This window comes from Triticum urartu, chromosome 4A (assembly GCF_056163025.1).
Source record: "Triticum urartu cultivar PI428250 chromosome 4A, HENAU_Tu73, whole genome shotgun sequence".
In the NCBI taxonomy this organism is placed as follows: domain Eukaryota; kingdom Viridiplantae; phylum Streptophyta; class Magnoliopsida; order Poales; family Poaceae; genus Triticum; species Triticum urartu.
In genome coordinates, this window is record NC_141876.1 from 12,231,959 (window position 1) to 12,292,906 (window position 60,948).

At 47.5% G+C, this 60,948-nt stretch overlaps 3 protein-coding genes and 1 long non-coding RNA gene across 4 annotated transcripts; 1 reads left to right on the forward strand and 3 right to left on the reverse strand.

Moving 5' to 3' along the window:
* Positions 1 to 25,724: 25,724 nt before the first annotated feature.
* LOC125550233 (putative BOI-related E3 ubiquitin-protein ligase 3) lies at positions 25,725 to 27,139 on the reverse strand. The gene is made up of 2 exons (XM_048713179.2): positions 26,532 to 27,139; positions 25,725 to 26,431 (listed from the first exon to the last, which is right to left on the reverse strand). The coding sequence occupies exons 1-2, from the start codon at positions 26,904 to 26,906 to the stop codon at positions 25,880 to 25,882; spliced, it is 927 nt and encodes a 308-aa protein (XP_048569136.1). The 5' UTR covers positions 26,907 to 27,139; the 3' UTR covers positions 25,725 to 25,879.
* Positions 27,140 to 45,428: 18,289 nt separating this feature from the next.
* Positions 45,429 to 48,071, reverse strand: LOC125550232 (protein WHAT'S THIS FACTOR 1 homolog, chloroplastic). The gene is made up of 2 exons (XM_048713178.2): positions 47,748 to 48,071; positions 45,429 to 47,172 (listed from the first exon to the last, which is right to left on the reverse strand). Exon 2 carries the CDS (start codon positions 47,076 to 47,078, stop codon positions 45,930 to 45,932), a length of 1,149 nt encoding a protein of 382 aa, XP_048569135.1. The 5' UTR covers positions 47,079 to 47,172; positions 47,748 to 48,071; the 3' UTR covers positions 45,429 to 45,929.
* Positions 48,072 to 49,244: 1,173 nt separating this feature from the next.
* LOC125550231 (O-Glycosyl hydrolases family 17 protein) lies at positions 49,245 to 51,770 on the reverse strand. Its single transcript, XM_048713177.2, has 3 exons — positions 51,421 to 51,770; positions 49,980 to 51,281; positions 49,245 to 49,742 (listed from the first exon to the last, which is right to left on the reverse strand). The coding sequence occupies exons 1-3, from the start codon at positions 51,488 to 51,490 to the stop codon at positions 49,708 to 49,710; spliced, it is 1,407 nt and encodes a 468-aa protein (XP_048569134.1). The 5' UTR covers positions 51,491 to 51,770; the 3' UTR covers positions 49,245 to 49,707.
* Positions 51,771 to 53,656: 1,886 nt separating this feature from the next.
* On the forward strand, positions 53,657 to 55,381 carry LOC125553387 (uncharacterized). The gene is made up of 3 exons (XR_015601955.1): positions 53,657 to 53,983; positions 54,079 to 54,168; positions 54,316 to 55,381. It is a non-coding gene; the product is annotated as an uncharacterized LOC125553387 (long non-coding RNA).
* Positions 55,382 to 60,948: the final 5,567 nt, after the last annotated feature.

The following is a 60,948-nucleotide window of genomic DNA, read 5'->3' on the forward strand; positions in this document are numbered from 1 at the left end:
AATTTCTCAAGGTTATATTTTGGAATATGCTTAGTTATACGTTTCATTTCTTCATAACCCAAGAGCAAACTAAGTTCATTATGATGTGCAAGGGAAATCAAATCATCACAATTTTTGGACATGATACGATCATGAAACAATTTGCATTTGAGATTTAAATGACCATGTTCATTGCAAAGTTCACAAGTATGGTGAAGAAATTTTAAATTTTCAGCACAAACATCTACCCTTTCTTTCAACCATTTAGTTTCCAAATACTTATGCCTCTTGCAAAATCTATCTTCCCTATTTGGTGTGTACTTGCAAACTCTATGCACTCCACAAAAATTGACATGCTTATAAGAGACATTTTCATCATGACTAGTGCAATCATCATTAGTACTATGGAAATTCAAGGAGTTCATACTAACAATATTGCAATCATGCTCATCATTCAAAGATTTAGTGCCAAACATTTTAGAGACTTCTTCTTCTAGCACTTGAGCACAATTTTCCTTTCCATCATTCTCACAAAAGATATTAAAAAGATGAAGCGTATGAGGCAAACTCAATTCCATTTTTTTCTTTTATAAAATAAACTAGTGATAGAACAAGAAACAAAAAGATTCAATTGCAAGATCTAAAGATATACCTTCAAGCACTCACCTCCCCGGCAACGGCGCCAGAAAAGAGCTTGAAGTCTACTACACAACCTTATTCTTGTAGACGTTGTTGGGCCTCCAAGTGCATAGGTTTGTAGGACAGTAGCAAATTTCCCTCAAGTGTTTGACCTAAGGTTTATCAATCTGTGGGAGGCGTAGGATGAAGATGGTCTCTCTCAAACAACTCTGCAACCAAATAACAAAGAGTCTCTTGTGTCCCCAACACACCCAATACAATGGTAAATTGTATAGGTGCACTAGTTCGGTGAAGAGATGGTGATACAAGTGCAATATGGATGGTATATAAAGGTTTTTGTAATCTGAAAATATAAAAACAGCAAGGTAACTAATGATAAAAGTGAGCACAAACAGTATTGCAATGCGTTGAAACAAGGCCTGGGGTTCATGCTTTCACTAGTGCAAGTTCTCTCAACAATAATAACATAATTGGATCATATAACTATCCCTCAACATGCAACAAAGAGTCACTCCAAAGTCACTAATAGTGGAGAACAAACGAAGAGATTATGGTAGGGTACGAAACCACCTCAAAGTTATCCTTTCTGATCGATCTATTCAAGAGTCCGTAGTAAAATAACACGAAGCTATTCTTTCCGTTCAATCTATCCTAGAGTTCGTACTAGAATAACACCTTAAGACACAAATCAACCAAAACCCTAATGTCACCTAGATACTCCAATGTCACCTCAAGTATCCGTGGGTATGATTATACGATATGCATCACACAATCTCACATTCATCTATTCAACCAACACAAAGGACTTCAAAGAGTGCCCCAAAGTTTCTAGCGAAGAGTCAAGACGAAAACATGTGCCAACCCCTATGCATAAGATCACGAGGTCACGGAACTCGCAAGTTGATTACCAAAACATACATCAAGTGGATCACGTGATATCCCATTGTCACCACAGATAAGCACATGCAAGACATACATCAAGTGTTCTCAAATCCTTAAAGACTCAATCTGATAAGATAACTTCAAAGGGAAAACTCAATCCATCACAAGAGAGTAGAGGAGGAGAAACATCATAAGATCCAACTATAATAGCAAAGCTCGCGATACATCAAGATCGTATCACCTCAAGAACACGAGAGAGAGAGAGAGATCAAACACATAGCTACTGGTACATACCCTCAGCCCCGAGGGAGAACTACTCTCTCCTCGTCATGGAGAGCACCGGGATGATGAAGATGGCCACCGGAGAGGGATCCCCCCTCCGGCAGGGTGCCGGAACGGGTCTAGATTGGTTTTCGGTGGCTACGGAGGCTTCTGGCGGCCGAACTCCCGATCTATTCTGCTCCTCGATGTTTTTAGGGTATATGGACATATATAGGCAAAAGAAGTCGGTCAGGGGAGCCATGAGGGGCCCACGAGGGTGGGGGGCTCTCCCAGGGGGGTAGGCGCGCCTCCCTGCCTTATGGCTACCTCGAAGATTCCCTCATGTCTACTCCAAGTCTCCTGGATTGCTTCCGTTCCAAAAATAACTCCCCCGAAGGTTTCATTCCATTTGGACTCCGTTTGATATTCCTTCTCTTCGAAACACTGAAATAGGTAAGAAAACAACAATTTGGGTTGGGCCTCCGGTTAATAGGTTAGTCCCAAAAATAATATAAAAGTGTATAATAAATCCCATAAAAATCCAAAACAGATAATATAATAGCATGTAACAATAAAAAATTATAGATACGTTGGAGACGTATCAACCTTCGAGTCCGTAGTTAGTAGCTAGATGGCTTCCTCTCTTTCTCTCTCTCTCTCTTGACTCTCAATGCAATGGTCACTTGGAGATCCATATGATGTAACTCTTTTGCGGTGTGTTTGTTGGGATCGATGAACTTTGAGTTTATGATTAGATCTATCTTTTTATATCCATGAAAGTATTTGAGTTTCTTTGATCTCCTTTATGCATGATTGCTTATAGCCTCGTATTTCTTCTCCGATATTTGGGTTTTGTTTGGCCAACCTGATCTATTTATCTTGCAATGGGAAGAGGTGCTTTTTAGTGGGTTCGATCTTACGGTGCTTGATCCCAGTGACAGAAGGGGAACCGACACGTATGTATCGTTGCTACTTAGGATAAAACGATGGGGTCAATCTCTACATAGATATATCTTGTCTGCATCAGGTCATCGTTCTTATTGCATTACTCCGTTTCTCCATGAACTTAATACACTAGATGCATGCTAGATAGCAGTCGATGTGTGGAGTAATAGTAGTAGATGCAGACAGGAGTTGGTCTACTAATCTTGGACGTGATGCCTATGTAATGATCATTGCCTGGATATCGTCATGAGTATTTGAAGTTCTATCAATTGCCCAACAGTAATTTGTTCACCCGCCATTTGCTATTTTTCTCAAGAGAAGCCACTAGTGAAACCTACGGCCCCCGAGTCTCTTTCTCATATATTTGCCTTTGCGATATACTTTTATTTGCCTTTTATTTTCAGATCTTTTAATCCAAAAATACAAAAATACTTTGCTGCACTTTACTTTATTTGCGATCTATTTATTCAATCTATTACAACTTTTTCCCGTCCGCGCACCAATTTCTGGCACCGTTACCCGAAAGGGATTGACAACACCTTTAACACGTCGGGTTGCGAGTATTTGTTATTTGTGTGTAGGGGCTGTTTACGTTGTGTTGCTTGGTTCTCCTACTGGTTCGATAACCTTGGTTTCATATATGAGGGAAATACCTACCGCCGCTGTGCTGCATCATCCCTTCCTCTCTGGGGAAATACCGACATAGCTTCAAGCGACATCAAAAGGAATTTTTGGTGCCGTTGCCGGGGAGGATCAAGTCAAGATAGTCTCCTGGCCACGTGCCAATTTATGGCGCCGTTGCGGGGGAGGATCGTCAACATATACCAGGTTCCTAATCACAAATCTCATCTCCTCGCAATTTACATTATTTGCCATCTGCCTCTCGTTTTCCTCTCCCCCACTTCACAAAAATTTGTCGTTTTATTCGTCTCTCTTTTTCCGTTCGCGGTTTTCTTGTCAGATCTATCATTTGCTTGCAATCATGACTGATTTTAGTATGGCACCAACAGATGATGGCCTAACTTCTAAGATTGGACGTACAGGCAATCTGGATGCTAATTTTTTTGTCTTGGGGGCAAGGGAACGTTATGGGAAAAGAACGTATCCAAGAATTTTTCAATTGTGTTGGGAATCTAAGTCTTGATGATGCTCCTATACTTAAAACTACTAGATCTTATGCGGATGCTATTTCAGCACTAGTTCTGAAACTTGAAAGTAAATTTATTCGTACCCATCCTACTTTGCAAAGATTGTTTTTTGAGCTTCCCATTATAAAGAATCCTAGGGCTAAAAAGTTGGCCACCCTTGTCCTTATGAGTGAATTTGATTACATAATACGGGAAGCTAGGGAAATCTTTGATTTCTATGGTATGAATCATGAAAAACATGTGATAGATGAAATTCTTTACAATAGTGACTATGCTTTAAGACATTTGCTTGGGGACAATAAAATATTTGATGAGAATCTTAAAAAGGAAGTCCCCATTTTAGATATACTGCAACAGTTTTCAATAATGTTAATCAACACTATTCTTGGATTGTTGCGGGGAATCAAAAAGGTTATGATGAACATCAACTTAGGAACACTAAGGTTTCTATGGATAATATGTTTTATGTTGTATTTACAAAACCCCATGATGAAAACACCTCTAAGAAGGTTAAGAACAAAGATGACAAAACTCATATCCTTGCTTTATGCCTAGCTAAGGGCGTAAAACTATAGCGCTTGTTGGGATGCAACCCAATGAATAAAATTTATTTTTGCTTCCTGTTTTTGAGTGTTAGCAAAATTATGTTACGGTTATGATTGTGTTTTTATGTTTTAATTAGTGTTTGTGCCAAGTAAAGCCTTTAGGATCTTCTTGGGTGATACTTGTTTGATCTTGCTGAAAAAACAGAAACTTTTGCGCTCAAGAAAATAATTCTCATTTATACCAGAGAGCGATAAAATATCCATTCCACTTGCAGTAGATCAATATACAAATTAATCAGGTTGTCCTAATTTTTCAGAATTTTTGGAGTTACAGAAGTATTCGAAATAGTCGGATTGCTACACACTGTTCTGTTTTGACAGATTCTGTTTTCTTTACGTTATGTGCTTATTTTGATGGCCCTATGGTTTTCTTTGATGCGTTTTTGCCATATAAAAGTTGGAATACAGTAGATATAATGCAAGAACAAAATATGAATTTGTTTGATACAACACTTATAGTAGCGATTTATTTTCTTATACTAACGGATCTCACGAAGGTTTTATTGAGTTTTGTGTGATTGAAGTTTTCAACTTTTGGGTTATCTTACAATGGATGAAGGAATAAGGAGTAGAAGAGCCTAAGCTTGGGGATGCCCTGGCATCCCAAGCTATTATCCAAAAATGAGCAACCAACTAAGCTTGGGGATGCCCCCGAGTGTCATCCCCTCTTTCTTCTAACGACCATCGGTATTTTACTCGAGCTATATTTTTATTCGTCACATATTATGTGTTTTGCTTGGAGCGTCTTGTATGATATGAGTCTTTGCTTGTTTTATTTTGTGTTTTAAGTCTTGATTCCTTGCTGGACACACCTATTTGAGAGAGCCAAAATTATGTCATGACTTGTTAGAATTGCTCCCTTTGCTTCACTTAAAATTTTTATGAGCTATGGACTTGCTCTAGTGCTTCACTTATATCTTTTTGAGCACGGTGTGCTTAGTATTTTTGAAGAAATTCTCTCTTGCTTCACTTAGATTTATTTGGGAGTTAGTAAAATTTTCAAGAAATTCTCTCTTGCTTCACTTAAATTAATTTGAGAGAAATAAAAAATGCTCATGATCTTCACTTATATTTGTTTGAGCTTATGAAAAGCAATACATGAAAATTAGTCTCAAAGCGATAGATATCCAAGAAGGATATAATAAAAACTTTCATGAAGATCATTGGACAAAATAAACTTGATTCTTAGTAATAGTTTTGAGATATGATGATGTGATATGTGAGTCATCTTGATGAGTAATTATGCTTTAGTACGAATATTGGTGTTAAGGTTCGTGATTCCCTATGCAAGCACGAAAGTCAGTAATCATGCAATGAAATTATATCCTACTTGTGGTGCATTATTTGCTATTAATTATGCTTAATGCTTGCTTATGAGATTATCTGTTTCTTGGTTGATCGCTTCTCAATCTTTTGCTAGCCTTCATTTTGCACTAAGTATGATCTCTACTTGTGCATCCAAAATCCTTTAACCCAGTTTTGCCACATGAGTCCGCTATATCTACCTATATGCGGTATTATTTTGCCATTCTAAGAAAATTTGCATGTGCCATCTCTAATTTTCAAAATAAACTTCTCTTTTGTGTGTTCGCTTCGCTCGCTGAGTGGTGAGGGGTGGCTAATAGTTTCCATGCTAGATGTGTTATTCTCACGATGAGAGTTTATTCACTTGTCATTGCATGAGAGTAAGGCAAAGGTATTAGGGATGCCCAGTCCCAAAATTAAAAAAATAAATTTACTTTATGTTGTCAAATAATAAATTCCTTGGAAAGTGTTGGTATGGAAGGCACCCGTGGACATGGCTAGCCATGGAAAGTGAAAGTATGGTGGAAAAAGGAATAAACTTTATTTTCTATTTGGGAACCGCCTATGATATATCTAAGCATGGAAAGTATTGGGAACTGTAAGTCATTTTCGTTGGTGGGATGGATACACCTCCCAAAATGTTTTTATCTCTAAGTTTTTCGCTTTGAGCTCTGGCACCTCTACAAATCCCTACTTCCCTCTGCGAAGGGCCTTTATTTTAATTTATGCAATTTTTATTTTGAATTTGAGTCTCCATCTTCTCTTATAAAAGCACCAACTAGGAGGCAATATGCGAGTGTGTTTCATGAATGGATCAATGGTTGAGCATGATGGGCTAGGGATAACTTATTTTAGCGTTGATATTTTGAAAGACATGGTTGCTTGTTGATATGCTTGAGTATTTAAATTATCATGTCAAAACTAGACTATTGCTTTGAATAAAATAAAAGTCCAAATGTCCATGATATAAAGAAAATAATATGACATGACATGTTAGGCACCATTCCGCATCAAAAATTCTGTTTTTATCACTTACCTACTTGAGGACGAGTAGGAGTTAAGCTTCGGGATGCTGATACGTCTCCAACGTATCTATAATTTTTGACTGTTACATGTTGTTATATTATCAATCTTGGATGTTGTATAATCATTTTATATCATTTTTTGCTACTAACCTATTGACATAGTGCCAAGTGCCAGTTGCTGTTTTTCCATGTTTTTTACATCGCAGAAAATCAATACCAAACGGAGTCCAAACGCAATGAAACTTTACAGAGATTTTTTTTACCAGAAGGAACATAATGGGCCTAGGCTGCACCTGGGGGTGCTCCGAGGAGAGCACAACCCACCAGGGCGCGCCAGGAGGCCCAGGCGCGCCCTGGTGGGTTGCCCACCTCGGGTGCCCCCCGGACTGCCTCTTTGCTCTATAAATAGCCCAATATTCCCAAAACCCTAGGGGAGTCGATGAAATATTGATCCAGCCGCTGTAGAGTCCAGAACCACCAGATCCAATCTAGACACCATCTCGGATGGGGTTCACCACCTCCATTGGCGCCTCTCCGATGATGCGCGAGTATTTCTTTGTAGACCTTCGGGTCCGTAGTTAGTAGCTAGATGGCCTCCTCTCTCTCTCTATCTATCTCTCTCTCTCTTGATTCTCAATACAATGGTCTCTTGGAGATCCATGTGATGTGACTCTTTTGCGGTGTGTTTGTTGGGATCGATGAACTTTGAGTTTATGATCAGATCTATCTTTTTATATCCATGAAAGTATTTGAGTTTCTTTGCTCTCTTTTATGCATGATTTCTTATAGCCTCGTATTTCTTCTCCGATATTTGGGTCTTGTTTGGCCAACTTGATATATTTATTTTGTTTGGCCAACTTGATCTATTTATCTTGCAATGGGAAGAGGTGCTTTGTAGTGGGTTCGATCTTACAGTGCTTGATCCCAGTGACAGAAGGGGAAACAACACGTATGTATCGTTGCTACTAAGGATAAAACGATGGGGTCTATCTCTACATAGATAGATCTTGTCTACATCATGTCATCATTCTTATTGCATTACTCCGTTTCTCCCTGAACTTAATACACTAGATGCATGCTAGATAGCGGTCGATGTGTGGAGTAATAGTAGTAGATGCAGGCCGGAGTCGGTCTACTAATCTTGGACGTGATGCCTATGTAATGATCATTGCCTGGATATCATCATGAGTATTTGAAGTTCTATCAATTGCCCAACAGTAATTTGTTCACCCACCGTTTGCTATTTTTCTCAAGAGAAGCCACTAGTGAAACCTACGGCCCCCGAATCTCTTTCTCATATATTTGCCTTTGCGATATACTTTTATTTGCCATTTATTTTCAGATCTATTAATCCAAAAATACAAAAATACTTTGCTGCACTTTACTTTATTTGCGATCTATTTATTCAATCTATTACAACTTTTTTCCGTCCGCGCACCAATTTCTGACACCATTACCCGAAAGGGATTGACAACCCATTTAACATGTCGGGTTGCGAGTATTTGTTATTTGTGTGCAGGGGCTGTTTATGTTGTGTTGCTTGGTTCTCCTACTGGTTCGATAACCTTAGTTTCATATCTGAGGGAAATACCTACCACCGCTGTGCTGCATCATCCCTTCCTCTTTGGGGAAATACCGACATAGCTTCAAGCGACATCAGTCAGGAAAGTTAACCATGTTTGATTAACGAGCTAGTCAAGTAGAGGCATACTAGGGACACTCTGTTTTGTCTATGTATTCACACATGTACTCAGTTTCCGGTTAATACAATTATAGCATCAATAATAAACATTTATCATGATATAAGGAAATATAAATAACAACTTAATTATTGCCTCTAGGGCATATTTCCTTCACCAGGGGTCTATGTCAGGGTGATCCGCTCTCTCCATATCTCTTTTTATTTTGTGTGGAAGGTTTCTTTGCGTTGTTGAGGGATGCTCAGCATGATAACAGTCTAAAAGGAGTGTCATTCGGGGGCACTGGCCCCCATATCACTCATCTCCTTTTTGCAGACGAGGACATTGTTTTTCTGGAGGGGAACCGTGGCAATTTTGAGGCATTAAGGAACATCTTAGGGGTTTACGAGGAGGCCTCAGGACAGAAAGTTAACTTGCAAAAATCATTGGTGTTCTTTGGGAAAGGATGTGGAGATGCGAGTAAGGCTGAACTTCTTGGAGTCATTGGGATTAATTCTGAAGTGTTGAGTGAAAAGTATTTAGGACTGCCGACACTAGTTGGTAGATCCAAAGAGGGGACTTTTAAATATGTGAAAGAAAGTTCAGCTAGTAAGGTTACAAGATGGAAGGGACAAGGGATGTCCAAGGCGGCAAGAGAGGTTCTCGTCAAGTCAGGCCTCCAAGCTACGCCAACTCTCACTATGAGCTGCTTCCAACTCACCAAGAAATTGTGTCGGAACCTGACTTCAATCTCGTCTAACTTCTGGTGGGGAGAAGCAAATGGTGAGAGGAAGGTGCACTGGTTGGCATGGAAGAAGATGTGTAAGGCGAAGAGAGAAGGAAGAATGGGATTTCGAGATCCAAAGGCGTTAAATCAAGCCTTGTTAGCCAAACAAGCTTGGAGTATACTACAATACCCAACTTCCCTTTGTGCTCGAGTGCTCAAAGCACGGTACTTTCCAGAGGGATCGATTATGAATGCCACGTGTCCTAATGAAGGTTCCTTCACCTTCCGGAGCATTATCCATGGCTGAGAGCATCTGTGAGAAGGGGTCGTGTGGAGGACTGGAGACGGCTCATCCATCAAGATCCATCACGACAATTGGATTCCGCGCCAGGGCAGCCTCAGGCCGCTTGGGGAACAATATGTTCAGGCATTACTCATGTGCGCCATCTTTTGAATGAACATGGTAATGCATAGGATATGGGCAAAGTGGAGATGATGTTCACCCCTGGAGACACTGAGGACATTAAGCAAATTGTGGTGGGCGGGCCGAACACACGAGATTATACTGCATGGAACTTCACCAAGAACGGACGGTTTTCTGTCAAGTCTGCATATCACCTCTCCATGAGTCTGAAGGGCGTCAAAATAGGACAGTCGGGTTCTTCGATGCCAACCAGGGAACACAAGGCGTGGCTCACACTCTGGGACACTAATGCGCCGGGAAAGACTAAGATTCATGCATGGCGGCTGTTAAAAACGGGCTTGCTGTCGGTACGGAACTGCCTCGTCATCGGATCAAGCTGGGAGTGTTTTGTTGCACTTGCGGATGAGAAGAGACCTCGTACCATCGCTTCTGGGCGTGCCCCCATTCTGAGCTATTTTGGAAGCAGTTGTGTGAGGACAAGGGGAACCAGTGGTGCGGCCGCCGGCGATGGACGACTTACTGAATGTTTTGGTGGCCTGGCTCAAGGCCTGGTTTGCTTATGAGGGCGAGGTAGAACGTGAGATGATGATCCATGCATTGTATGGTGTATGGTGTGCGAGAAACGAAGCCAGGGATGGGAAGAGGATCCAAGACGCCCGAGAGATGGCAGAGAGGAGAGTACATGATCACATCCAGGAATGTCGCCTAGTACATTTGAAGGAGCCGATGATCAAGGAACCAAGGCGACTGGAGAAGTGGAAGCCACCGGATCCGGGGTGGGTCAAGGTCAATGCGGACGGAGCGACATCTAGGGCACAAGACAGGGGGGTGGCGGCGTGGTTCTTAGGGATCACCATGGTGCTTTCAGAGGAGGGACAACTGTCTTCTTCCCGGGTACCACTAACCCCCAGCTCTCAGAGAAACTCGCGACAAGAAGTGCCATGCAATTGGCGATCAGTATGGACGTACATCAACTTCCCGTTGAGTTGGATAGTCAGGAGGTGTTGGGGTTCTGGAACACCTATGCGATCACAGGGAATCCCTACTACGGTTGACAGGGTGCAGGGCTGTGCGAAGAACGTGTTTAGAAGATCAACGCATGGGAATTTTATCCAGGTTCGGACCGCAAATGATGCGTAATACCCTAGTCCTACTTTGGTGTATATTTGGTGTTCTTGTGTTCTTGAACTAGCTGCGGTGCATGCCTAGCCCAGAAAGTCCAAATCCTTCCTCAATACGCCTCGGGCCTCCTTTTATATGTCAAAGGGGCTGCCACAGCGGCACACAGGAGGTGGAAAGTGTCTACAGTGTACAAGTCTATCCCTGCCATCGTGGGACAAAACGCATTTAATGCACCGCCGACGTGTCCTCTTGCTTTATCGGGGACGGCAAGGAAGCTCGTCTCGTCTGTCGCCGCCTCGCCTCGCTTCGACGCGCGTCCAAGCTGACGAGGCATGTAGCGCCACGCTGGCTGGCTGCTATGCTAGTGCAGTGGCAGGGTCTTCACGAAGATCTGCATGCCACCATGCAGGTGCTTGCCTGGTTGGCCTAGAAGCTGCATGCTGCCACGTCGGAACGGCCATGGGGCAGTGAAACCTTGGTAAGTGCGGGCCTTGTCGTGGCCCCGCAGATGTCCCCGACAAGGGTCTTGCCGGGGTCTTGTGGGCGTCCCCGGCAAGGGTCTTGCCGGGGGGCCTTCGTCTTTTGGTTCTTGGCTAGACTTGCAGGCCTTTGGTTTCCACAAAGATCTGCATGCCACCATGCAGGCGCTCCCGAGCCTCGGTCTTGACATTGTCGACAACGTCATGACCCTCAGGCTCAAGGGGGACGGTCTTACTGGTGTTGGGTAAGTTGCCCCGAAGGACTCTTGCCGAGGCCACGTAGGCCGCCCCGGCAAGGCTCTTGCCCGAGGAAGCCCATCTTGTTCCCTTCACTCTTCGCGCCTCTGGTCTCAGCGCTGCTCTGGTAGTCTTGTTCCTTGGCGGTGTGGCTACAACTGCCCGTGCACAAGTAGAGGGGTACAGAAGGCCCCTACTTTTGTACACCGACAGGAGCCCCCAGGCCTGGGCCACTCATAAGCGCGAAGCGTTGTTGGTCCAGGCCCATAACGGTGCGCGGGCACGCGTGGCAGAGTTTTTAACCGCAGTAACTCCTTGCCAGTTGCGCTTCCCCATGATCCGCATTGAGTGCGTGACGTGGGGGTCGTGCGCGGAGAGGTTGCTTCCTGCTTGCGTCACATCGTGGTAAATGGTAAAGAGGCGTCCTGTGTCTTCCCCATAAAAAGGAAAAACCGTAGGGGCGCTACTCATTTACCCTCTGCGCCTTCTCCAATATCGGAACCGCCGTTCCCCTCTTCTTCTCCAAAAGCAAGTCGAAGCCCTCGCCCCTGCTTGCTACCGCCGCGCCCCCATTGCCTTTGACCCCTCATCCCCTCCCAGCCACCATGGCACCCAAGACCGACAAGGGTAAGGGAGCGGCCAAAGATGACGGAGGGAAAGAGGCGCAGGAGAGCGAGTTGGTGGAGCTTCGGACACAGTGTGCTTTCTTCACCTCGACGGTCGACGCTCTCATCCTCAGGGACATGTTCAGGCCCCTGTGGGGAAGGAAGACGTCGGGGCACCCCACCACACGCATCATCCCCGCCGCCTTCGCCAAGGACGGCCCGAATCGGTACCCCTTCTTCGTTGATTACTTCTCCTGCAGGCTCTGCCCTCGTTTCTACAATTTCTTCAATGACATCATGCATACCTATGGCTTTCACCTTCTAGACTTCACGCCGAATGCCATGGCGTGCATGGCCTTCTTCGCCCATCTCTGTGAGGGCTTCGCCGGAGTGCTCCCTAGCACGGCGCTCTTCCGCCACTACTTCTATCCTCGCATCCAGCCAGGGGGTGCCATCTCTAGCTGCGTCACCTGGATCCCGAGGACCTAGGGCAGGGGAATGTACCCGGAGGGTGCCCAGAAGGAGTGGTGGGAAGAGTGGTGGGGCCGGTGGTGCTGGATTGAGGAGGCAGATCCGCAGGAGTTCTGCCGGGTTCATCGGGTGCCGCTGTTCCGCATAAAAAACTGGGGCAATGTCGACGCCAACGACGAAAAGCTCACAGTGGCCACCACCAGGATCCATCGCCTCACTTCGGCCGGGCTCACCCTCGAGATGATTGGGGCTGACTTCATCCGCCGCCAGATTGCCCTACTGCACAACAAGGGGAGGCCGGCCTGGGACTTCAGGAATGCGGCCGATGTCATGAGGCTCCGCCCTGGCTTGAAGCATAATTTCACGGTGCTGCAGCATGCCCACCTTTGCCAGAGGCTGTTTCAGCTCAAGGTCGACGAGGCCGGTGGAGTCGAGAGGACCGGCAAGGCCGAGAAGGCCGAGAAATCCGGCAAGGCCGTGAAGGCCGGCAAGGCCATCAAGACCGGCGTGTCTTTGTTTGGGTTTCCAGCGGGAGTGGTCCTCTTGAGCAACAACTCTTGCCAGACCACCATCATCACTATGATGCGGACTTCAATGCACATGACCTCGATCCAAGCTGGGCTGAGCCAGAAGCGAAGTGGGTGCATCCTTCTTTGACAACCTGTCGGAGAGGTATGTCTGTGACGAGCCGCTGCTCATCCGCGACACCACCAAGGTGGAGCTGGTGTATGTTGCTGCCAGGGCGGAGGAGGCGGAACTCTCCAAGGAGGCCGGTAGCGTCGGCACCATGGAGGACGACGCCGACACAGCCGCAGAAGAGAAGGAACTCGCCGAGTGGGCGGGGTCTGCCATGGAGGCCGGCGGTGCCAGCGCCGCCCCCCCCCCTCTCCTTGTTGAAGATGCGGCCGAGGAGTCGGCCGAAGAGGAGACCGAGGCGGATGACCCCCCGGCCTCGGGAAGAAAACGTGTCCTGCAGTGGGCTAGCTCCGGTGTGCCGGTCTGGCCCGGCAGGACCACGCAGCGACAACAGGCCCAGGCGCAGCCCGGGCGCCAGACGAGGGCCGCGGTAGTGAAGAAGAAGGCAGCAGCCGCCGCCTCTTCCTCGTCCAAGTGGCGCAGGACCCCATCCCCTTCTCCTTCCCCTTCAGACAGCGACCCAGAGGCCAATTTCGACCTCGGGTCCTTCAGCCCGAAGAGGAAGAAGAGACCAGAAGAGGAGGAGGAGTAAGCACCTCGCCCTTCATTATCTTTGACCTTCAGCTCGTGCTATGTTTCCTGACATGATCTCATCTTTGCTGGGACACGGAGACGCTGGCCCAGAGGGCCGCAAAGAGGTCCAACGCTTCGACGGGCGACAAGCCTTCGACGAGCACTCTGCGTAGCCCCCGCTTCAGCCCCCAGCATAAGTTCATTACTCACTCCTCGTCGGCGGGTGCTGGGGCGGGGATTTTTGGGTGCTGACCTTGTCGGGTTTTGCAGGAGGAGAGTGGCAGCAGGAGGAGCCACTGAGGACCGCCCCCGACATGCCGCCCCATCGACCACGCCGTCCGGAGGGGCGTCCCCGGCAAGGGAGAACACCGCTGACCCCACATGTGTGGAGGAGGAGGAGGAGGAGACAGGCACGGGCGCCGGTGGTTCCGTCCCACCAACGGACGCGGGCGGGGAGGGAAACACTTCTCCGCAGCTCGGTACGGGTAAGTGGCCTGCCTCACATCCCTGTCCTTTTTCCTTTGTTCTGAACCATGACCTTGGCCTCGTTTCGTCCTTCTTTTTGGTTTCCAAACCCTTCCTCGATGGACCATGAGGACATCGACACTGTCATTGGGGAGGTCGCCAAGGACGCCAAAGCCGAGGCCGCCAAGATCGCGGCTGAGGAGGCCGCCAAGGGGCCTGCCGGGGAGACCGGTGGGACCGCTGCCGGGGAGGCCGGCAAGGCCGCTGCCGAGGAGGCCGGCAAGGGGCCTGTTGAGCAGGCCGACGAGGGGCCCGCCGAGGAGGAGGTAGCCAACAACCAACCTTCCTCCCCCGCAGCCCCTGCCCCGGGCAAGTACCTGAAGGTGGGCGACGACCTGTTCGTCCGCCTCCCAGGGACGGCGAGCACTAGAGCGCCAGCCGAAGGGGAGGTGTTCTATGATGAGGTGCTCACCATTGCCGGGCTTCAGGTTGTCGACGAACCGAACGCCGGCGACGATGATTCCCAGGAGGAGCAGCTTCTTTGGGCCATGAGCGCTAACTTTCAGAAGTTCCAAGCGCTCCACCATGCCCGCCAGGACAAGGTGAAGTTCAGGACGGCGGCGGTAGACAAGGCGGAGGTGGATTTTGGGGAGCGCGTCGCCCAGACGTAGGTCTGGTTCGCCGAGGCCCGGGAAGAGCTGAGGACTGCCCAGGATGAGCTGGATGAGCACAAGCGGGAGCTCATCCTGAAGCAGGCCGACATCGAGAAGGTCCAAGAGGCAGCGAAGGAGAAGGCCGCCAAGGATGAAGCCGCCCGGCAGCAGCAGCAAGCTCTGCTGGACATCCGGGAGGAAGACCTCGCTGCGCGTGAGCAGGCACTTGCCGCCATGCTTTGCGATAAGGACGAGGAGGTGGAGCAGAAGCACAAGGACACACTCAGTGCTCTGGATCTGGACCACGCGGACAAGGTGAAGGAGCTGGAGCTGGAGTGGGAGGAGCTGAAGAAGAAGATTTTGGGGCTGACGGAGGAGAGGGAGACGGCCAACCGCACTCTGGCGGATGCGCAGGTCGCGATCTCCGACAAGGCCAAGCTGCTCTCCGAGGCCAACGACTCCATCAACGACCTGAAGCTGAAGCTGGGCGACTTGGAGGGGAAGCTTTTGGAGGCCGGGGCTCGCAAGGAGACCCTGAACAAGGCCATGAAGGACGAGAAGTGGCTGCGGAGTAATGACGCCGCCGAGCACAAGGATTACGCAAAGAGAGTAAACCTCTGGATCAGCCGCCTCGTCGACGTCACCGGGAGGATCATCGCGAAGCTGGCTGGGCATGCCGGATGTCAGGTACTCCCAGGAGCCGAACGTGAGCCCCAATGCTAGGCTGACCCTGTTCTTCGAGGGCGTCCTCGACGCCCTGGAGCAGCTCCGCTCCAATCGAGCAGTTTATCTGGCGAATGAGTCCCGGAGGCTCTGCCGGGGCTCCCTGACCAAGGTGGCGTTCTGGAACCCCAGCGTTGACTTCGCCGACGCGCTGGAGAGCTTGCCGGAGGGTACGGACCTCACGGCACTCGAAGAGCGTATCGAGCCCATCATCAGCTGCGTCGACGGAGTCAAGAGGGTGGAGGGCCAGCACCGGGACTAGGCACCCCGTTTCTCATTGCCACTGCGAGTTCATGACCAAGACAATTTTATCTTAAGTTAGAACCGCAGCAACTATTGATGTAACATAACCCTGCAGTACTTTGAAATGAAGCATGCTATCTTCCTGTTCGATCTTTTCTTGTATGTACACACCCTACGCCTAGTTGGATAGGTTTGCTGGCGCGTAAACCCATGCTAAGGCGCTTTGAAGGACGGATCCTTAGCAGCCAACCGGGGGGCGCTTGCTGCCTGGCAAGCCACCCTGTCGTTCTCTACGCAGCCGCTTGAACTGTTGAGCTGACTTGAAACAGAACGAGGGTGTTGCCAATAGCGGAAGGGTTCCATCGCGTACAGGTTTTCCATACAAGGGGCAAGATTTTTCGAGGAGAATAACCTTATATTAAAAAGGAATTGCTCAAGGTTTTGCGTGACTTAGCTTTTCCGTTGGCGCGCGGATGGCTGTTGCGGCTGCGGACAACATCGCCTCGCCTGGCTGACGGCTCCAGAGCGTGGCTGATCGACGTAGCCTTCTTCTCTCGAGCCATCGCGATGAAGGAGTCGATGAGTTGACTTCAAAACCGGATTCCACAGTTTGCGCCCCCTACCTGGCGCGTCAAAGATGTCGGGGTTCTGGAACGACACCCATGGGATCACAGGGAATCCCTACTACGGTTGACAGGGCGCGGGGCTATGCGAAGAGCGGGTTTAGAAGATCAACGCGGGGGAATTTTATCCAGGTTCGGGCCACAAACGATGCGTAATACCCTAGTCCTGCTTTGGTGTATATTTGGTGTTCTTGTGTTCCTGAACTAGCTGCGGTGCATGCCTAGCCCAGAAAGTCTGAATCCTTCCTTAGCATGCCTCAGGCCTCCTTTTATATGTCAAAGGGGCTGCCACAACGGCACACGGGAGGTGGAAAGTGTCTACAATGTACAAGTCTATCCCTGACATCATGGGACAAAACGCATTTAATGCGCTGCCGACGTGTCCTCTTGCTTTATCAGGGACGACAAGGAAGCTCGTCTCGTCTGTCGCCGCCTCGCCTCGCTTCGACGCACGTCCAAGCTGACGAGGCATGTAGTGCCACGCGAGCTGGCTGGCTGCTGCGCTGGTGTGGTGGTAGGGTCTTCACAAAGATCTACATGCCACCACGCAGGTGCTTGCCTGGTTGGCCTAGAAGCTGCATGCTGCCATGTAGGTGCGTGCCTAGTTGGCAGGTTGGCTGCTGCGTTGGAACGGCCATGGGACAGTGAAACCTTGGTAAGTGCGGGCTTGGTCGTGGCCCCGCAGATTCCCCGGCAAGGGTCTTGCCGGGGTCTGGTGGGCGTCCCTGGCAAGGGTCTAGCCCGGGGGCCTCCGTCTTCTGGTTCTCATCTAGGCTTGTAGCATTTAGTTTCCACAAAGATCTGCATGCCACTATGCAGGCGCTCTCGGGCCTCGGTCTTGACGTTGTCGACAGCGTCATGACCCTCAGGCTCAAGGGTGGCGGACTGGCGGTATTGCTGGTGTTGGGTAAGTTGCCCCGGAAGGCTCTTGCCGAGGCCACGTAGGCCGCCCCGGCAAGGCTCTTGCCGGGGGAAGCCCATCTTGTTACCTTCACTCTTCGCGCCTCTGGTCTCAGCGCTGCTCTGGTAGTCTTGTTCCTTGCTCCTTCTACCCCGCCAAGCGTGGCTGCGGGTGTGGCTACAACTGCCCGTGCACAGGTAGAGGGGTACATAAGGCTCCTACTTTTGTACATCGACATGAGTGGTGGCAATGCTTAAGGAGGAAACCCAAAATCTCTCGACGTTTGGACCGGTCGTGGAGGAGATCAAGGAGTTCTTGAGGACTCGACAGGAGTACAAGGTTACATGGGTTCAGCGCTCGGTAAATGGTGCGGCGCATGGTCTAGCTAGAGAGGGGGTTAGCAATGAAAGTACGGTCTTTTTTCAAAATTTTCCTCCAGACTGTATTCTTCATATTGTAGCGGACAAGGTCCCAAACCTTATTTAAGTAAAATAAAGTTGCAAGTACCCCTAAAAAATGCAGCAATCAATATAGAGCAGTCAGATTGAATCATAACTGGTGAATCTGACCTTTGAAAACCGAGATGTAGGCCCTCCAGTACGACACTTATCTCAGCTTCTAATGCATCTTTGCAATGAAACAAGTGCCTATACACAGAGAAGATAACCATTCCTTCTGAATCTCTCAGGACCATGCATGTCCCTGCTAATCCTGTATCTTGCACAAATGATCCATCGGTGGAGAGAGCAACCCACCCAACCGGTGGTTTGGGCCATGGTAGAATTTCCTTGCTGACGGTAGTTGTTCTGACAGGAAACTCCACCACTGGCATTTTTCCTTTAACAATATCTTCAACCGAGTACTTTTGCGCCTAGCTATAAGAGGATCGATAGCTGCACAAAATCATTTTAGATACTTCCGCAGAAGGAGCTAATGTATCATGTAACACGTCATTTCTTAGACTCCAGATACGCCACAATAACATGATGATCATAGATCTAACTTCTTCTGTCTCCAAAACAAGATATTGAATAGCCACTCATCACCAGAGTGGATGAGTTTGTCTCTGTTTGGAAGCAACCAGACTTGTCTCATCATATCCCACCACTGAACTGAACTTGGGCAAACGATTAATGCATGGAAAGAGTCATTGTTCTGCTCTCCGCATAGACAGCAGTCACCTGAGACAGCGATGTGCCGCCGCAACATGCATGCATTCGTTGGTAAGGCACTAACAATCACACGCCATGCGAAGGAGCGCATCTTGGGGGGAACCTTGGCCTGCCACACAAAATTCCAGAGCTAGCGATCGCCGTTGGGCCGCGCGCTGCATGCACCAGGAGCATACTGCAGTACATGATCCTGCATGGCCAGATGATAGGCTGTCTTCACTGAAAACTGCCCAGTTGCCGAGAAACCAAGCTAGGAAGTCACTCTGCTGACTTGGTGATGTTCGTATACTTCTGATTATCTGTACCTCTGCTGGCACAAAGAATCTGTTAAGCAACTCGACATTCCAAACACCGTTATTTAGGAAATCCGGGACTTTGTTCAGTCTGCATCTCCCTTTTGACGAAATTGGTCTTAGAGAAGGACCTCTTGGGATCCATGGGTCCCTCCATGTTCTGATCTTTCTCCTGTTTCCCACATGCCATACCATTCCACGTTTAACTAGTTCTAGACCATGCTCAATACCATGCCATATAGCAGACGTGTTTCTTGTAAATACAGTATCCACCAAGTTACCTGTAGGGTAATATTTAGCACTGAGCAACCTTGCAACCAAAATTTCTAGATGTGAGATCAATCTCCAAGCTTGCTTGGCGAGAAGAGCTTGGTTAAAAGCACGCATGTCCCTGAATCCCATGCCACCGATCGACTTTGGTAGGACCAATTTATCCCATGCTAGCCATGCCATTTTTTCTTGCCTTCCTCCACTCCCCACCAGTATTGTCTAATTAGCTTAGATAGGTCATCGCACACTAACAAAGGTAATTTGAAAACACCTATAACATAAGTAGGAATAGCCTGCGCTACTGCCTTTATCAATATTTCCTTGCTGGCCATGGACATATACCTCTTGCTCCAGTCCACTAACCTCTTTGCTAATTTTGCTAGTAGAGGTTGTAACAAACCTTTATGTATCCTTCCCTCTGGGACCGGTAGTCCTAGATATTTTGGCTCAAATACTTCCTGAGTAATTTCCAAAATGTGTTTGATTTCCTCGAACACAAACCTTTGACAATTGTCAGCAAACAAGATGGAGCACTTGGTCGCGTTGATGAGTTGTCCCGTCGCCGCTGCATACATGTTCAACACCTCTTTGACAATTACCGCTTGGTCGGGTCTTGCCCGAAAAAATAGGAGAGTATCATCTACGAATAGAAGGTGAGAGATAGCCGGAGACCTTCTGCATATTTTCATAGCTTCCAACCCATCCTCTCTTATAGCATTATGAAATAGAGCAGATAAAGCATCAACCACAAATAAAAAGAGAAAAGGGGATAAAGGATCACCCTGCCGAAGGCCTCACGAGGGCGAAAATTGATCCAATAGCTTCCCATTAAACTTGATGAAGTACTTGACTGATTTGACACACACCATTACACGGTTCACCCAATTCACCGAGAATCCCCACTTAAGAAGGCTATTTTCCAAGAAATCCCAGTCCGCCTGGTCATATGCCTTTGAGAGATCCAACTTGTAAGCCCAATAAGATTGCTCCAACGACGAGGTTTGAATATGATGGATACACTCAAAGGCTATAAGAGTATTATTGGTAATAAGCCTTCCCGGTATGAACGCACTCTGATTTTCCGATATGAGCTCCGCCAACAAGGGGCGAAGACGGTTGACCATACATTTGGACACCACTTTATAAATGACATTACATAGACTAATTGGTCTGAAATCCTTCAAGTCCGTCGGTGACGCAACCTTAGGGATTAAAACAATTGTAGTCTCATTAACTCCCGGTGGCATGGATCCTGTGGCAAAGAAATCCAGTACCGCCATGGTGATCTCCTCCTTCAAAACTTGCCATTTTCGCTGAAAGAACCTAGCCGGGAAGCCATCCGGACCAGGTGCTTTGATTGGTCCAATCTGAAATAACGCATCAGCCACTTCCTTTTCCGTGTAAACTGCATCAAGAGCATCATTCATTTGTTGCGTTACCTTGGACTGTATACACCCTAACAAGGACTCTGAGCTCAATGTTGGGAAGGATGTCATTTTACAAAACGATTTTTATGGAAGTTTTAGTTACAGTGGGGTGACAACTTCTTCATACTATCATGATAATTTCTCGTAGATAAGACATTTTTTTAAAAATAATGTCATCGTTTGATCCCGATAAAACAGCTACGGGGGCGTTCATTGGGAGCTTCTTCCCAGAGAACGTTCGCCAGCTAACTTTACCGAAACATTGATCTTGTGTGTATAGATCGGTTGGCAGGGAGGCACTCCTCTTTATTGGTTATAACAGATTAAAGACATCTTCATTTAAAAAGGAATTTTAAAAAAATGCCATCGTTTGATCTTGATCAAACGGCTGCAATGGTGTTCACCGGGAGTTTCTTCCCAACGAACGTTCGTTAGTTAGCATAACCAAAACATTAACATTGTGTATATAGATCGTTTGGCAAGGAGGCACTCCTCTTTATTGGTTGTGACAGATTGAAGCCATCTTTATTTGAAAAGGAATTAAAAAAAATGTTCATCGTTTGATCTCGATCAAACGGCTGCAGTGGCGTTCACTGGGAGTTTCTTCCTAGCAAACGATCGCTAGTTAGCATTACAAAACATTAACATTGTGTATAGATCAATTGGCAGGGAGGCACTTCTCTTTATTGGTTGTGACATGTTAAAGCCATCTTTATTTCAAAAGGAATTCTGTTTGGGGGGGGGAGGGATTTCATTTCGAAGAGGTCTCTTATCCTTGCAGGATTTTACACAATAGCAACATTTGACTCAAAGGAATAAGGTAAGCTAGTCCAACTATTTGGGTTGTTCTGAAACTGGTATGAAATCAATTGAATTCCACATGAATCAAAGCACCAACATCCAACCTCTTTTGTCAAACACTGAAGAAATCAAGCAAATTCATGTTCTTTTCTTCTAATATTTTACTTTTCTATGTATATTATAAAAATATGAGCAAAAATTAAAGATCAGCTCGGAAAAGAAATTGGATGTTTCATTCCACGAGTATCCTGCAAAAAATGTTTCCTTTACCACTAGCGCCTTCAATCCAACAAGGGTTTCCTTGCCTCCCGCCAATGGTGGCACAGATGTACCTCATCTTATGTGGCCTTAGGTCCATGGAGGCACGGTGGATCTCGACCCTTGCCGACGGGAGGACCTCTGCTTCATTTTTAGGTGTTTTTAAGAGTTTGTATAAGGTATGTGTCCTGCTTAGAAATTCAAGGCGGCGGCTCCCATAATGGAATAATGTTATCCTCGCCTAATGTCTGTCGCGGCGGTGCATCTAACGTCATCGGAGGGCGTGTGGAGGCGTGTCTCCGGTGGATCTCGCAGGATTCGGTTGATGTTTATCTTCGGTGGATCTGGTTAGATCCGCTCTTCTTTCATCCGCGTATGTGTGTCTGTTGGGGATCGTAGCAGAAATTTAAAATTTTCTACGCATCACCAAGATCAATCTATGGAGTAATCTAGCAACGAGGGGAAGGAGAGTGCATCTACATACCCTTGTAGATCGCTAAGCGGAAGCGTTGCGAGAACGTGGATGAAGGAGTCGTACTCGAAGCGATTCAGATCACGGTTGATTCCGATCTAAGCGCCGAACCACGGCGCCTCCGCGTTCAACACACGTGCAGTCCGGTGACGTCTCCTACGCCTTGATCCAGCAAGGGGAGAAGGAGAGGTTCGGGAAGACTCCGTCCAGCAGCAGCACGACGGCATGGTGGTGGTGGAGGAGCGCGGAACTCCAGCAGGGCTTCGCCAAGCACTACGAGAGACGAGGAGGGAGAGGGGTAGGGCTGCGCCAACAGGGGAAGAACTTCGTGTGTTGGGCTGCCCCTTTGCCTCCACTATATATAGGGGGAGAGGGAGGGCTGCGCCCCCACCTAGGGTTCCCACCCCAAGGGGTGCAGCAGCCCTAGATCCCATCTAGGGTGGCGGCCACAAGGGGGAGAGGGGGAGGCGCACCTGGGGTGGGCCTTAGGGCCCATCTGCCCTAGGGTTTGCCCCCCTCCCCTCTTGGAGGCTCCTTGGGCCTTGGTGGGAGGCGCCCCAGCCCACCTAGGGGCTGGTCCCTTCCCACTATTGGCCCATGTATGCCTCCGGGGCTGGTGGCCCCACCTGGTGGACCCCCGGACCCCTCCGATGGTCCCGGTACACTACCGGTGATGCCCGAAACACTTCCGGTGGCCAAAACCATAACTTCTCGTGACGTCCGGGATCTCATCTGGGACTTCGAACAACATTCGGTAACCACGTACATACTTTCCCTATAACCCTAGCGTCATCGAACCTTAAGTGTGTAGACCCTACGGGTTCGGGAGTCATGCAGACATGGCCGAGACAACTCTCCGGTCAATAACCAACAGCGGGATCTGGATACCCATGTTGGCTCCTACATGTTCCACGATGATCTCATCGGATGAACCACAATGTCAAGGATTCAATCAATCCCGTATACAATTCCCTTTGTCTAGTGGTACGATACTTGCCCGAGATTCGATCGTCGGTATCCCGATACCTTGTTCAATCTCGTTACCGGCAAGTCTCTTTACTCGTTCCGTAACACATCATCCCGTGATCAACTCCTTGGTCACATTGTGCACATTATGATGATGTCCTACCGAGTGGGCCCACAGATACCTCATGGTACACCATAGTTACGTTATGACGTTTGGTACACCCAAAGCATTTCTACGGTATCCGGGAGTTGCACAATCTCATGGTCTAAGGAAATGATACTTGACATTAGAAAAGCTTTAGCATACGAACTACACGATCTTTGTGCTAGGCTTAGGATTGGGTCTTGTCCATCACATCATTCTCCTAATGATGTGATCTCGTTATCAATGACATCCAATGTCCATGGTCAGGAAACCGTAACCATCTATTGATCAACGAGCTAGTCAACTAGAGGCTTACTAGGGACATGGTGTTGTCTATGTATCCACACATGTATCTGAGTTTCCTATCAATACAATTCTAGCATGGATAATAAACGATTATCATGAACAATGAAATATAATAATAATAACTAATTTATTATTGCCTCTAGGGCATATTTCCAACAGTGTCTACAGGTTGGATCCTTCTAAACTAAACATCTCTTCATCGATGACGTTTTTTTTACTGTTTCATGCCATATTTATGTTATTTTGGCATAATTTTTTATTATTTTTTGGACTAACCTATTAACTCACTGCCCAGTGGCACTTGTTGTTTTCTGCATGTCTATATTTATAGACTTCTAGGAAAATAAATTTTGTGGACCTCCAAAAGTCCCGAGAAAATTCCAGAAATTATTTTGCATGGGTAAGCTTCCGAGAGTCACCGGTCTAGGCTAGGGGGTGGCCCACAACCCTCATGTGCCCCACCACACGGCCGTGGCAACAGTGTCCTGGACTGGGGGGTGGTAACCATGTCGGCCTGTCAGTCATGGGCCGGGCCGAGGACCCCCACGCAACCGAAGAATGGGTATGGTCATGTTTGCCATGACCCACTGTGTACTCAAGATGGGATCCTTCAAAGAATTGGCACACACTTTAAGACATATCCAAATCATCGGAAAGGGCCACCTTCTTCACCCCATCATAAATGCAATTAACTGCCTTCCATATAGTCTTGTGCATGAATTTAGGTAACCAATTTTTTCCAGCCAAGTAAATTTTCTATAAATTCAAATCTTTGGATCTAAGTCGTGTTCCTATCTTCGCCCCACTTCCCTTGTTAGATCTCTAAACCCTAAACTAGCCATCCACCTATTTCTCAAACGCGTCACCAAGTGGCACTCGCTATCTATCCTTCTTGCCCTAAACTTTCTTCCACAAATAAAATCACATATTTTTTGGATGTCTTCAGAACCCATTCCGAGGCCCCTGAATATTTTCCATATACATATCCGGACTTTCCAAAATCATGTTATACCTTTTTGACAATTGAGCAATATTTTTAGAAATTCAAATCCATCTTTGGGCTGTTGGTTCTGAATTGGGTTCCTATCTTCATCCAGCTTTCCTTGTTAGATATCTAAACCCTAACACTAGCCATCCATGCATTTCTCAAACGTGCTGTCGGGTGTAGCCATCCACCTATTTCTCAAACGCACCGCCAAGTGGCACTAGCCCTCTATCCTTATTGCCCCCATTTCTGGACCGTGCATCATAGTCGTAGATGTCATTTCCTTGTCTCCACACATCTAATTATGCTATCTCTACCATCTCCCACCGCTCACCTAATTCGCTGCAAACCCCCTTGAACGCAACCCATATATGTTATTCACATTATAATATATGAAGTTAATTTCATTTTACTGGTGATAGCCTATAGCTTAAGCCTAGATCTAAATCGTGTTCCTATCTTCACTCCGCTTCCCTTGTTACATCTCTAAACCCTAACTAGCCATCCACCTATTTCTCAAATGCGTCGCCAAGTGGCACTCACCATCTATCTTTCTTGCCCTAATTTTTGGCTCCTCCGCCATAGTTGTAAATGTCATTTCCTTGTCTCTCATGCCTCCAAGAGTCTGCTTAAGCTATCTCCACCATATCCAACTGCTCACCTAAGTCGTCGCAAACCCCTTGGATGCAACACATATATGTTATCCAGATTCTAATCTACTGGAGACAGTTTAGCTTAAACCTGAGCCTGGTTCATATTTGTAGACCTTTAAACCTTAAACCTACCCAGCCTATCGCCACATGCGCCGCTAGGAAACGAACACCCCCCCCCCCCCTTCATGAATGCAATTAAATGGCCTTCCGTATAGTCGTTTGCGTGAATTTACACAACAAACCTTTTGCCAGCCAAGCAAATTTCCTATAAATTCAAATCTCTTTGGACCGTTGGATTTGAATCGGGCTCTATCTTCACCCTTGCTTCCCAGTTGTCTAGATCTTTAAACCCTAACACTAGCCAATCCATCAATTTCTCAAATGCGCCGCCGAGCGTAGCCATCCACCCATTTCTCAAACGCGTTGCCAAGCGGCGCTCGCCCTCGTTTCTCGCTCCTCCACCATAGTCGCAGCCTCGTAGATGTCATCTCCTTGTCGCTAATGTCTCCACATGTCTGATTACGCCATCTCCCACCGCTCACCTAAGTCGCCGCAAACCCCCCTTGGTCGCAGCGCATATATCTTGTTCAAATTCTAATCTATGCGTTTAATTTCAAGCATTGATATGCAATACTAGGGACTGTGTTTTTCTTCTTGTTGAACAACTGATCCAACAGTTTGAGCAAAAAGCTAACTGAACAAAAGAAGGGGAACAGAAAAAAAGGATGAAGAAAATAAAGCTAAGAAAAGTCGACCCTACTCTAAAACTATTCCTCCCGCATCACGAAAAGTTGACGCAGACGCTGCCGTTCTTGGCGCATCCGCACGACGGGCACGCCTGCGCCGAGGCCGCGCACGGCGCGCACACGGAGAGGTGCCGGCACGGCAGCAGCAGCACCGCGGCCGCGCCGTCGCCGCACCCCTTGCACCTTCCGACTCCTCCTGTCGGGGCCGGCGTGCCCACCTCGGCCTCCTCCTCCGCGCAGATGGGCACCTGGTTCTCCCCCCAGCAGCACGACTCGGCGTCGTCCTGACCGTCGCCGTCGCCGCCGCCGCCGCCGCCGCGGACCGCCTGCGCGTCGAGCACCCGCTGCAGGTCGGCGCGGAGCACGTTGGCGGCGGTGTCGTGGGACTGCGCGACGTCGCGCCACATCTGAGCCTCCATGTAGAGGCTCCTGAGGCGCTCCTCCAGCGCCCAGTTCATGCCCCGGACCCGCTCGACCTCGTCGTCCTTGGCCTTGAGCCGCTTCGCCGCCCTGGCCTCCACGGTGGAGACGATGAGCCGCAGGTGGCTCCGCCTCTGCTCCGCCAGAGCAGCCCACATCTTTCTCGCCTGCATCATGCATCCACCACGGTTAACAACAAATCAAAACAAAGGCAAGAGAAAAGCCCGATCAAACGCGGCGATTAGTTTGGTGACGGCCGGGACTTACATGTCTGTGCAGGATGTGGTCGACGGCGACGGCCTGCTGTTGCGCGTGGGCCGCAAGAACTTCGCCGAGCACCGACGAGGACCCCTCGTCGACGCGCCTCCGCTTGTTGCCGGAGGTCATTTCCTGGGCGCCGTCGCCCTTCCTCGCCAGATCAACCGCGGCCAGCGCCAACAGCTCCGAGTACTGGTCCGCGGCCGACATCGTCGGCGGCGGCGTGAAGAGGTCCGCGTACGGCTGGCCCGTCACCGCGGCGCCGTAGCAAGGCCCGCTCGCAGGCATGGCAGCCGCGGAGGCGCCCGGCCGGTTGGCGAGCTGGTGGTGGCCGCCGCCGGTGGCGAGCAGCATGTGGCGCAGGCGCTGCAGGTCCACGGCCATGGCGGTCGACGGGGCGCGCGCGCGGTCTGCTCCTGGCACTGGCAGGCCGCGTACGTGGGCGCGCGCCTATAAATACACACAGGCAGCCAAGGCGACGCCGATGGGTTAGTGAGATGTGGGAGGAGCAGTGGGAGGTGAGGTCATGGACGGATCGGCGATGGATGGACGGGCAGCGCGGGGTGGCGAGGAAAGAAACAAGGAGGTCCGTCCCGTCCTGGGATGGCAGGCAGCCGAGTATTTATGGTGCGTGACCGGGCGGGGTGGGTTTTGGTTGGCGTCCACGTTTGATGGCCGGAGTGAGATGAGAGGAGAGAGGAGAAAGCAACTGACGATGAGATTTCGACCCCCGATTATCCTTCTCGTTTTCAGGGGCGATTTCCTTTTATTTATGCCTTCCGTTTCAATCAACCTCTCCCCCTTTAATAATTTATTTACTCTAATTTGGAGTGCTCCCCTCCTAGCTATCACTAGAAACCAAGAATATACATATTCTTCGCGTGTTACCATATAGTACACAAGAGTCTGCAACCAACACATGCATATATTCGAAAATATATGTATATATATGGGGTCGAGTCCATGGCATGATTTTGCCAAAGGAGACCAGATCATCGTCGTCGTCGTTTAAGTTAGCATGTTCTGGCGCCAAATCAGCAGGCATCGTTGAGGCTGCTTTGATCGATCTGCCGCACGAATCTTGGGGTGTAAGGAAACCCACAACCGAACAAAACAAATTACCACGCGCTTCCCTCCCTCCGGTCTCCCTCTGGACTTGGTAAAGCGCCGTGGTTAGCGGAGGGCGATTCGGAGAAGAAGAAGAAGAAGGAAACTGCATGCATGCGTTTGGCGCGTACGTCCAAGCACTGCATCTGCATGGAACGCATGCACGTACTTTAATGTGCTGAGATAAATATTACGTAGGCGTTTTTTTGGCTGGCTAGCTGTAGACAGTTTTCGAGGGAAAAAAACATCTCATGCTATAAATAATAACTATAGGAAAATAATAAGGGAGTACTGTAAGTTACAGCGTAGATATTTACTGCCAAAAACTACGTAGACGAAAATAATAAGGGAAAATAATAAATATCATGTACGTTTAATGTGGACGAAAACTACGTAGGCACGACAGCCTTTTGATTTAATTTGATTTCCAAAAAAGATCTCTACTGCCAAATTTTCTAGGGTAGGTATTATCGTCTTCGTCGGCCGTCTTCAATTGCGGGATATATACATGATACTCCCGTAACCTCGGCGCCAAAATAGAACTAACAGCCCTTCAAAACATGGCTTGTACAGCTGTACAAATACGATGCATATCTGCATGCCAACTCATCACGCGTACACTGTACAAACACACAAGATGTATCTTTGGCGAAAACATAAAGAAAAAAAATACAAACGGCCAAATCATTAACGTATGTACGTACGTATGTCTATCTTTGGAGAATAATAACGAGTGACCAAGCAATATCCTGAGAGCACTGGAATTAATCAATGGATTGCAGTTTCCGCTTTCCATGCATTAATCTCTCCTTTGGTTTAGAGGAATTTCATAGAAATTCTAGAGGATAGAATTTTTATAGGATTTTTTTTCTTTAGAGCCCTTTGATTCATATGAATGGATTCCTATTCCTACATAGGATTGGTTCCTATCCTCCACATTTCATAGGAAAATAAAAAAGAGCCTAGACTCAATGAAAAAATTCCTTTGATGTCAACCAAATGACATCTTGTTTCCTATTTCTACTCATAGGATTTGAGATACATGTCATCTCATTTCCTACAAGACTCCAATTTTTATGATAATCCTATCCTATGAAGTATGAACCAAAAGAGGCTTATTCTTGCCATGCATGGACCTTTTTTCAGGGAGATCTCCCCTGGACCTTTGTGTGCAAGGAAACAAGGCGTGCGATCGAGCACGCGGGTAATTTCACGGAGACGTTTCGGCTTCTTCTTCTTCTAGGCTAGAAAAGAGAAAAGAAGAACAAGACAGCTGACGCTCGCAGCGAGAGCAGGGAAAGAGAAGAAACGGAACAGCTTTCAAGGAAACGCATGCATGCGGACGGGAGAGATGGTCGGACGGACGGGCGTGTCGCGCGAATAGCTCCACGTGCAGCGCGGTGGCACTCGGTTCCGGCGCCACCAATCCATCTGGACAGACGCGCGGCCGGCGACGTGGCACTTGCCATGTCATGCGCTTGGGGCCGGTACTGTTAGACTTCTTCAAACGCTCGGACGAACGGCTCACTAACTTGGTAAAAAAACCTAACACAGACGGGCATCCACTCGCCGACCTTAAACGGGTAGGCTCACTGGCACCCCTCATATCTAGTCTAAATATAGGGTGAATACAGATTGGCCCAGACGCGTTCGGACACGTCTGCAAGGTCGGACCTCCCACGCTTGCTCATTCGATCTCACATGTATTAGTCCTCATCCGCTTCTTGGACCAAACCCAAGCCACTCCACTTCGTCCCCAAGCTCCCGTCCAGTGATCTCAGGTCTGGGTCAGGTCTAATGTCACATCACCACACGCACATCGATGATGCTAGACACATCGCCGAGACGAGGGCTAGGCGAGGGAACCTTATTCCATCTTTCAGAAGCCGCCGCCGTCTAGCCTTTCTAAACATGACACAAACCCTACCAAAATTTAAAAAAATAAAAAAATAGAGCTCTCCCGTCAGCAAGGGCCAAGATCCACCGCGCCGTCATGGCCCTAAGGTCAGTAAGTCACCTAAGACGAGGCGGGCCAGCCCGGGAGGCAGAGGAGCCCTATAAGGTTTTCATACGATTGGATACTTTTTTTTCACTAGAAAAGAAGTCACCCACTTAAATACTCATCCTGCTACATTTCTTTGTTTTCTCTTTGGTGTCAAGCAATGTTCGATGCAAATTCCTGTTGTTTACCTTATTTAACAGAGAGCAACCTAAGGCAAGATGATACGGAGTACTACTCACGTGCGTGTTATCACAAGCTAACAAGTACACGTACGTCGAGGCGGCTAACTCCATGACTTCTTTCTTTTCTTTCGCGATGTAACTCTACTCTAGTCTAGTCTAGTCTAGGAAATGTGAGACTTGGAGAGTTCACCTCCTCTGCACAACCCCTCCTTGGACCGTTCCTGCGCATCAAAGTTAGCGCTGCCCGTTCCCTAGTTTAATTTAGTTTCTCAATCAGGGGTACGCAGCGTATACCGTGGAGTACAAGCCTGCAGAACCGAGTCGAGCTGACCAAGTTTTGGCACTCATCGATCGAGCTGGATAGTGGGGGTTAATATATAGCGACTAGATAAGCTACATACGTACTCCTCAATCAATACATAGTAGATAGTACATATACTCAATCCATAGTACATACACATCATCTATTGGCATGACATTTCAACAAATCAACGTACAAAATGAGAGCATCAACGGGCTGATGCTCTCATTTTATATGCATGGACGCCTGGGTTTGGATACACGGTGTTTAAATATAGATGCAGGATTGAGCTGAGATTTAGTCTTGTTTTGGAAGAAGGGAACCAGCTTGTGTTAGCTGATGCCAGCAACGATGTCATACCAAAGCTTTATTTACATGGTCATGGGCTTGTATTATTCCCGCTTCCACTTGTTTAAATCGCACGTTAGATCGAAAAATAAAAATGGTTTGGTGGCCAAAATTCAGTACACCTGCTTCGGTCTTGGGACAGCTTAGCTCAGAGACGTGTAGGCCAGCTAGAAGTTTTCATTCATTCACACAGGACCATTCGTGATGCCGACTTCTAAAATGATGGCACTCCTCCCTCGTTTGTTTTCCCAGTAATGATGTGCCACCCCTCAACTGTCACCTCAGACGATTTGGAAATAGGTAGATAGTTATCAACACCGAGTACAATTAATTAACTACTAACATAATGATTCTATAGGGAAAAAAAGTATTTGATTTGAACTGCACATACAAGATCATCCAATTAAGAGCGTCCCTTTCACGGTCCATTCTAATTTTCCTTTCGGGCAGAGTGGTTAGCACACCTGGTGTCATATCGGTTGGCTTCCATTTTCATGCCAATAGCCATACACATCAACAAATTGGCACCAATAAGTGCGTGTAATTTATCGTCGCCTTCCTTTGCCGAAGTGAAGATGTTGTGGACTAAACTAAAATACTATATCAGCATGTCATTGTCATCAAAAAATATATCACCATGTCAATATCATCAACAAATGACCATACGGTATTGCCACGCGGTACATATTAATATATACATGGACGTCCTCAAGATTATTTCATATATACATGGACGTCCGGGTCTGGATACATGATGTTTAAGAAAAACATATGCATGACTGACTTGATATTTAGTCATGTTTTGGAAAAGGGGAACCAGCTAGGCAGATACCAGCAAGGCAGCAACCATATCATATCAAGCTTTATTTACATGGCCATTGACTTCTATTTTTTCTCTTCCATTTGGATGTTTAAAAAGTGATTTGGTGGCTAAAATTCTGTACACCTGCTTTGGTATTGGGACAACTTAGCTTAGAGAATTGTAGGCTTGAAGTTTTCAGTCATACATGACCTTTTCTTAAAAGGGATACAAGATCATGTTGTTATGTCGACATCTAAGATGATGATACCTCCTCTCTCATTTTTTTTAATTTCGAGTAATGATGCGGTACCTCTCAACTGTCACCTTGGACGATTTGGAAATACATAGTTATCAACACCGAATACAATTAATTAAGTACTAAAAATGATTCAATAGATTTTTTTTATTCGAACTACACGTATAAGATCGTCCAATAAGAACGCCCCTTCCGCAATCCTTCCTAGTTTCCTTTCACGCAGAGTGGTTAGCATACCTGGTGTCATATCGGTTGGCTCCATTTTCATACCACCAAGAGCCATACGCATCCACAACTAGGTACCAACAAGTGCATGCATTTTATCTCTAGCTCCCTTTGCTGAAATGGAAATGTTGTCGACTAAACTAAATATTAGATCAACATGTCAATATCATCGACATGTAGAAGATAGACATCGATTTGACACCCGGGGGCCACACGATATTGCCACGCAGTATGAATACCCGAATGCATTTCGTCATTTTTCCGGTTGCCTTTCAGGCTCCTCTAGGTGTCACGGTTGTGAGAAACCACAAGGTCCATGCACATTTGTCCTATTCAACACAGACGCTTGTGATTCACCGCCCCCCTTTAATCGCACAACTGGGAAAAAGATAACTGAGAATATGGTTAACCGTCAGCCATCACCCAATCGATGTGTGTGTGTGGTCACTCATGGTAGCACGACCTTTTCTTTTCGCGTGTCCACTTCTACCCCATCAACCTCATTAGAGCGATTCCTCCATTTATCTGAAGTAGTAGCAAAATAAATTAAAAGGCGCGCGGGGGGGGGGGGGGGGAGCATAAAGGAGCCAGTGCTAACTGCTACTGAAAAGGCTCTTGTCCGTCCCAAGATTTTTCAGTGGTCATACATGTCGTTTGGTGGTTGCTTGGATGCATCTGTTAGCTGCTAAAATGATGGCATCTCCTCCCTTGTTTGTTTTACGACTTCCGAGTGATGATGCGGTGCTCCTCAGCTATCACCTCAGAAATTTTGGAGATGGATAGTTATCAACACCAAATACAATCAATCATTAAGAAAAATGAAACCTTTTCTCTTCAAGTTTTCCTTCTTTCAATGGAAAATACTACAAGATCACCCAATTAAGAGCATTCCTTTCATAGTCCTTTCTGATCTTCTTTTCAGGCAGAGTGGTTAGCACACCTGATGTCATAACGGTTGGCTTCCATTTTCATACCAATAGCTAGTATAATGCATCAACAAATAGCACTAATAAGTGTGTGTATTTTTTCTTCAGACAAATAGGAGGCCACCAGGCGGCCTCCCCGCTCCATTACTCAGAATGAAATAGGACACATAACAGTCACATCATCTAAGCGAAGAGTACCACAACAAGGGAAACTGAAAGGAAAGATTTTTTTACTACAACAAAATTAAACAAGCCATTCCCAGCTCACAAATGGGAGCTAGAAGTTTACTTTCATGGTCCTTTCTAATTTTCTTTTCATGCAGAGTGGTTAGCACACCTGGTGTCGTATTGGCTAACTTTCATTTTCATACCAATAGCCATACGCATCAACAAATATGCATCAATAAGTGAGGTATTTTATCTCCAACTTCCTTTGCCGAAGTGGAAATGTTGTCGACTAAATTAAATATATTGGCATGTCAATATCATCAACAAATATACCAGCATGTCAATATCATCAACACATGAGCACACGGTATTACCACGCAATACTTATACCCGGATGCATGCCGTCATTTTCCCGGTTGCCTTTCGGGCTCCTCTAGGTGTCACGGTTGTGAGAGACCACAAGGTCCATGCACATTTGTCCTGATGCTTGTGAATCACCGGCCCCTTTAATCACACAAGCAAAAAGATAACCGAGATATGGTTAACCATCAGCCATCACCATTCACCCTATCGCTATGTACGTGTGTGTCCACAATCACTCATGGTAGCAAGACTTTTTCTTCACGCGTGTCCACTTCTCGCCAGTCAACCTCAGAGCGCGATTCCTCCATTTATCTAGAGTGGTAGAGAAATAAATTAGAAGGCGGGGGAGGAGGCATAAAGGAGCAAATGCTAACTGCTACTGAAAAGGCTCTTGTCCCTCTCAAGGTTTTTTAATGGTCATACGTGTGGTTTGGTGGTTGGTTGAATGCATGGGTTAGCTGTCAAAGCTTGGTTATTCTAGCTTAGTGTGCAACTGGCTTTGTGGATTCGGCTATATGTAGATAGAAAAGAGAAGGTGGGGAGGAGTTAGCCTCAATTAAGTTTGCAAAATCTTCAGAGGCAATTTGATTGTAAGCAGATGACGCTTTAGACAAGGACACTTTCTTTAAAATACGCCTTTGGCCAGCAAAAAATATTATAGAAATGTTTTCCTTGACAAATCCAATTCTATATTTTTTTACTTTACGAATCCAAACATTTATATGTTATATTAGTTAAAGTCAGAAAAAGTTAGGTTGCATGTTTTCGAGGAAGCACTGTGCTGGGCAATTCAGCACATGTTACAGCGTACTCATTTTTATCAGGCACAACTTTTTCCAGAGAGGTCTTTGCGTGGAAAATGAGACGATTAGTTACGACATTCAACCAGACAAGCCAGTGGAAAACTAACCGGTTGCAAGTGAATGGCATTTCACAAAGCGAAAATTCACCTAACATTGGCACCAATCTTGTTTTTTTCTTTCCAACAAGCGTCACATCTAAACCTAATGCAATTAGAAGGGCCCATTTTCTATTTTCAGTCGAAAGGTGAATGAATGGGTGAAAGGAAAGGAAAGAGACAGGAACATCGTTTGACAATAGAAAAGGTTGATGGGAGGAATTTTTGCTCCACGAAAGCAAGAGATATCTTTTGTTCCTACGACATAGTACAGCTTCTCTACAACCACTTGATCTAGCCTTTGGTTTAGTGCTACACAAATGGCATACCAGCTACTAGCTTCTACTACACCTCCACACGGAACCAACATATATAGTGACCAAGGGACAGACAAGACCCAGCAAAGATGGCAAAGATTTGTTCTCCTGGCTGTATGCTACGCTAACCACTAGCCTTTTTGGATCTACTGATCGAGCTACTAGCTAGCGTTGGTGCATGCATGGGAGGCTATGGAAAGCTATAGATTATCCCAAAGTTTTATATACTATCAACCATGCGCTCAATGTGGCAGAAGCAGATGAGGCTGCTTTGTGTTTGTGAGAGCACGATCATGAACAAACACAACAGCACTCATCCAATCCACCTTTAATTTCCCATTGCTGACTGAGATGCGCATACATGGGATGGTGGGCTAGCTAGTACGTACTAGTGACCGGTGTTGCTCTCCACAATAGCGAAAATGTCTCAGTGCCATGTGTTTTCTTTCTGTTGTGTATAGTGTCTTAATGCCCTGTGACTATGAAGTAATTTTGTTTTCTTTGAGAAAATGAATTCTGAAGTAGCCCGAATGAAACGAAGGTTAACCCCCCAAAAAAGCTTGTCCTTTAAGATTATTTTCTTTGAGTATGTCATGTCATGATCAATCATTTCGATGCGAAGAAGACCATACGGCCACGCGGCAGCATCCATCGATCAATCGTTGTAGCCAGTATCCCCATTGCCTCCACTTTAATTTGCCAATGGAATAATCGCTTCTGCTTTCGAGCATTTGCCATGGAAGATGGGACAAGGAATCGGGATAACGAAAGAACGAGAGAAAGAGGGGAACAATTAAAGGAAACTGGAGAGGCTGAGACTAAAAGCCATTGCCGATCTCCCACCCAGCATGCGTAGATAGATCGTAGCCTAGCAGACACGTAGTAGCACAGTACGCAGGTGAGTGTGACAGCATGTCCTCCTCCTCAATTTCGCAAACAAAATCCCGTGGCTCCATTATTGTTCCCATCGACCCTGGCCGTATTATCCGCTCACCCCCCACTCTGATCTAGTGCCAAGAAAAGGAAGAAAACTCATCGCGATAACCTAATCAATGGAGGAGGACGACGCAAGAAGGTTGAACGAGATCGACTAGGAAATGCATGTTGGGAAAAGGGAGGAACAAAGAGAGGTTATAAACAAAAGAGAGCTATACCAGCAGCAGATCTGACTCGGCCGGGCGGGAAAGTGGTTGTGGAGATCACTCCATGGATTCCTGCACTAGAGCTTCCTCGCAAAAGCCAAGAATAATAATCACAGAAACAATAATGCTGTACTACGGGTGTTCCTTTATTATTTGTGCTCGTGCATGCTCTCCACGTCAAGGGGTTCTTGGCGATCTGGCATCATCAGACCAAATCATATTCTTGTCCCGATCATGCTCGCTCTCGCTCACACGCCACCTTTCTTTCTTTCTTTCTTTCTTTCTTTCTTTCTTTCTTTTTGAAAGACTCACACGCAGCACCTCCTTGAAAGGTGAAAAGAAGTGTAATCCAACTTGTGAGATCGAGTTGGACGGCCACCTCTTATTCCCGTATCGGGCGGGCGAGAATCCGAAGCCGCCCCATCCTCGGATCTTGCTGGCCATCTTTTCGTTTCATTTCTTGTAAGTGTCATATCAGTTTCACTCCTTTTTGGTGGCATTGCCGTCTGAGATGAGATGAGATGCGTTGGTTGGTTCCACGGACGAGAATGTAGCACCTTTTGGGCCAGGAGCACATGAGGATACGTTGTACGCTAAGGTTCAAAGGTTGGCTGTGTGATAGATAGGTATCCTGATGAGCTGACCTGGCTTCCATGGCCTGGAGGGAGGGAGGTACAGATGGAGGCGAGAATAGAATTCTCTCCCGGCCGGCCGGCCACCATGTCGTCGTACATCTATATATCTATCTGCAGTCCTGTTGCACCGTTGGTCCCGTCCTCACGCACAACAGGGATAGATAGATATAGTTGAGAATGAGATGCCATCCGTCCATCCATGTGAGCGTGACGGGAAGGGCCTAGTACGTACCGGCCGGGCATGGTGGATCATCACCACCAGCTTGGCATTCCGGTCAAGTGATAAGAAGTTTAGGTACGTGCTTGTTGCCACCTGCTGCAGCTCTCCGGAGTGAGGCCACCGCACGGTCGAGATTGTTGCATTGTTGCTTCCTCCTGCGCCGTACGTACGACGTACCTAGGCTGTTGGTGCGTGTGCATCGTCGTCTCGTTGTGCCGTGTCGATCCATCCATCCCCGGCCGCCCGCCCGCGCTGCACCACCGGCGCCGGTGCCGGCCGTGCGTCACCTCGGACCAGATCATCATCACACAGAGAGAGATAGATAAAGGCGTGGGTCGATGGCGTCCCCTTCCCGAGGAGTGGACGGGTGCTAGGGGTGGTGCGGTGCGGCAACCTCCGTCCATCGCAAAAGCCAAGAGGGAGGTCAGCTCTGTGCCGTGGTGGTGCCGAAAGGAGCTAGCTAGGCCGGGGCCTGGGCAGTTGGTGCGTGCATCCTGTGTACTCCTTCCATTTCTTTTTAGTCCGCATATAAACATTAACAATATGAAATCAATATTATCAAATGCGCCACAAAATATATTTTCACACTATATAGTTTTGATGTTGCTGTTCATATTTTTTTATATAAATTTGGTCAAATTCTGTGTAGTTTGACTTTGACCAAATCTTATATGCGGAGTAAAAAGAAACGGAGGGGGTAGTAGAGTAGGGTAGAGTAGACGGCGGGCAGACGTGCTCATGCCGATGCTGTGCATGCAGAGTCAGCGCAACGTTTGGCCCAACTTTCGTTTCCCGTTTTGTTTTGTGCCCCGCACCACAAAATTGACCCGGAGATGAACGGACACCATCTCTGATCGACAATCCCAGTGGCCAGTAATTTTGCACAGTACACAACAGACATCTGTTGAAGAAGAAAAACAGGAGCGCATGAAAAGAATGTGAGGCAGAAAGATGGAGAGGGACCAAACGCATGGCAGGCGACAAACTGCAGACACATAGCTCCGAGAAGCATACCTTTTTTTTTTCTTTGAGAAAACAAAGCTGGCAGAAAGATGTGGGTTTCGTCGATCAGCACGCACAGGACAAGGGAGGCAAGGCAATGCACTCAGCCTGCACAAGTCATTGTACATGGAAATGCCCTAGAAGAGTTGAAGAAGGGAGCCACTGAGCCCAGCCAATAAGATAGGCGTGTGAGTACAGCCCACCCAGAAGCTATCTAAATGCCGACCTAAACTGATTGACTGACCCGGCCGGCTTGTGATGAGCCAAACGTAGAATGATGCTCGTGCTCGGTCTCATTGGATCCACATGGAATAAAATCATTTCCCCGGTATCGGGCTAGAATAATCAATCTCCCTTCGATACGTCGTCTTTACCCGGTGACATGGTGCACATAAAGAAAGATCATGTAGGCACGCAAACAAACAAAGAAACTGGATGCAGATCGAGGGACAGGCCACAGGCCCCCCTCAATAACATGCCAAGATTGTGAAATCTGAACCAACCAAATCGCGCACCATGGCTAGGCCACACTACGCCACCATGGAATGGATGGTTGAACCCCTACACACATTGCTTTCTTCGGATGAGACAAGCATAAAAATGACCTGCTACTAGGGTCAGTAGAGGCTGTATATGATGGGCGAGAGTAGGAAGAAACGACACTCAAGCACGATGCTGATGGACAGACAGATGATCCAAATGTTTGTCCGGGGCGACAGAGATGGCCGATCGAGCGGGCTCTGGTGTTCAAATCAGGATTCTATGCGTGCTAAACGCCAATTTGTTCATTCAAGCGATCAAGAGAGGTTGTTTCGTGACGCAAATGGGGTGCTTTGTCGGGCTCCTAATGGATAGACACCGGGCAGAAGATGATGGAAACAGGGGTGGTGGGATTGACTGGCCACGCTAATTGCGACGTCCGACCAGCAAAGGAAAATTCAGAGAACCTACTCAACGCCGGGTCTACTAAAGTTTGAAAACCTACTATACCCAAGAGTATAAATGGGAAGACGTGCCCACCGTGAAAGCTGAGAGCCAATGGAGACATTCATCACAAATGAAGAGGCCAATGATGTTACTGAACCAGTAGGCTGCAAGAAGCTGGAACCCTGCCTAATTCGGCAAATAAAATAAGATTTAGGTCGAAATCTAGCGGTAACTAGTATGAGAATCAAAGTGAAAGACAAGCAGTAAAGATAATGGTAGCTTCCTAAAGTCAAGGCAGGGTCCGGAGAAAGAAAAGGACAGCAAAACCATGCAGCAAGCAAAGCCAGTTCCTGAAACAGTGACAAGCCATGGATTTTGTGCAAGTTGCCAACTTAAAAAGGGCAGGCCCTAGCCACACACAAAAGTTGTTTATGGAGCGCACAATGCTAATGCTACTGAGGGACAGGGACGGGCAAGCAAAGACTGGTGTAGAAGAAAGGCGCATCGATTGGAAACCCAGATGGGTCAACAGAGGCTGAAGGTGACTCAAGGGCAAAGAAAGCATGTGCAGGATCAGATCAGATGGACATAATTGTGCTCTTGGTGGCCAATAATAGAGCCAAAAAGTATTAAGAGAGGCTCCGAGTGCAGAGGGAAAGAGAAATAATGCTTACCAGCAGAAGAAGAACAAACATGATCAGAAAAGTTGCCAACCAAATCTAGCTTTCAGTGCATCTGACCAGGCTCATGACCACCACCTATGTGGGTGCTCCCCTTAGTGTCTGCAGAATCTGGTCCCAATCACTGCTCCTGTGTATGCTCATCACTTTCAGGGGTTATAATTGGGCCTCCATGTGTCCACACCATGCATAATTTTGTCGGTCCTTATTTACTTAGTACATGCTCATCTGATTTGATCCCACTGAGAGCTGTGTTTGGCGTTGGAGTTAAGTATATATGCATCCCCCACCAAGGCATCATTCTATGTTGACAACCACTTCAATGCAGGAATATATCACAAGGTACTCAAGATTAGCCTGAAAGGGATCCAAACCTGCCCATGAATAGCCTGTTGCGGGTATATATTGATTGGCGTAACAAACTGGTAAAGCTTTGCGTGCTTAGCATCCGATTCGAGATCAACGGTAAGCAGTGTTTCCCCAATTTTGTCGGTCATTTTTCAGGGCTAAACAAGTACCTAACCTACAGACTTTCAGAGGATGACATTGTTCAGCCCTTGCACAACCCATCAAAGCACTCCATTGTATTGTCTCTGTACTTTGACTGGTGCACAGCATATTGATTTCCTCACCAATGCACAATTTTGTCGGTCCTTCTTTACTTAGCAGATGCTCATCTGATTCGATCCCATTGAGAGCCATGTTTGGCGTTGGAGTTAAGTATATATGCATCTCCCGCCAAGAATTTCATTCCATGCTGAACTTGACAACCACTTCAATGCAGGAATGTCAGAACATACTCAAGACAGTCTAAAAGGGATTCAAACCGGCCCATGAATAGCCCGTCGTGGGTATCGATTGGCATAGCAAACCGGTAAAGCTTTGTGTGCTCCGAATCTGGTCCGAGATCAACAGTAAGCAGTGTTTCCCCGGTTTCCCTGATAGGGCTAAACAAGCAACTGACCTACAGCCTTTTGGAGGATGCCATTGTTCAGCCATCGCTCGATCCATCAAAGCACTCCATTGTATAGTCTCTGTACTTTGACTGGTGCACAGCGTATTGATTTTGACACAAAGCTGAATTACACAGAAACAGTACCAGTACCAGAGACTCTGCTGCAGAATAATCTAGCAACATCAAACCCATGCTACAAAGACTGACCCTGATTGCTGGATTGCTATATTTGTACTGAGATATTAACAAGAGAAGAAAGGTTTTCATGACAGCTTGCAGCATAACTGTTCCTGCTGGATAAAGATCATACAGTAACTTGTAGGTCATCTTCGGTTATAGTTGGCCATCTGTGAGTTCCAACCGCTGAACAATTTCCAGTGAACATTACAAAGATGCGTTGAGTGAGGGTTATAATCCCATGAGTGTTGGTCTCTCTTAACAAAAATGGGGTAATCTGCAGCAAAAAAGTGTTATGACTGTCAAAATGCACAGACTCTGGTTGTGTAATTATGAGCTATAACAGTATAAACCTTGGCAGGATTTGTATTTTCTTCAGAAGCAAGGAAATAGTCTGATCTTCCTTCTCATAAGTCTCCCAAAGGACACATGATGAATGTGGTAATGCAAAATGAGTAATTGAATGTGGAAACAAAAGTTGCGTATACATGTTACAGCTATCTAAGACGACAAGTAGTTATTTGAAAGCATAATCAGCATGTGAGTTAAAAACTGCAGTATTTCACATTTCTGAGATAAAAAATTAAGAGGGCTATCCAATAACCATGGAGAAAATCCATTATCCAAAACAAGTAAACTTAAAATAACAGTGCAAAAACATGGTTCAGGCCTTCAGCACATGTTTCAACATTCTCACCAATTGAGCACAAATAATCAAATTTTGCATGCACCACAAGGGATACTCTTACTAGTTGCTTCACAGAAACATCAGGTCCATAATAAAGCACAGATTTATGTTCTTCGCAGCGTTTTATCCATGTGAACAAGCAATCTGACATCTGAAATGCATAAGATGTCAGACTGCTTCTTTACAACGTACATAGTACGCGATGTAACAACGTACGCGTAACATGGCCAGAAGCTATCTCAAATCAAATGCCGGCCCAAATTGATTGTCGACCTGGCCGGCGTGTGGTTTGGCGATGAGCTAAACGCGGAATGATTCATTTCCCTCTCCAGATGCTCATACTGAGTCTCGTCGACATGGAATGAAATCGTTTCTTGGGTATTGGGCTAGAATAATCTCCCCTCGATACGTTTTTACTACCTGGTGACGTGATACTGATAAAGAAAGATCAGGGAGACGAGACATGCAAACAAAGAGATTGGATTGGATTGGATGCACCCACAAATACATGCTCAGATTGCGAAATCTGAACCAAATCACACATGGCTTGGGTACGCCTCCATGTATACATCAACGCGCACACACATTACTTTCTTCAGACGAGACAAGTATAAAATGGCCTGCTGCTAGAGTCAGTGGATTGGCTATGCACCGAGTGGGAAGAAACGGGGCTCCAGCATGATGCTGATAGATAGACGGTCCAAATGTTTGTCCAGGGCGATGGAGATGGCCGAGCGTTCATTCAAGCAATCGAAAGAGATTGTTTCACAACGTAAATCGGGTGCTTCTTTGTCGGACTCCCAATGGATAGACACCAGGCAGATGATGATGGAAACATGGGGTGGTATTGACTGGCCACGCTAATTGTGACGTTCGACCAGCAAAGAGACGTCGTCGAACAGAGCGATTCAGAGAAGCTTCTCAAAGCCAAGTTCATTAAAGTTCGCTCAAAAACCCACTGTACCCAGGAGTAGAAAAGGGAAGACGCACCCAGCGTAAGAGCTGAGAGCTGGAACTCTACCTAATTCAGCAAATAAAATAAGATCTTAGGCCGAAGTCTAGTGGTAACTATAAGAATCAAAGTGAAAGACAAGTAAAGATGGTGGTAGCTTCCTAAAGTCAAGGCAGGGTCCGGAGAAAGAGACAGCAAAACCATGCAAGCTTTCGACCAAAGCCAGCTCCTGAAGCAGTGGTAACTCGTGGATTTTGTGGAAGTTGCCAACTTAAAAAGGGCAGGCCCTAGCCCATAGCCACACAACCAAGTTGTTTGTGGAGCAGGCAACCCTACTCAGGGGCAGGGACACGGACAGGCAAGCAAAGACTGGTGTACAAGAAAGGCACATCAACTGGAAAGAAATCCAGATGGGTCAATAGAGGCTGAAAGTGGCTGAAGGGCAAGTAAAGTAAGTGCTGTTGGTGGCCAATAATAGACCTGAAAAAAAAAGGCATTAAGAGAGGTTCAGAGTGCAAGTTGCGGGAAATAACATGGTTTGGAAATGCTTACCAGGAGAAGAAAAACAATCAGTATCAGGAAAGGGCGGGGGGGGGGGGGGGGGGGGGGGGGGGCTCCGGTCTCCATCCGTTGTAGTATTTGCTTGACTTTTTTCTGGGTAAGCCACTAGCACCCATCCAAATCTAGCTTTCAGTGCATCTGACCACCATCATAGGTGGGTGCTCCCCTCAGTGTCTGCAGAATCTGGCCCCAATCGCCGCTCCTGTTCTTGCTCTTCACTTTCAGGGGTCATATAATTGAGCAGCGGCCAGTTGGCCTTCCCCGTCTCACCTGTGCACAATTTTGTCGGTCCTTCTTTACTTGGCACATGTTCCGTCTGATTCGATCCCACTGAGAGCTGTGCTTGGTGTTGGAGTTATAAGTATATATGCACCCCCCACCAAGGCACCATTCTATGTTGACAACCACTTCAATGCAGGAATATATCACCAGGTACTCAAGATTAGCCTGAAAGGGATCCAAACCTGCCCATGAATAGCCTGCTGTGGGTTATATTGATTGGCATAACAAACCGGCAAAGCTCTGCGTTCTCAGAATCCGGTCCGAGATCAACGGTAAGCGGTGATTCCCTGATCTCGCTGGTAGGGCTAAACAAGCACCTAGCCTACAGCCTTTTGGAGGATGCCATTGTTCAGCCATCGCTCAATCCATCAAAGCACTCCATTGCATTGTTCCTGTGCTTTGACTGGCGCACAGCCTACTGATTTTGACACAAAGCTACATCACACAGAAACAATATCAGTACCAGAGACTCGCTACATAATAATCTGACAACACACACAGACTGACAGGTTATCGCTGGACTGCAATATTTGTGCTGACATATTAACAAGAGAAGAAAGGTTTCATGCCAGCTTGCTGCATAACTGTTCCTGCTGGATAAAGATCGTACAGTAACTGCTAGGCCATCTTCGCTTATAGTTGCCCCCTATGAGTTCCATCCGCTGAACAATTGCCAGTGAGGATTATAAGTTTATAACCCCGTGCGTTGGTCTCGCTTAACAGAAACGGGGCAATCTGCAGCAAAAAAAGTGTTGTGACTGTCAAAATGCACAGACTCTGGTGGTGTAATCATGAGCTATCAGTATAAACCTTAGCAGGACTTCTATTTTCTTCTGAAGCAAGGAAATAGGCCTGATCTTCCTTCTTCTAGTAAGTATCCCAAAGGGCACATGATGAATGTGGTCACGGAAATTGTGTATACATGTTACAGTTATCTAAGACGACACACAGTTGTTTGTTTGAAAACATAATCAGCATGTGAGTTAAACAATGCAGTATGTCACATCTCTGAGATAAAAAATTACAAGGGCTATCCAACTAACCATGGAGAAAATCCATTATCCAAAAATAATAAACTTCATATAACAGTGCAAAGACATGGTTCAGGCGTTCAGCAAATTTTCGACATGCTCACTGATTGAGCACAAATAATCAAATTTTGCATGCACTACAAGGGATACTCTTTACTAGTTGCTTCACAGAAACATCAGGTCCATAACAAAGCACAGATTTATATTCTTCACAGCGTTTTAATCCATGTAAACAAGCAATCTGACATCTGAGATGCAAAAGACGTGAAGAGAAAAAAACAATCAGGGTCACGTCTCAATCATACAGAACACATTATGTTAATTAAGTTGATACTAATAATCCTAATAATATAGGAAGACCTCGAAACAAAGGACAATATCTATCAGCAGCAAGTCTATGAATCCATGTGCCTGTAAGATGTGCAATTACATGTGAAGTCATTTCTCATTCTTAGACATCTCAAACAACCTCTAGGGATGTCCCGCTACTTATTCAGTAAACAGACCACCTAAATACACAGTAAGCAAGCCACCTAGATACACAGTAAACAAGCCACCTAAAATACATAAATAACTGGACCGATAAGGGAATGATACCGTCCAAGTCCAATGGAGATAACTTTAGTCACCAGCGACACAAGCATCAGGACACAATCGCATACAATGAACACAGATAATCATTGCCAACAAATTCAGAAATTAGAACACCAATCAATGTGCTAGATCGAAGTCAAATTCAATTATTGACAACATCTGGAGCATTTTACAGGTGCCTACTGCCTGCTAATGGATGCGAAAACAACAAAATAAGAACTGATTGAGATGCCAGCATGTTAATGCACTAACCATTACCGATGGTCAGTTCATGCAAGGAGGGGTAATGCTGGTAATGGATTTAAAACATCCAACCAACCAAGATAATCTAGTGAATAATAGAGTTTCAGAACAGTAATAAATATCCTTCTTCAAGCAGATTCACATGAGACTGGGTGAATAATAGAGTTTCAGATAAATGACTGCCTGACCATTGTTTATGAGCCAAACGTAGAAAGTCATACATAAGATGTTAAGGAAAAAAACTAATCAGGGTCACGTCTCAATCATACGGAACACATAATGTTAATAAAGTTGATACTAATAAAACTAATAGTATAGGAAGACATCAAAATGAAGGACAGTATCTACCAGCAGCAAGTCTATGAATCCAGATGCCTACAATATAGTTGTCCCAATTCACAACCGAACAATTATAACTAGTAAGATGTGCAATTGCATGTGAAGTCATTTCTCATTCTTAGAAGTCTCTAAAACATCTTATATTTGTTTACACAGGTAGTAAATAACTAGACTGATAAGGGAATGATACCGTCCAAGTCCAATGCAGATAACTCAAGTCACCAGCGACACAAGCATCAAGATAGAATTGCATACAATGAATGTAGATAATCATTGCCAACAAATTCAGAAATTACCAGACCAATCAATGTGCTAGATCGAGGGAAAATTCAATTATTGACAGCATCTGGAGCATTTTACAGGTGTTTTCTGTCTGTTAATGGATGCTAAAACAACAAAATAAGAACTGATTGAGATGCCAGCTTGTTCATGCGCTAACCATTACCGATGGTCAGTTCATGCAAGGAATGATAATGCTGCTAGCCTGCTAATGAATTAAAAACATCCAACCAACCAAGAGCATCTAGTGGTATGAATATGTGAGTGTGACACAGTTTATGCTGCAGAACTCTCTAAAATTAAGTAGCAGAACAGTAACAAATATCCTTCTGCAAGCAGAATCACATGAGACTGGGTGAATAATAGAGTTTCAGATAAATGAGTGCCGGATTATTGTTTATGAGCCAAACGTAGAAAGCCATCCAAGTAGGAAAAGCAAACTCAACATTACATATGTTAATACAAAGCAGAACTGATACTGTAACTTTTTTTTTTTGGAATTAGAAGCTACTGGAGTTAATCCTCTCAAATCCCTCAACCTAACCCCTACATTTCAACTGAACCTGTGACCTCTCATCAGCTGAGCCGCAACTTGATTCCTGGAAGGGCTTCATATTTGATGATGTGACGTTGGTGTTTACAGTTCTATCTTTAACAGCCAAGGTGCAAGAAACATCCATTGTACAGAGGACTTACATAGTTTGTTGTGTGCAAATGGGCTCATGTGAGCATCAAGAAATCAACTAAGATGGTGCACCAGCCAGACACACCATGGTTTTGCTTCTCATGTAAATCAATACTCGAGCTATAATGCCAGTGGAGTATTCAAGTCGGAGCATGGCCGTCCAATTAAAGAGGAAAACTGATCATGGAATTTCAGTAGAGGACACTTCTCAATGAGATTAGTATCATCGTAGGCCTCCTTGAGAAAGACGGTACTTCTTGCTCCCTTGTTAGTGATGTAGAAAATCCCATGATTTTTTATCAAACAAAGGAGTAGCTTGCATGGCAGCCTGTACTCGTTATGGAAGACTTCTAGCTTGTCAGATGTCAGTCGTTTCTGCATTGTCAAGCTTAAGACCTCATGTAGAACAGCAACAGATCGCTTCCGAGCCTGTGGAGTTGCAGGCTCCACTCGCCTAGCATTCAAATAAGGTGAAGGAAACGCCATCTTCTGCCACCTGACTACCTCCTCAAGGTACTTCCGGTTGGGCCTAAATCCTGCTGGATACTTTAACTTGAAAGCAAAAGGACCCAGTAAATTTCCATCTTTAGGAACCCCTCTGTACTCCATTTGGAAACCATCGAAGTTCAATTTTTCTTCTCGTGCTGTGACTGCTAGTGAAGAATCCCAACTCTCCAAACACAGATGGTCCAACCCTCTCACGTCACGTATTGAAAAAAAATCAGGGTAACTAGGAATCAACTTGTCCTTGAAATTCTTTGGTAGACCCAATTCAGGTTGGATGAGCTCAATCTTCTCTAAAGGGATCTGGCAGTCCATGGACATCATTAACAGCTTCCTCAGATTTCTTACCAAGATAGGTTCCATTAGCTCCTGTGCTTGGATCTCCTCGCCAGAAATATTTCTGGCCTTCTCAGTAAGCGTGACAGCAATGGGTTCACGCGATGTACTTCCACCAGAGACACGGAAGATATTGGGGTGGCGCTCAATCAGTGCAACAAAGTTCCATTTTTGGACAAAGCCAACCTCCTTTTCAAGGTCACGTACAAGTAGTGAACCTGTCTTTTGGGCCAGGATGAGCTCACGGAGACGGAGGAGGAGGGCGGGCTTCTTTTGGAGGTCCATGGCCTTGTCGAGACCAGGCTCACGGTGATAAAGCTTCTTCTTGGGACGGCGTCCATGACCAGCAGCGAATGAGGACATTTCCTTGAATTGTATCAAGGAAAGCGATCTGGGAATGTAAGATAATCGTTCTGCCAATCTTCTCATCAAAGTTACGTCTTAAATGCAAGTCTGTGTAGGCACCGCAGGTCCCGAGCATTCAGGAGCGCAGAATAAAGAGGCAGAAAGTGTACCTCAAATTCTGCAAAGAAAAAGGGGGGACAGAATGTTCAAGCCATTTTAAACAACAATAAGCTTTGCAGCTAAGGAATAAATTCATAATACCAAAAGCCTGTATTTCAGAAGAGCAACTCATAGCAGCAGTGGCAGAAGGAAGGACATTTTACAGGGTTCGCCACCTCTAAAAAAATTATCGACATCACACGCATAATACGGAATTGGCCAGAAGAGCAATATAAATAGCTTAATCAAGTCTCACAACATTAGAGTTCACTAAATATGTTTGAATTTTGCAAAATATTATGCCCTGAAAAATTTGCAAGTATTATAACACAACTAGTCGGCGAGATGAAATAGATGAGTACAAAATCCACAACATTAATTAAACCACTCTAGGCTTTTGCATTGCCATAAAAGCATCAGCTACTTATATCATAGCATCTTCACTCACTTTCAGGAACATAGCTCACTCAGTAAATGTCACCAAGCAGGCAATCGATGGTTCACGAGTTGCTCGTCCGTACTACTGTTTACCAACTAGCAGCTCTGAAAAGACTGAACCGAGACAGTACTAGCTTCTACAATCACACTGGTTACCTCGAGCAGCTGAGTCGATCTCGATGCCCGACGGCGCTCATCGGTCGCGTTCAGGTCCTCAGGACGTCACCGAGCGGAGCTCGCCGGCGGGAGTGGATTGGGCAGAAGACTGCTCGTGCTCGGAGTCAGGCGGCGCCGCAGGCCGCGGCCGTGGGAGAGTCAGGATGGTGATGGGTACTGGGGGGCAAGGGGAGGCGTGGGGCGGGGCAGACGTGGAGGCGGGAGGCGGGTCGCCGGGGCGGCCAGGTCAGGTCAGTTGTGGCGGCGGCGGCGTTTGGTTCATTCGATTCGAGGGCTCGACCTCGATGGAACAGCCGAGCAAGGCCACAGCACCGGTGGTGGGCTGGATCAGCCATCCAGCCCAGTCTGGGTAGGCCGCCACAAACTCCACCAGTACTGTGCTACAGTACAGCTAACACGGCAGGGCTATATCTCGCCCGTACCGAGAGCTCTTTTGTTTCGCCTCTGCCGCAAGGTTAGTTAGTGGGCGGAATTGTTTTTTGAATAATGTAAGTAGAATTTACGATTTATAAATATTTTTAAAATTCCATGATTTTTCAGGAAATGCGTGAATGTTTTTTCAGGGTCAAGAATATTTTTTTGAATGGTATCAGCATTTATTAAAAGTAGCATGCACAATTTTTTACATTGCATTAACGTTTTTCTAATGTGCAGCAAACTTTTTAAAAGTTGTATAAAATATTCTTCTATTTTAAAATTATAAGTAAAAGTAATAAAAAAATTGTGCTATTGAGACAGTGCTCCTCCGATTGCTGGGCCAGCCCATTTAGGGGCGCGCGCGCGGGGGGGGGGGGGGGGGGGGGACTTGAGGCGAGTACCTCGCTATAAGCGAAACAAAGCTCGGCATGTGGGTCATCTGGAAGCACCGGAATGCTATCGTCTTTGACGGTGCGGTACTCTCCGTTCTCCAGGTGCTACGACGATTGGATAGTGAGGGGAGGGTATGGAGGCAAGCAGGGCCCTTGAGAGGGGATCTAGATGGAGTGTTTGCAGGGCTAGCAAGGTGGGCCGAGCGTGAGTGGTTGCTTCGTGTATAGACAGATCCGATCGGTGGTGGCCTTGTTAATAATGTTGTAAACTGTTGGGAAGTCTTTCCCCTTCTTCTTTATAGAATGATACGCACGAAACTCGTGCGTATTCGAGAGAGAAAAACGTTGTTCACTCTGATAGGCACTGTCCTTTGTTCCAAGCTTGATCAGATATAATTAGGCAGGGATGTACCATCACTCATGTAAAATGTTTTAAATTCGAATGAATGGCGCCTTTGCTTGTTCAGAAAAATAAACAGGATGCTCTCGTCCTGTCAGGACAATGACAGACAATCACGTGGTGGCGCAAGGCAGACGGGATCCCGACAAGAGTAGCACATGGTCAAACTCAGAGACCTGCCAGCCGTAATAATCCCACGAACTAATTGCCTCCACGCCGTCAGAACATGACACTGCACGCCGTCCCCATTTGAAGATCCAGACGCCAAGATCCAACCGCTCAATGGTTATACATGAATGATGAACAAATAATAGTACTACAACCGTACTCTACTGGTCCAAGTTACGGACGTAGAGTGCGAACAAACACACACACACACACACACACACACGAAGCACACAACGCTAATTACACATACATACACCACCCATGTACTGTGCTGTACACGGCAAGGCAACTCGGCTAGTATAAAAAGATTGGACGTGATGATCCACTCTGCTGCTATGCTACGAGTAAAAAGAATGGGACGCATCCGCTCTGCTCTGCTGCTAGGATAAATGAAACAGGGGGGATGCGTATGCAGCAATGCATTCCATCCCCACGCACAACTCAACCACCACCACTATTCGTGGCTTTATTTGATGATGATGATTCGATCCAAATCCAATCATGGCGCTCGCCGCACCGGCCGTGGTGTGGTGCATAGCATGCTCCGGTTGGTTGCATCATTTCATTGGCCTCCGGTGAACACACACGAGCCGTAGCCTGCAGAAACCAAACCACGGGACGGAGATGTTAAAAACACAGCACAGTTACCGAACCAAGTACAATGATATGCAATTGTCTGTCAGCCGGCACATGCAATGCAATGGACAATGAGTGAAGTGAATGAAATGGAACAACGCAAGGAAAGCAGACGTCCTTTGGTTTGGTTTGGTTTGGTTTGGCTTCATCAGTGGAATGAAGAAATCAATGGCGAATGTGCAGGGGGGGAGTGCTTACTGGGGTTGGTGGATGTGAGGGTGGCGGACTGCCGGAAGTCGCAGTTCCACGGGTGGCTGCCGGCGGCCTGGTAGAGCTGGTTCATGGCGTAGGCGGCGTGGGCGCGCACCGTGTTGGGCTGGAAGCAGGCGCCCCCGGGCTGGATGGCGCCGCAGTCCACGCCCACCTGCGAGCACGCGTAGTCCAGGTCCGTCTGCAGCTGCGCGTCCGTCGCGCCCGCGCTCGCCACGCACCATCCCCCTGACCCCTTGCTCGGGGTCGGAGTCGTTGGCGTCGGCGTGGTGGCCGTGCTGCCGCCACCTCCACCGGACGAGGAGGAGGTGAGGCCGGCGTCGTAGGCCATGGTGAGATCGGTGTGGTAGAGCCCGAAGGCCCGCTCGGAGGCGGGGCCGGGCTTGAGGTCCTCGTCGTAGAGCGCGAAGAGGTAGGTGTCGACGGGCCTCCCCGGCATGAGCGGCGTGCCGGCGCCGGACCTGAGGTGGGCGACGAGGTTGGAGACGTAGGCCCTGGCGTTGTCCACGGTGGCGCCTTGCTCCGTGGGATCGCCTTTCGTCGGCCACCCGGTCTCGGCGACCACGATGTCGACGGCGCCGTAGCCGGCGCGGCCGAGCGCGGACTTGACGGCGTCGACCTGCGCGTCGAACATGTTGGTGTAGGTGATCTTGGACCCGGCGTCGAGGCGGCCGGCGTTGGGGCGGAAGAGGCAGAATGCGAGCGTGTCGGGGCGCGGGTCGGACTGGTACGCGAAGTAGGGGTAGGGGTTGACCATGAAGGGCGCGCCGGTGCGGCTGAGGAAGCCCAGGATCCCCTGCAGCTGGGCGGCGGCGTCCGGGCGGAACGCGCCGGTGGAGGGCGGGTCGGACTGCGCGAGCACGGCCATGGTGTTGACCGTGGAGAACTTGATGGCAGCTGCCCCGTCGCCGGCCGCGACGGCGGCGGCGCGGAGGTTCTGCATGGCCGGGAGCAGCGCGGCGGCGAGCGCGGCGTCCCCGGACTCGAGCACCTCGTTGCCGACGGCGACGACGGAGACGGCCGTGGCCGGGACGAAGGGCAGCACGTTGGCGGCGAGCCAGCCGGCGGCGGCGTTGGGGTCGGCGGCGATGGCGGGGATGTCGCCGTTGGCCACCCCGAGCACCAGGGAGACGCCGGTGCCGGCCAGCGCGCGGATGAGGCCCGCGTCGACGCCGTAGAGGCGGAGCTTGGTGATGGCGGTGGACTTGAGCAGCCGCGCCGTGGCGTCCGGCGGCGGCAGGTTGTCCGCCACCTCGCCGTAGTTGACGCCGATGTGCTGCGACTGCGCGTCTGCACGAGCAAACCCAAATCCAGACACGAATCAAAGTCGGTAAAATTGCTGCGCTTTAGGAGAGGAAAAGCTGGGTGCGTCACTGGATCCTCCCTGGGGACTCGCGACGGGGATTGCTCGGAAAGCGGGGGCACTTACCCGATATGGCCACGAGGCAGCAGAGCAGGACGGGCGCGAGGAGCAGCAGCTTTCTCGACTCGGCCTCCATGGATGGATTCTTGCTCGGATTTACCTCTGGGTCGGCTCTGTTAAGACTTAAGACGCGGGGAGACGGGGAGGAGGCCGGCCAAGTCGAGCAAGAATCGTATGCGTACTGTTGGCGCCCTTCGAGGTGACGGTAGCGGTGGCGGGTGGCGCCCGGCGTTGCGTGGCCGCGGATTCCAGGCAAGGTATTGGGTGTGGAAGGGGGCTTGGGATTTGGAGCGCGTGCCGAGCTCTGCGGTGGCCACGTGCGTGCGGAGCGGCGGAGCGGGCCACGGGCGACGACACGGGTCGCGGTCGACGGTGGGTGGGGTGGGGTGGGGGGAGATCGCCCCGTTATGAGAGCTGGCTACTGTTGCATGCGTGGTGGTGTTGAGAGCTGGGACGGCGACAGTGCTGTCTGGTCCGTCCGTGCTTGCCTGTTGGACAACGTAGGGCATGGTGCGTTTGGTGGGTTCTCGGGTTAATGCCGCCCGATCATATCGAAGCGACAATGGCTTGTGCACCGCGCCGTGCAATAATTCGTGTGCTGGCCTAGCTCAGTCAGCAAGGCCTCTTCTCTCTGTGTAGGATTTTTATAGGATAGGATTTGCAAAGGATAAACTCCTTTAAAGTCTTTTGGTTTGTAGGAATAAATTCCTGTTCCTATGTAGGATAGGAATCAACCCTTTACGTTTTGGAGGAAAAAAAACATTAGCCTAGACTTAATGAAAAAAATCATATTCTATGCACCAAATGCCATCTCTTTCTCTATAGGAATTGACATGCATGTCGTCTCACTTTCTATAATTTTCCTATTCCTATAAAATTCCTATCCTATGAACCAAAGGCATCAATGGTTATGGTAACTCTTTTTTAATCTGGAACACAGCACCACTTACATCAGGAGTAATGCATCTATAATACCTACATAGTTCATCCCTATTATTCTTTTTCTCTTGACATGCAGCATGTCTACCTCAGCAATCATTTTCTTTTTATTTTCATCAAACCGTATGATTCAACTCTGGCCATCGTTTCCGGCAAAAAGTAAAAAAACTCTGGGCATCGCTTCCGTCTTCTGTAACCGACGCTTTAGCGCAAAAGCCCAAAACCAGCCCATCGGTCGATCTTCTGGTCTGTTAGTCTTCAGGTCTTCCCTATATGGATCAAACCAATATCATGGCAGCAGATAATTGGCGGTACACGAACAAAACAACTGAAACCAGAAAAGTAGGATCGGATCGCACGGGGCGATCAGGAGGCGGCGAGGCCCTTGCGCGCCACCGGTGACACCTCCGGTTCCCTCTCTCTCCATCGGCCGCTCCGGCGGCGGGAGGGAGGGAGAACCTCGGGTCTGTTCGCTAGGTGGGTGTGTGGTAGGGTTAGGGTTGAGGGAGACGCTGCCGAGGCCGTTGCGGTGGTGTCGCGTCGGAATAAGTTTCTCCGGACTCCGTTCGCGGTCAGGCGAGGCTTTTGCCTTCGTCTAGGAGCCAGCGGAGTTGGGGATCCTCGGGTCTCGTCGAGGTCGCGGGCTTTGGTGGCTGGAGGTCCATCGGCACTGGCCGTTTGGGTCCTCAGATGGGCGATGGATTCAGGGAGACGAAGACCCTTCTTCTTCCTTGTTATTATGATTTGCTGCTGCTGTTCTTCTCCTTCCTCTGTGCTAATGCTGGTGGGAGATCCTGCTTTGCCTGGGCGGATGGCCCGACCACGGTGCTGGACCGGTCGGATGACTCGAGTTCTCTTCCTTCCGGAAGGGACACTTCTCGCGGTACTCAAAGCCAAAGATGGCGACGGCTGTTGCAGGTGTGTTAGATTGATGTACATGCCCTCTCAGCGCTGGTGTCAAGAAAGGAGGAAGCAACGTGGCGGCAATTGTACCGTGGTCGAAGATGATGACCTTTTTGCAACTGGTTGCATATCCTTCTGCTGCACGGGTCTTCTCTCAAGATTTAGGGATGATGACGCAGGGCTCCGGAGGTCTTCCTGTGTTATGGTTGTCTTAGAGTACTCTAAGTGTTCATGGTCCTTTGTTTTTGCGTTTCAGTGTGCTTGTAAAGGTCACCTACTCTGTACTGATTCGTGATTTGAATGAACAATTTCTCAAAAAAAATCATGGCAGCAGAAAGGGCAACGGTGGCACCCTCATCCCTACATCATCGGATACGCCACTGTCGCCATCAACCAAAAGCCATATACCACCGGCCGGTGGCCTGTTACCGCCGCCGCCGCCGCCATCGGCCGACTAGGATGGAACTTCTCTGCTGCAGGCCGCCCCCTCCACACATATCCAGATGCACCGGTCAGATTCGCCGTCAAGATGAGAAGCACTTGCCTCTCGGGACAGTGCTGCTACCCTGCAGCCTCGATGCGCCCAAGCCCCGGTGACCTCCACCACGACCATCCTTTCCAGAAGCAGGGACGACGCCGGTTCTCGGACGACTTTTCCCCGTCCCTGCGAAATTGCCCCTTTAAACAGTGGAGGTGCATCGATCCCATCGTCTACGACATGGGCTTGGTATATCCGGCAATCTGTCTTTCATTATTGACCTCAAAAGCACATGTGTAGTATCATAGTTATATTTACTGACGCATACCACTATGATTATTTAGCTGTTGTTGCAGATCCATTATCTTTCTCCTGAAGTTCAGTAGTTATTTATCAAAGATAGAGAGGAGAAAATTTGATGTCATGCCACTCAGGTATCAGTACTGTACCTATATTGTTTTGACTCGTTGAGTGTTGTGTAGCTTAAGTATTATGTGAGATCAAAGGGAATTAACTCCAGCAAATTGATACAAAGATCATTTGTGAGGGTTGTGTGTTTTATTTTCTGTTAGTTGTTACAGGCAATTGATTTTCGCGGCTTGGCGTTGGTGGTCATAGTCTATGACAGGAACATTGGATCAGAAAAAGGTGCTATCTAGAAATGTCTCATCGTTGCCAGTTGGAATCACAAACCATGCGAATGTTACCAATTGTGTCTTCGTTCAGAAATTTAGTCCTTTACTAGCTAGCTTCAGTGGTTCTAAATCTAAGTTTCAGGGATTTACAAAAGAGCAACATTCAGGGTCACATATAAAGGTCAGATAGATAGTGATCTGTTCCAGTCCTTGGCCATGGAGTTCATTTGTATGTGTATTGTGCTCTTAAAAAAATATTTGATGATATGTCCGACATCACCTAATATTTTTGTGAACACTTGCTAGATTATATGGTACATTTGAGTTTATGCAGTATCTTATATTCTTCTGATTTTGTATTTGACAACATAGTTATTAAGATCGCTGCCCCTAAATGCAGCCTCTAGAAAGGTTAGACATTTTCTATTCATTTCAGAAAGTATTTTCTGAAGCCTAATCTGAACCATAATTTCCTGCAAAAAACTAATCCGAGCCATAAAATACTTCCAGGCATCTCCAAACAAAGAGCTGATTACCCATCCATCTTCAACAATAAGTATCCACAGGTTTGCCAGCAAGCATAAAATAGAAGTTAAAGGCTCTATTTAAACAAGTCTGACCAAACTTTTGTTGTAGCCCAATGATCAAAACACTAGATGAGTCAAACAATACTATACCGCCTCACCAACCCGCAACTATGGACACGAAGAAAAAACAAAATAAGTAATAATTTTGTAACTCTTTGTATAGAGCGATTAGTTCAGATCAATTGAACATGAATTCAAATGATGATTTTTGTTAGCAGGTACTCTTTAGCTAAATGAAGCACTGAATATGGAGAAGCTGAAACCACCAACAGATATTTCCTATTCACCATTTAATTTCTCATGAATGCTATATTTATAGGCCACAATGGAAAAGAGGTAAATCTTCCAGCAAGAGAACTTCATCTCAGTTTGTCAGATGGCATAAACAACAATGTGACAATGAACAAGTAACAAGGTACAAAAATATATAGGTACTATCAGTTCTCTTATCCAAGTAAAATTAGCCAAAAGTATGTTTCTCCCCGCTAACCTGATTACACAAGTACAACTATACTAATAATGTTGATTTTTGAACAGCATGGATGACATGGTCAAGCACGCATGTGAGCAGCTGCAAACTACACGTCTACCTAAAATTAGTTATACCATGGCTTAAATCAAGAATAAGTAATCATTACATGTATCAAGTACAAGTGTTATCCAAATTAACTCTCATTAGTACTATTGATGATCCTGTACATGTATTTGCACAATACATGGTTAATATTTCTTGATGCATCAATTCTTCTCTACAAATTCCCGCAGCATTGCGCGAGGTGTCATCTAGTTTCATTAGCTAGTGGGTACGGTTAAATCCACCGGCCACAGCCCCACTTACCATCAGGAGTAAAAAAAATCAAGAAGAACCATCAGGAGTATCTTTGATTTGCACAAAATGGCGGGTAATAGGCGCTGGTTTTGGGCGGGCCGGCCCGCAGCCATCTGATTCGGTTGACAGGAACCGTCCGATGGCCCATCGTTTTCGTCCATGGACACCAAGGATCACCTGCATCTCGTATGGGAGAGTATCAGGTGATACCACATCCTAAATGCTCTCATGATACCAACCTTGAAAAATCAAATTTAGATGTTTCAAAAAATTCCGAAGCTTTTTGTGTATGTCCACAACATATGTGACTACAACCCCTAAAAAAGCCAGATCCAAATTCGAAAAACACATTGAGAAACAAAAATGACAAATCTAGCTTGAATAGTGTCACAAAAAGACAAAAGACAAATTCACACTATTCACATCTGGATTTGTCTTTTTTGTTTCTCAATGTTCATTTCGAATTAGAAGCTGAAATTTTTAGGGGTTGTAGAAACTTACCTTATGAACATTCATGTTTTTTTCAGAATTTTTTGAAACATTTAAAATTAAGTTTATTGAAATGGTATCATGGGAGTATTTAAGGTCTGGTATCACTAGATATTCTTCCCTCGTCGTCCCTTTTGTCTCGCCATCTGCACACGTTCTCCCGTTGTCGTCCCCTCGCCGGCCGTCCTCGTCTCTTGTCGCTGCCCTCGCTTGTTGTCCTAGTCACGACCCTCGCTGGCCATCCTCGTCACCGGCTTCGCCAATGCAACAACTGCACCTTGCGGTTGCAACTCTGGTGGCGACGGCCGCAGCTCGCCAGCATTCTCATCGCCGCTCATGCCTGATGTCGTAGCTTGTGGGGCACACCTCGCTCGCCCCGTTTCAGCAAATTCGAGCGTCGGTTCCAGCAAAAAAACATCTTGTCGCTGAGCCATCGTGGCTCGCCGGGCTGCCGGCTGCAGCTTGCCGCGCTGCGGGTTGTAGCAATTTGTGGTGATGGTTGAAACAGTATGCATGACGTCGATTGTAGCAAAAAGTTCGGCGGTCATGCGATGTAGGAAAACATGGCGTCAGTTGTAGTCAGATGAGACATCGGTTGTAGCAATTTATGACACCGGTTGTAGCATGTTGTAAAAAATACAGCGACCGTGCAATATAGCAAAACGTGGCGCCGGTTGTAGCTGAGCGGGATGTCGGCTCTAGCAAATTGTGACACCAGTTGTTGCATGTAACAAAAAACCGCAACGTCTGCCATGTTGCTTGGAGCAGCGACGCCATACTCGCAGCTCGTGGTCATCATGCTCGATGTCCATGATGGCAGCTCTCCCGTACACCAGTTATAGCTCCGTCCATCCATTATTTCCAGCTCCCCGTCGCCATCTGATTGATGCATGCTCCAATATCGACGACATAGCTCACCATCCTCGGGTGACCAGCAAGGATGCAAAATCATGCGGTCCTTCCGTTCCCTACGCCAACGACCTTCGCAACCACATCAGGCATGGGGCATGCTTGTCCAATGTGACGCCCGGATAATTAAGCTACAGTAACCCTCTTCTAATAATGCCATGTCACTGCTATCATTGTAGTTAATCTCGCGATGGTTCAAAAACGATCCAAATTTAAAATAAAGACAAATAACAAAAGCTTTTCAAATGTCAAAACTAAAATGTTCTAAATGTGACAAATAAATTATATGTAATATTGGTGGAGAAACCACACTTTTATAAAGCGTTTAAATGCACTATAGTAAATAAATAGTGATAAAACAATTATTCAAATGCTTTAAAATAATAAACAATTTAAAACTACTTTTGTTTCAGTGCTAAACGGTTTGTGGCAGTGGCATAAATTGTAACACTATTTTAGGTGCCACTTTTGTATTTTTGGAAACTAAAATAAAACAAATAAGAATTAAAAGAATAAATAAAAGAAAAGCAAAGTAAGACTGTAAAAAAAAGGAAAAGGGAACCCCCCCTCCCCCGCGCGCTGGGCCTCAGCCCAGTTGGCCACTCCAGTCGGCCTGGTTGGACCGGCTCACCCCACCTCACCTACTAACCCCCTGGGGACACCGAAACCCTAGCCCACTACCCCACTCCTCCCCTCACGTTCCCCTCTCTCCCTCGTCTCCTCCCGATCCCGATCTGGATCGGGCGCCGGCGCCTCTTCGCCAACCGTCACCGTTCGGAGTTCTCCTCCTCGCCGGAACCACGTGACCCCATCACCTCGAGGCCGTGCCCCGTCACCCTACGCCGTTGCCACCTCAACGCCGTCGCCTTGCCTCCTCATCTCCTCCTCGCCGGCCGACCTCGAGCCACGCCGACCCCCCCTGAACCCCTGCATCGCCCGTGAGCTCCCCCTCTCCTCGAACTCCCTCCGCCCTGTACGATCACCGCGCGCCCGCGTCGTTTCGCCACTCGGCTCGTTGCTTCCCGTCCGAGTCCGCACGCACGCAACCCCCCCTCGCGTGCACCCTGGCCGTGCCCACCGTGCCTCACCGCACGCCGCCCCTGCACACACGCGCGCGCGTGTGCCGCTGCGCCTAGACCACGACACAGCCTCGCCGCGCCCGGGCTCACCGCCTGCCCGCGCGCACTCGCCCCGCGCCACCGCTGCTCGCGCACATGGCCACCCCCGGCCCTCCCTTGACGCGCTCACCGCGCCCGCGCCACGGCTCGACGGCGCGCGCCCACGCCCCATCGCTGTGTTGCTGCGCTGCTGCGTTGCCGCTGTGCGCGTCCCCCTGCTGCTGGTGCGCCGCCGCGCCCCGGTTCCCATGCTGCTGCTCCTCTGCCGACCGCGAGCTCGCTCGTCGCCGGCCCCGCACTCCGTCTCCCCACGCCGGCCGGCCACCGCGGTCGCCTTAGCCACTGGCCTCGCCTCGCCGCACTCCGTGCGGGTGAGCGCTCGCCCCGGCGCCCGTCGCCCTCCTGCCCGCTAACCCGCTAAGGCCCCCCGAGGCCTATGACAAGGGGGCCCCATCCCCCAGAACGTTTTATATAAAAAAAGAATAAAAATAATAATAAATAAAATTATTAATTAATTAAATAAATTAATTGTGTTTAATTAACCTAATGACTAATTAAACTAATTAACTACTGTTAATTAACATAACTAATCAATTAGTTTACAGACAATGACATGTGGGTCCCACTGGACCCACCTGTCTGTTTGACTGGTCAACCGACCAGTTGACCTGCTGACATCACTCTGATGTCATGCCTGCGTCATCAATCACTGTTCTGGATAATGTTGAATTAAAATATTTAAATTAGTCCTAAAAATGATTTAAATCTTTTAAAATTAATATAAAATAAATCATAGCTCAGATGAAAATACTTTCTACATGAAAGTTGCTCAGAACGACGAGACGAATCCGGATATGCAGCCCGTTCGTACGCCACGCATCCCTAGCATAGCGAACACGCAACTTTCCCCCTCCGGTTCGTCTGTCCGAAAACGCGAAACACCGGGGATAATTTCCCGGATGTTTCCCCCCTTCACCGGTACCACCTCGTACCGCGTTAGGGCACACCTAGCATCACGCTTTGTCATGTCATGCATCGTCATGCATTTGTTTGCATTATATTTATTGTTTCTTCCCCCTCTTCTCTCGCTAGACACCGAGACCGACGCCGCTGCTACCCAGTACGACTACGGTGTTGACGACCACTCTCTCTTGCCAGAGCAACCTGGCAAGCCCCCCCCCCCCTGATCACCAGATATCGCCTACTCTTCTCTATACTACTTGCATTATAGTGTAGCATGTTACTGCTTTCCGTTAATCCTATTCTGATGCATAGCCTGTCATTGTTGTTACAACTGTTGATACCTTAACTACAATCCTAAATGCTTAGTATAGGATGCTAGTGTTCCATCAGTGGCCCTACACTCTTGTCTGTCTGCCATGCTATACTACTGGGCCGTGATCACTTCGGGAGGTGATCACGGGCATATACTATATACTTTACACTGTTACATTACCGGTGATACTGTTTGGAGATGGGGGTTGTAGGGGCAGGTGGCTCCGTCCCGGTAGAGGTGGGCCTGGGTTCCCGACGGCCCCCGACTGTTACTTTGAGGCGGAGCGACAGGGCAGGTTGAGACCACCTAGGAGAGAGGTGGGCCTGGCCCTGGTCGGCGTTCGCAGATACTTAACACGTTTAACGAGATCTTGGTATTTGATCTGAGTCTGGCTACTGGCCTATACGCACTAACCATCTACGCGGGGACAGTTATGGGCACTCGACGTCGTGGTATCAGCCGAAGCCTTCGTGACGTCAGCAACGGAGCGGCGCGCGCTGGATTGGACTGGAACGCCTACTAGGCTAGGTCTGCTTCCGGCCGCCCACGCAACGTGCAGGTGTGCTAAGGGCGATGGGCCCAGACCCCTGGGCACTTAGGTTTAGACCGGCGTGCTGACCTCCCTGTTGGTCTAGGTGGGGCTGCGACGTGTTGATCTTCCGAGGCAGGGCATGACCCAGAAAAATGTGTCCGGCCAAATGGGATCGAGCGTGTTGGGTTATGTGGTGCACCCCTGCAGGGAAGTTAATCTATTCGAATAGCCGTGATCTTCGGTAACAGGACGACTTGGAGTTGTACCTTGACCTTATGACAACTAGAACCGGATACTTAATAAAACACACCCTTCCAAGTGCCAGATACAACCGGTGATCGCTCTCTCACAGGGCGACGAGGGGAGGATCATCGGTTAGGATTATGCTACGTGATGATACTTGGAGGACTTCAGTCTACTCTCTTCTACATGCTGCAAGACGGAGGCTGCCAGAAGCGTAGTCTTCGAAAGGACTAGCTATCCCCCTCTTATTCCGGCATTCTGCAGTTTAGTCCACATATGATAGCCTTATTCCAGTTGATACCAATGCATACATATGTAGTGTAGCTCCTTGCTTGCAAGTACTTTGGATGAGTACTCACGGTTGCTTTCTCCCTCTTTTCCCCCTATCCCTTCTACCTAGTTGTTGCAACCAGATGTTGGAGCCCAGGAGCCAGACGCCACCTTCGACGACGACTCCTACTACACCGGAGGTGCCTACTACTACGTGCTGCCCGCTGACGACGACCAGGAATAGTTTAGGAGGATCCCAGGCAGGAGGCCTGCGCCTCTTTCGATCTGTATCCCAGTTTGTGCTAGCCTTCTTAAGGCAAACTTGT

What these genes read in the sequence shown, in the direction of transcription:
- LOC125550233 (XM_048713179.2), bottom strand. Translation starts at nt 26,906, where the DNA reads ATGGCCGTGGACCTGCAGCGCCTGCGCCACATGCTGCTCGCCACCGGC. An exon ending in ACCACATCCTGCACAGACAT is followed by an intron (nt 26,432 to 26,531) that starts GTAAGTCCCGGC and finishes TGCATGATGCAG; the next exon opens with GCGAGAAAGATGTGGGCTGC.
- LOC125550232 (XM_048713178.2), bottom strand. Translation starts at nt 47,078, where the DNA reads ATGAGAAGATTGGCAGAACGATTATCTTACATTCCCAGATCGCTTTCC.
- LOC125550231 (XM_048713177.2), bottom strand. Translation starts at nt 51,490, where the DNA reads ATGGAGGCCGAGTCGAGAAAGCTGCTGCTCCTCGCGCCCGTCCTGCTC. An exon ending in CTGCCTCGTGGCCATATCGG is followed by an intron (nt 51,282 to 51,420) that starts GTAAGTGCCCCC and finishes TTGCTCGTGCAG; the next exon opens with ACGCGCAGTCGCAGCACATC. An exon ending in CCTCACATCCACCAACCCCA is followed by an intron (nt 49,743 to 49,979) that starts GTAAGCACTCCC and finishes TGGTTTCTGCAG; the next exon opens with GCTACGGCTCGTGTGTGTTC.